Raw genomic sequence first — 51,765 nt, 5'->3', positions numbered from 1 at the left:
TAACTATGTGCTATCCTATACTAGGTGTGTACGAGCATCTTCATGACTTTAATTCTTAAGCTTGCTTTTGTCTTTGTTTCATTGTTGAGCTTCTTCTTGTTCTTGCTTTACGTCCTTCTTTTGTCTTTATTCCATCTAATATTGGATTGCTTCTAGCTTCTTTATTCTTGGTTCTTCAATATTGAAATACAACAAAGATGCTAAGACTTGAAGATAGTTGTTAAGCAATCTCAATTTGTTTGTTATCATCAAAACATACTTGAAATTTATTTACGAGAGTGGGATTCCTTTCCCAATAAAGGATTCCCACAGATGCAGAGGTTATCCAAAGCAGGGTTCCATTTGTTTCTTGTTGTCATCTTTGTTTCTATCAAGTTGAATCTGTGGAACATATATTTTTGAACTGTGCTTTCCCTACTAATGTTTGGCAGCTCTACTTAGATCCATTCAAAATCGCTTTGCCAAATTTCTCAGATTTAATGACTTTTGTCATTGGTGGTGGAGATAGTCAGATTCAGTTGACCTTAAGGAGATATGGAATGCCTTGTTTGTGCTAATCCCATACCACATGTGGTTGGAGAGAAACTTGAGGCGCTATAAAGATGAATCAAGATCCCCACAGATGATTATGAAAATGGTACATAAAGATCGACAGGAAGCAAGTGGTATGATGAAATGAAATGTAATTATCAAACTGCTTTAAGGAAGGTAATTTAGCAAAAGATATCCTTGCAAAAAAGGGTGCGACTACAAGAGTTTCAAATTATTGAAATAATCATCCATCATACTTATCACATGATTTAGACTGGGATAGTAACGATCCTCGTAGATATTGTTTTGTCCATTGAATTTTTTGGGATCTGACCTAAGGTTCTTTGTTGATAGTACATCTCGTCTTCTCTGATGGCATTGTCAAAGGAGATTCCAAGGACCTTTTGTATTCTATTAGTTTGAGAATGCCTTAGATGTTTGTGGAATCCTTCCCCATATAATAGCAATACTACAAACTTATCAGAATTTTCCAATGCATTTTAGGAAAACAAGGTAACTTCCAAATATGATACTAGATGAAAAACCCTGACATAAATATATGCATATGGGTTTTCTTCCCTGTTACAATGCGTAGTGAAGCATAATGTTTCACTATTTTCCATACGGCAACATATGGATCAGTCCACGTGATAGAGAACCACACAAACATCTCATTGGCAATTTCAGCTTAAAATGAGTAGAGAAAGTAGTTTTTTTTTTTTTTCCCCCTAAAGATCAGATTTTATTAATATAAGATAAAAAAAAAAAATGTACAAAAGCGTCTCAACTTGGCCAACCCTAGATGAGGAACAGAAAAAATCAAAAAAGATCTAGCTCCCCCACCTTTGGCAATACCATCAACAAAGTAGCTGAATCTCAACAAACCTCAACAAAAACGTAATCTAGATTTCCCAGTTGCATCCCAAGAAAGTGCATCTTGCACCGACACTGGCAGTTGAAAATCCTTACTGGATGAACCCTGCTTTGTTGCCTCTTTTGCCAAAAAATTCCGCAATTGGATTATCTTCGCGGAAGCAATGAGTTATCTTCCAAGAGATGGAAGACAAAAATGGTAGAATGTAGATCCAATCCTATCTAACAAACCATGGACACTCTTGCTTCTGCACTGAAACGACCACTGTAGCCGAGTCACATTCAATCCAAAGCTTATGGATCTCCGCCTCCATCGCCCGCACAACACCATTTGTAGAGGCCCTGAACTCCGCTTCAAAGTTTGTCGCTATGCCCAGAAAAATAGAGAAATAAGAGACCACCATCCCAGTGTGATCCCGAAACACACTGCCTGCACCAGCCCGCCTTGGGTTTCCGATGGAACAACCATCAATGTTTTGGTTTATCCACTCAGCCTCAGGTTTACACCAAAACACCTCCAGAATCCTAGGAGACTTCGGAGGAAGAACACTAATTCCAATTCTGCTTGCAGCCACCAAATCTGATGTAGACTTTATTGTATCCTTGAAACAACCTCCCAATTCCTGGATCGATTCCCAGACACAGCTACAGACCAATCCCAAAGGGCGCTCCACACCATCGCACCTTCTAGAATTCAGTTCCCACCATACATAATAAGGGATTAACACCAACCCCGCCATCCAAGCCCCTTTCACACCCATCAGCCGACCTTTCTGATGCAGGCCCAGACGGTCCAGACTAGGCCACATCAGCAGCCAAGCAAACCGCTCCAGTTCAAAGATTAATAGGTAGCTTGTTCAAGCCCAACCGAATGGAACAAGTGCCCTCATTATAAAACAAATTCCATGTCCCCTTAACTCTTCCACCTCACTATTCCTCTTTCATGTGGAAACCTACTAACTTACTTATCCTATTGAAGCCTTCAGTTACCCTCCATATTCTCAGCACAACAGCATTTATTTATGCCTATAAACCCCTGAAATGCTTTCTAACGCATACCTCCCATGTACCAAATGTGCCAGCTATCTTTGCTCTCTGATTTAATTAATCAATAATCAAATGGTTAAATATAGAAGTATATGGCCTTTTTTGGCATCTTTTGAAACATCCAATAGATTATAAGCTTCGATAATGAAATGTGTTGTGTTATTGTATTCTCCCGTGACTTTTGGTTTTCTCAAGAGATCTCTACTGTATTTTTCTTTCATTACATAGTGAATCATCTTTAGCTTCGCCCATGCTATTATATCAACTTTATTCTGTTTTGTTTCTCTGTGATTCATGGTGTCTACGTTAACAAAATGGCCTAGCTAGTTCCATTGGGATTCATTGTGCTATCCATGTTGTTCACTTGCAGGGCCTAAGATATTGTCGAGAAACACCATTGATTTTGGAATCTGTAGTGTAGCAATGTAATATACCATTTATTATGGTGTGTGCAGTGCTCCATGGGTATTTTAAAGGTGCTCTCATGTAAAGTGGTATTTAAGTAGCTTGCAGGTACATTGGGTGGGAGGAATGTGTTAGAATTAATTCATGCTATGAGAGCTCTGTTTGCACCAATACTTATGGGAGTTAAATTGCTCTTGTCCATGAGGCTACCATTTGCGATGGTTGAGTAAATGGGAGTCGTTGTACCCGAAATCTGAAATCTCTTCCATTGATAAACAATATTCTAGCTAATTATCTTCTTTAAACCTTTAAAGCTCTCTGGAGCAATGTATCGCGACAGAGATTTCCTTGAACTCTAACTCCTCCATTAAGTGCATGAATTATCAGATCATCTTTATCCAATGGTGCATTAACAAGACCTAACTCAATAATAAGCCTTCTCATAGTTCATCTAATGGCTAATACCAGATTCATTCCCACAAAGAACTGAAAATGAGATACAAATTGAACACAGAGATCAGAGGGACTTTAAGAGAGATGATTCACAAAAGCAGAGCAATGAACAATCGAGATTCGAGCTATGAAGACTAACTGGGCTGGTTGTTGGAATTATGTGGTAACCTGGACACAAAGAATTCAAACAAAGATCAAATGACAGTAGAAGATATCATAAGAGAATTGCAAATTGTTCTATTTTGCTTGCCTGGTCCTCTATCACATGGACTAATCCATGTACGGCAATGTGGCAAACAGTGAAGCATTTTCTTATTCCAGCTCTCACCCTCTATTTTTTTTTTTATAATGAACTATACTATCACATATATATAATTCAAACAGGACAAAAGGATACAGAAATTGATCTAACTATCCAAATGGTGGATTGATTGGATCTTGATAAATATCTTTTTTATTTTTATTTTTCTTTTTCAATTGGAGGAGGGGGTCTTGATTAAACATCAATATTCAATATGCAAAGAGATCCTAATCATTTTAAAAGAATCCACAATTGAGTCTAAAAATTACTCTTTGTAAGCTAATGCGATCAACCCCTATCACCTTGATCAACAAATCCCTTACAAACCTTCTTCCCTTATAATCCTAAAAGTCGTAGTAATTTTTTACTGTGTCCAAAGAAGGAAAGAAAAAAAAATCATCTGAGTGGTTCCAATACTTTACATGATAATTGGCAAATCTGCAATTTGTAATTAAAAAAAACAAATGCTCAGAGGCATGTGATGAGCCCCTTTTAAAACTGTTTAATTCAAATTAGGTATACAACTAAAACTGAATTTTTGGTGGGTAAATTTTGTAACAGTCAGCTATTGAATCCACTATCCTCATTGCAACATTACAATAAAACTCATGAAAATTGCACCAAGAAAAAGGCTATGAAAATGAAAACCTTGTGATCAAAGTAGGAAAATAAGGCTACAATGATTCTATATAAGAGAATTTATTCACAAAACTCTATCTCATGCCACAATCACTACTCATGAAATACCTGATCAACTGTTATTGGGCCAAAGGCTTTCGTGTTGAAACAGATAAACAGCTGCCAGTGAAACAATTAAGGCAAGAATTGCCCCCAAAAGATGCTTTGACTTTATCAGCTCCCTTGCCTCTATTGTTCTCACGGTTTCAGACTTGGAGTCCTCGCCGACAGCATCATTTGCAGAAATGGCAGTTTCGACATCAGTTGCACGAACAGGTTCTTCTTTTAATGGCTCTTCCACCTGATATAAAGATACAAATCAGAGCATATCTTTACAGCATCATTTCTTTCCAGAAATCTTTCTATGTAGAGGGGAACGGAAAAGTTTCTTGAATAAATTATGATTGACATATTTAATCCTATATAAGGACTAATCTAAATAACCAAGGTTTGGCCAGATATTTATATTGATCAACAAACAGTAAACATTCTATGAAAAAAAAAAACAAAAAAATTCACCAATAGAACGACTCTAACCACTCCTACTTCATCCATACAAACCCGCGCGTGTGCATAAACATTGACAGAAAAGCTCAAGGCCTTGCCAAGAAATCCTATAGTAGAAAAGAATTTCTTTTTGCATTTTTTTAGTGAGAGTCACCAGGGCGCTCTTCATTAGTGCCAGTGGCAAGATTAATTATGTTTGAATCACTTTCAACCATGACACCAAAAACAAAGAGATGCATAGAAAGCCAAAGTTGTAAAACAAAAATTTCAAGGATCACTTGGTGCCAGGGGAGCCCTGATAATATGCATGATGGGTTTCTAGAGGTGTTTAATTGAAACTAGATTTCTTGATGCAACCTAGGGTTCCAAAACCCAGTTCGGATTGCTTATGGGCCCACCCGAATAATAGAAGACTCAAATAAGAGGATTGATGGCAAAACTGTAATTACTTTGAAGTTTAAAGAGAAATGGCAGAATTATAGATACCTAGAATATGAGAAGTTTAATAAGGTAGATGATAAAGAGAGGAAAAGATGGGAATTATAATTTAGGAAAAATTTCACGGACACCCCCTGCAATTTGGCCTAATGACATAGACACCCCAAAAACTTTCAATATTTTACGGACCAACCCTGATGTTATGAATTTTTTTTTTTTTTTGGTGAATGTGATGTTATGAATTTATTACTACTAAGTCTACTCCGTTAGGTGTTTACAGTTAAGTGATGATGTCATTGGGTTAACTCTTTCTAAATGATGAAACTACCCTTACAACAGGGTGAACTTACCATAACACCCTTATTTCTCTTGTCTCTTCGCCCAACCCACCATGGAACCATGGAAGGATTTCAAAGTTCGCCAATGTGCATAATCCTACCCACTGTACTCACAAAAGGTAAAGTAACACAATTTCCAGAGCTATCACTGCAGAGTGCAGACTGAACTAATTGATCCCTCCAAAATTTTCACATGAGAAGCCCCAAAGAACATAAACCCAATTCAAACCAAGAGTAGAAAATTCCCCCGAAACATCCAAATAACAAATAGAGCATTGATTTCAGGATCATAACCCAGCATTCAAAATCCTCCAGCAGAGGACTGTTTGAACAAATCCCAAATTCAACGCAAGAGCTTGTTGATAAAAAAAATAAGGGCATACCCAGTGCACAAGGCTCCTGCCACTGCAGGGTCTGGGGAGGGTCATATTGTACGCAGCCTTACCCCTGCTTTTGCAAAGAAGCTGTTTCCAGACTTGAACCTATGACCACTTCGTCAAAATGGAGCAACTTTACCGTTGCACCAAGGCCCGCTGGAGGATGAACTGTATATATATATATATATATATATATACACACACAGAATCCTCACAATATCAAATCAGATCGCATTCAGCAAATAATAGAAAGACCAATGGGAGAATAACCAGTTTGCAGCAGCAGGATTAACAGAATCAGCAAGGAGAAAAAAAAGGTTACAAGAGAACAGAATAGGAAAGTACAAAAATAGAACCATCGATGGGAGATTTGTTGGGATATCAGCAAAAATGACCAATAACCATAACAGAGAATAAAAAGTCAAGGCAGATCAGAAACCAAAAATCAGTACTTGCTGAAGTCGTGGGGATAATATGATTCAACGATAACCACAACATCAGCCAGAAGAACAAATCGCAGAACCGAGAACTGATTGCGGCAGAACAACCCTGACAATAGTATTCAATGATAACCACAACATCAGCCAGAAAAGAAGGGGGGGGGGGGGGGGGGGAATCGCAGAACCCAGAACTGAGTGCAACAGAACGACTCTGATCTCCCTTTCAAGAATCAATTGGATTTCAAGTGGACATCTCATCGATCAGATCCCAAATCTCTCCCAAATACAATTAGGTCTCAGAACCATATCAATCCCTGTTTTTGATTTCACATATCAAGGGAATATATCATGAAACCAAGCAAGAGCTCGTCGATGAAGCCCTCTACTACGGCATCCAGTCCTGCCTCAGGTACGCCATGACTCTCCCTCCCTTCCTCGGCATTGACGCCTCCCTCGTCTTCACCATAACTCCGGCGACTTGAAGAAAGGTTAGGGTTTCTGTTGGTGAAGTGAACAAAGGTATGAACCAGATTTTGGGGGTTAAAATGGACATTTCAATTTTTAAGCTAATGGTGCTTAAAGCCAGGGGGAAGGTTGATACATTGAAAGTTTTTGGGGTGTCTGTCATGAGGCCAAAATGCAAAGGGTGTCCGTGAAATTTTCCCTATAATATAAAGAACAAGGGTTAAGTTGGAACAAACTAAAATAAGTGGACAAAGCTGAATAATATAAAGAAGGGGGTTTAAAAGAGGAAATCAACCATTAAGAGATAATAATGTAGGGTGGGGGGAAAGCATAGTTGTCAAGGCGTCGCCTAGGTGTCCAGGTGCTTTGGTCGACTAGCCACCTAGGCGTCCAGGCGTTTTGGTCTCCTAGCCATTCAGGCACCTTGGTCTCTTAGGCATTCAGACTCCTTGGTCGCTTAGACGGCTGCCTTGGTCACCTAGTTGTTGTCGCCTTGATTTTGGACCCTCTCCAACACCTTGGGTCGCCTAGGCACTGTGACAACTATGGGGGGAAGTCATCTTCTACCTTGAGACTAACCCAGGAGGTGGAATCAGCTGCAGTTCAGAAGAGAGTACTCCTTTGTGGGTTCTTTGTTGGCTCCAAAATTTCAACAGTAAGTGGATATTGAAGATCTCTGTTGAATGCCCATCATTATCAGTCCAAGTACAAAACCAGAGAGAGGTATTTGATGTCTGAAACTGCAACTGGTGGAGGGCAAATCTGAACTGAAACTGGTTTTACAATTCACTACTACAGCACGGTTTGGGGCTAAGACTTCAAGTATTAACACCCTAGGGTAGGTAGACAAGTCCCCAAATTTCAATCCAAACTGATAAAACCCCAATGAGTTCGATTCCAAAGTTCGGAAATGCCAGTATTCATTACACAGAACAAGAGAAATAAGTAAAGAAGAAAGAAGAAAGAAGAAGGCAGGGTCTCGCTGGAAAGAAAGAGAAAGTCAGAGAGAAGGATCGCACAAGCCACACCACACAGGCACTCAAAAATTCAACTATTCAATTCATTATCCATTCTATCTGTATCATCGGTTATAAGCCAATATATAAAGAAAATTCCAAACAAGAAATAGAAATTAACTCAACTAAGGAAACTATCATCTCCCTACCTACATAGTTATCTCCTACCATATAAAAACCAAATCAAATAATTAGAAGATTACATATCACTCTGATAAAGAAATATCTAATTTATACTACCAGACCCAAATCCCGATTTGGGCCCGGTTCTTGGTTAGAGCTCTCAAACAAGTTCAGCCCAATCCAAAGAACTCCTCCTGCATCATTTCTACCCATCGTTTAGGGCAGAATCTGGTCCATATAGACAAAAATTAGAGAGAAAGTTGAGGTCAAGCCAGAAAAAAAATCTGCATCTAGTGTTTGTCACCTGCTACAGCTGCACCTTTTCCTTGTTTATCTTTAGTTTTCAATCTGCCATCAAGATCTATAAAGTTTCTGGATTGTATCAGCTTTTAATCTCTCCAGCTTGGCACATTCTTGGACTTGAATTTGATTAATCAACTCATTCTGATTTCCTATGATCACTTCTTTGTCGTTGAAGACAGATTCTAGAAACCACCTCTATCAAACTTTTAGTAGCACCTTACAGAATCTGAAACGATTTAGCTTGTTCTTGCTGTAACTATAGAACTGCAGAGAGGTCAGAACTTGAAGATCCATTACTGTTCATTGGAAGCCATACCCAAGGGAAGAATGAAATGGATAAAACACCCAACTGTTCGGGAAATTGTTATATTTTTCTCGAAAAACAATGAAAAGAACGAGAGAAGTGGACTGATTTGACGATTCTACAGACTCCAACCTAACCTACATAAAGACTCAACTACTCTCTTTACCAGAATTAACCTTAACATTACTAAACAGGGTTATAATGGTCCAAAAACATAAGAAAAGTTGAAGACATTACAATGTGGATCCAAAGATGGGTAACAATATGTTTTGTATGAGGGACTGGAACTAGACTTCTAACCATTGATTTGGGCAGAATCTGGTCCCTTTAGACAAAAGGAACCAGAAAGAAAATACTGAGTTGAAGAGAGAGAAAATAGAGGGAGATATAGGTCTTCATCTGCTACTAAGTGCTGCTCCTGTTGCCATCTGCTTCTGTTGCTTCTTCTCTTCTCTGAGTCCCCCTTTAGGTCTCAACCTTCCATCAAGATCTAGAAATTTCCAGTTGATTTCAGCTCAGTGTTCTGCCCAGATTTGAACCATCTGAAACCCCTTTCCTTGATTTCCTTATTTCAGTCCTACGTCAAAACTTTTCACAGTTGGGATAAGGTCAAGTTGAGTTGAATTATCAAAACTTTTCTACCTTATTTAACCTTTTAATCTGGACTGCAACAGCTCCAATTGAATACACACGGTCTTTTCATTCATCCAGAACTTCTCCAAGGATTGTGGTAGAATTCTTGAAATTCTGCCCCACGTTACAAAAATTCCTTAAAGTTGACCTCAATATCAAATCTGGTTGTACTCCATCACTTCAAGGATACGAAGTGAAGAAGGAGATTCGACCACCATGACTACTCCATAAGATGTCCACATCCTAACAATTTTAAACACATTGGCTATGGTTTCTTATAACTAGGGACAACTTCTTTCCTCCAAAGGGATGTTCCTAATCATGGTTGTCAAGGAGACTAGGCGACCCAAGGCGTTGGAGGAGTGCCTAGGTGACAAGGCGCCCTTGTAGACATTGCCTAGGCACCCTAGGCATGCAGTATATGACTATATGTAAAATAAGTATATAAAAATGATAATTTTACATATTTATGCTTATATGCAACATAGAAGCCACATTGATGCAATATGATATAATTATGCTTGTAATGACCTAAAATGTGAAGACAAACATATAATAAATAAAGTATAGGATATAATATAAAGCATATTCATCGAAAAACAAAGCAATAAACATAAATCAACATAAAACTCGTGAAGGGTCAACAAGGCATGTTGTCGCCTTGGGCCCAAGAAAGAGCCTGGACACCTAATCGATGCCTTGACAACTATGTTCCTAATAGGCTCAAAGCAGTTTAAAGAAAGTGAAGGTCAGGAATGTCACAGTACTGAATACAAATACACTGAGAGGCTTATATGCAACATAGAAGCCACATTGATGCAATATGATAAAATTATGCTTGTAATGACCTAAAATATGAAAATTAACATATAATAAACAAAGTATAGGGTATAATATAAAGCATATTCATCGAAAAACAAAGCAATACAACAAGGCATGTTGTCGCCTTGGGACCAAGAAAGAGCCTGGACACCTAATCGGCACCTTGACAACTATGCTCCTAATAGGCTCAAAGCAGTTTAAAGAAAGTGAAGGTCAGTGTTATAAAATCAGAGATGAGTTAATAAGACCAGAGATTAGAAGAAGAAGAAGAAAGAAGAAAAAGAGGAAGAGAAGGAGTCCACGCAAACCCCAATGGAGGAAGCGACCTGCGGTAGAACAGAATGTTCTATTGCAGGTCAGCCAAGGATATATTAATAACCAAATAAGAAAAATACTATAAGGACAGAACTCCCCCTACATAAACTAGTACAATGAAAGACTAAAATAAATAAAAGAAAAGACATATCTGCCCCTATAAGCACGAATTTCAACATTCCCCCTCAAGCTGGAGTATATATATCACCCATGCTCAGCTTGTTACAACAAGAACGAAAACCAGGAGCAAACAAGGACTTGGTGAACACATCAGCAATCGGATCAGATGAAGTGACGAACGGTGTCTCAACCAATTTCTTCAAAACGGCGTTGCGAACAAAGTGACAATCCACCTCATACGCTTGGTCCTCTCATGAAAGACCGGATTACTAACAATATAGATGGCTGCCTGATTGCCACACAACATCTTCATAGGGGTTGGAACTAGAAACCCCATCTCAAGGACAGATCTAATCCACATCAACTCCGCAGTGATATGGGCCATAGCTCTATACTCTGCTTCAGTACTGGATCTGGAAACAGTGGTCTGTTTCTTGCTTCGCCACGTAACCAGATTTCCTCCGAAAAACGTACAATAACCTGTAGTAGATCGACGGTCATTAGTTGAACCTGCCCAATCTGTATCTAAGTAGGCGACAAGCTCCATATGTTTAATTGGGCAATAAATCAGCCCCCTCCCAGGGCTCCCTTCAAGTATCGAAGAACCCGAATGGCTCCATCCCAATGAGACTTACAAGGGGATTGCATGAACTGGCTAAGAATCCCAACAACATAAGAAATGTCTGGTCTAGTGACAGTCAAATATAACAACTTTCCAACTAAGCTTTTGTAGGAGTGAACGTCCTTAAGACCCTCACCATCATCAGAACCAAACTTGTGATTAGGATCCATAGGAATATCAACTGGTTTTACAGCAAACATACCAGTTTCAGTCAAGAGATCTAACACATACTTTCTTTGGGACAGGCCGATTCCCTTTTTACTTCTGATAACCTCAATCCCAAGGAGATAGTGAAGCTGACCCAAATCTTTAGTCTAAAAATGCTACTGCAAATAATTCATCACCTCCTTGATCCCACTCTCATCATTTCCTGACACAATGATGTCATCAACATAAACAACCAGAACAACTAATTTCTCTCCTTGGCGGCAAACAAATACAGAATGGTCTGTGAAGCACTGAGAAAAACCAAAACCAGTAACAATGGAACTAAACTTCTCGAACCATGCTCGGGGAGACTGTTTCAGCCCATAAATGGCCTTGTGCAGTCTACACACACGTCCACTATTCTCCCCCTGAGCAACATACCCGGGAGGTTGCTCCATATAGACCTCTTCGAGTAAGTCACCATAAAGAAAAGCATTTTTAATGTCCAAGTGTCCAACTGGTACAAAGGCCAATCAAAATTTACAGCCAAAGAAATAATGAGGCAAACAGAATTCAGCCTAGCCACAGGTGAGAAAGTCTCAAAATAATCAACACCATAGGCCTGGGTGTATCCCTTAACAACAAGGCAGGCTTTTAGCAGCTCAATAGACCCCATCAGAATGATACTTAATAGTATACACCCACTGACACTTTACCAGGTCTTTACCAGGAGGTAAATCCACCAACTCCCACGTATGGCGAGTCAAAAAGGCATCCATTTCCACATCCATGGCTTGCTTCCAAGCAGGGATAGCGAGAGCCTCAGTGTGGATGCGAGGAAGGGTATAAGTGGACAAAGAAGTAGCAAGACTAAGATGGCAGGGTGGGAGATGAGATACAGAAATAAAATGCTCAATGGGATAGGCAACTAAAAATTTCTGAGTACATGAGCGTTTACCTTTCCGAGTGGCAATAGGGAAGTCATCAGGATCCGGATTAGCCGGTAAGTCAGGAAGAGCCGGTAAGCTGGGATCACCACCAAAGGTTGAGGACGGTACAGGAAGCGATGTAGAGGGACCGGTATTATCTGTATGGACCTGCCCAATGCGCCTCTTGCGCCGATACACCTGTACTGGAGAAGAGGATATGGGGACAACAACAGGAATAGAAGGAGGGTCAGACACCGCGAATGGATCACTAGGCACAGTAGGTTGATCAGAAAAATAAGATGTACCTTCAAAGAAGGTTACATCCGCACTAACAAATGTCTTACGAGTTAGAGGGTCATAACACCTATACCCCTTTTGAGTCCGGGAATAACCCAAAAATATGCACTTGGTTGATCGAGGGTCCAATTTATCACCAGGGAGATGAAGATTATGAACAAAGCAGACACACCCAAAAACTCGAGGAGGCAGGCTGAAAATCGAAACACCAGGGAATAAAATCGAAAGAGGAGATTTATAGGCCAAAATAGACGAAGGTATACAGTTAATCAAAAAACATGTAGTAAGAACTGCATCAGGCCAAAAATGTTTGGGCACTTGCATATGCAGCATGAGTGCCCGGGCAACCTCAAGTAAATACCTATTTTTCAGTTCCACTACTCCATTTTGTTGAGGAGTATAGGAACAACTAGTTTGATGAATCATTCCATTAGCAACATAAAACGAAGATATCTCAGTTTGTACAAATTCCAACGCATTATCAGACCGAAAAATCTTAATAAAAGTATTAAACTGAATCTCTATTTCATTTCAAAAACTTTGAAATACATGTAAAAATTCAGACCAGTCCTTCAAAAGATACAACCATGTCGTTCGGGAATGGTCATCAACAAAAGTGACAAAATAACGAAAACCATGTCTATTACTTGCACGACAAGGAACCCACACATCGCTATGTACTAAAGAAAATAAGGACGGACTACGGGGCATAGAACGAGATGGATAAGTAGCACGATGATGCTTACCCAACTCGCAGCCCTCACACTCTAACCTATCTAAAGAATTAAACTGTGGAAATAAAACCTTTAATCTAGACAAAGACAAATGTCTAAGCCTGCAGTGCCATCGAAAAGGGGACCCTCCACCAACAGTAGTAGCGGTAGTTGAAGCAGGCGGAGCAGCACCATTCAGATAATATAGTCCATTTTTCTCACACCCTCCACCAATCGTCTTCCTCGTGTGAAGCTCCTGAAAAATACAGTAAGAAGGGAAGACAGTTACAGATCAGTTCAAATTTTTAGTAAGTTGACTAACGGAAAGAAGACTTAACGGAAATTGAGGAACAAGTAACACAGAGGAAAGGAAGAGGTTAGAATTAAGACAAACAGTGCCATGCCCAGTAACAGGGGTGGACGAACCATTGGCCACAATAATGGGAGGAGTGTGAGAGTTAGATGAAATACTACTAAAAATGGAAGACTTACCAGTCATGTGAGCCGAAGCCCTCGAATCTATGATCCAAGGTGTGGAGGTAGTGGAAAGGAAGGCACCGATGTACCTGCATGGGCCAATGTGGCAGCAGAGGTGGCTGAACCAGAAGTGGAAGTGGATGTCTCAAGACTCTTGATACGGCGCATTAGCTGCTGCACCTCATCACAAAGGTTAGTGGATGAATCTCCCACGGCTGAAACTGATTTAGTGTCGTTAGGTGTAACAAAATCAGAACCATCTTCAAGAGTCGCATGATTGGCCAAGTTTTGAGCCCATTCAGGCTTCCCATGCTTGGACCAGCAGGTATCAACAGTATGATTAGTCTTCCCACAATAAGTACACAGCCGGGCAGCCTTGTCAATATGCTGTCCACCAGAACCACGACCATCAAATCCTCGTCCTCCCCCTAAACCACGGCCTCCAGTAGTAGTAAAAGTAGAATTTTCTTTGGGATTGGTGTCGGGTTTGGAACTAGGGGAACCAATGCGCTGCAACCTAGAGTAGGTGTCATCCAAAGTAGGGACAGATTCACCAGCAAGTAGATGCCCTTTGATATTCTTCAAACTCGGATTCAAACCAGCCAAGAACTTGGATACAAAAAACTCATTCCTTTGGGTCTTTAACTTCTCAAAATCAGTAGTAAGCGGTTGGAACATATTTAGTTCTTCCATCATGCCCTTAAAAGTACTGTAATACTCCTGAAGAGATTTGTCGGATTGCTGAAATTGGAATAATTTCTCATAAAGGTAAAAGATACGAGTCATACTCTTCTCTTGAGAGTATGTCTCCATTAGGTCATCCCAAACTCCCTTGGCAGTGGTATGGAACATGACATTGGCAGCGATATCCAGCTCCATGCTGTTCCATAACCGAATCAAGATAATAGCATTCTCCTTCTTCCAGGTACTGTAATCCTTAGAATCTGTTGGAGGAGGATCAGAAGTGATGTAGCTAAGTTTGTCCTTAGCTATAATGTAGACACGGACAGCTTGTGCCCAAAGCAAATAGTTGGAATTTCCCTTCAATTTAATAGAGGTTATCTGAACATTGACATTATCCATGGTTGTCTTTGTGTCAGCCATAATGAGTGGAAAAAAAAAATGTCTTAAAAACAGAACACAGTAAGGGCAGTAGCACTAATTCAGGAAATTCTTCAAACACTTGGTAGGCAGCAGCAATTGGTTCTGGAAGAAACAACCAAGGAGCAGAAATTCCTTGAAGAAATAATGAGTAGCTAACTTAGCTAACTCCAGTAGGTAGAGGGGCAGAATACACTAACAATAGGGTGCAACAGTATGTAAAACAGCAGCAGGTCCAGAAAAGCCGAGAAAACCAACCAACCAGAAGATCGAGATCAGGATGTTGGGAAGGAGACCATAAACTCAATTATGCAGCAGAAATAGTACACTGCAGTAGCAATCGACCACTATAAATAGTTCACAAAACACACAACTTCACAGCTGAACACAGAGCTTCAACAACCAGCCTCCCATATGAGATCGATAGGTGTTAGGGTTTTCTCTGGAGATCGATTCTTGCAATATTGGTTGTGGTTGATGTAGACATCCAATCAGCAACTAGTAGCAGGTAGATAGTAATAAAATCACTCCATTAATTATTGATAGGAGTGGAATTAAATCATAGTAGAAGCAGCTATGGGTGGCTGCACACCACAAGAGGAAATCGAGAAGAAGAGGTCAGCAGAAAATCAAGGGGAAACTCCAATCTGATTAAGAGTGCTCTGATACCAAGTTATAAAATCAGAGAATAGTTAATCAGACCAGAGATTAGAAGAAGAAAAAGAGGAAGAGAAGGAGTCCACACAAACCCCAATGGAGGAAGGGACCTGCGGTAGAATAGAATGTTCTATCGCAGGTCAGCCAAACAGAACTGCCCCTACATAAACTGATACATGAAAGACTAAAATAAATAACGGAAAAGACATATCTGCCCCTATAAACACGAATTTCAACAGTCAGGAATGTCACAGTACTGAATACAAATACACTGAGAGGCCAACCATGTGGGTGTCGTTACAGATTAAACAACCCATTCTATAATAAATGAAGTATTGGTCGATGTGCAAACTTAAAAGAATAAAAAAGAATTGGTCAATGGTTTTCTAGTCATATGTTGCGCATATATAGAATTTAACTGGATAAAAGCATTTCAATATGATTAATCACCTAACTATGCATCCTTTCCATATTATGCAGTAGCAAGTCTTCAAAAGGAGAAAAGTCACAACAACATATCGGATAGGGGTTTCAGCAGCCATGCCCGCCAGAACGTGAACCAGGAAAAAGAAACGGTGCATGAGGCTCAGTTTTAACATCTTCCTTGGATTTACCACCAGATTATGTAGCTTTACTTTTGAATTTTCTGGTCAAAACTCCTCCAGCCCTATTAGCAGAAGTTGCAGCAGCCATTGAAGATGACCCAAGAAAAATCAAAACTCTCAAAAACCCCAATTGCAGAAACAAAAGAGCACAGTGAGACATACAAGGTGAATTCATCAGAAGCAGACCAAGAATGATAGCCGGTGTGCTGAAACAACCAGAAGAAGAGCAAAACAGCAAGATCCAACCGAAAAAGCAGAAACCCCTCTTTTTTTTTTTAAACTAAGGTTTCATAGCTTTTTTTCTTTCTTTCTTTCTTCTTCTTCTTCTTATTGTTTTTCTAACTAGAGTTTCGAAGCATATAAAGAGAGAACATATAAGGCCAACCAAGGATCAGCTTTAAGCCTTATATTGTTTGCGCGTAGCATGGATGATTTAAACAGAGACATTCGCTATGAGGTTCCTTGGTGTATGCATTTTGCTGATGATATTGTTTGATGGATGAGACAAAAGCAAGAATTAATGCCAGGTTAGAGTTAAAGAGACCAACCTTGGAATCAAAAGGTTTTAAGATGAGTAGAAAGAAGACGGAATATATGGTATGTAACTTTAGTTACAGCAGGACGGATAATCAGGTGGTGAAAATTGATGAGGGAGATTTCGCAAAGTGATTATTTTAGGTATCTAGGATGATATAGAGGATGATGTTTCACAGAGAATCAAAATAGGATAGATGAAGTGGAGAGGTGCATCCGGAGTGTTGTGTGATTGATGTATTCCTTTAAAACTTAAAAGGAAGATTTTATAGGACAATCATACGACCGGCTATGAAATATGACTCGGAATGTTGGCAGTTAAGAAGCATCATATAGATAAACTCAGTGTACCAGAGATGAAGATGTTGGGATGGATGGGTGGCAAAACTAGGAAGGATAAAGTAAGGAATAATCATATTAGAGTTGATTTGGGAGTAGCTCCGATACAAGTAAGCTATAAAATGTTGTTTGAGGTGGCATGGCCAAGTTCAATGGAGGCCTTTGGATTCTCCAGTACGGATGAGCGATTTTATTCAGATTGAAGGAACTAAAAGACCTAAAATGACCCTAAGATAAGTGGTGAGAAAAGGCATGCATAGCTTAGGCCTTGTATCAAGTATGACCTCGAATAGAGTTGATTGGAGGGCAAGGATCCATGTAGCCGACCCCATTTAATGGGGATAAGGCTGCGTTGTTGTTGTATACAAGGCCAACGAAAGAGTGTCCCCAAGAAAAGGTCTAGAAGGCTAGAAAACAAAGCTAACAGAAGGAGATAGTCAAAGTCCATAAAAAGGTCTCATGACCAAACCTGAAAGATACTAATGTGAAGTAGATTCCCACAACAGATCCTGGGTTTTATTACCTTTCCTGCCAAGATCATTCTCAGCGTCAATGGCTAACCTCAGCTTCCACTGAAAAGATGTCCAATGGACCACCCTGGTGGTGATCCTAAATGACTTCTCAAAACTGAATCCATCCCGAAATAACCAGGAGTTCCACTCCTGCCAAATGCACCAAAGCAATGTAATCGATAAGGACATTGATGCAGACAGCTAGCCTACATTCCATATTAGGAAGATCAGACTGGTTGCTCCACAGGTCCAATCTGAACTATTTTCCTGATAAAACAGGGCTGAAAGGGCTAGCTGATTTGTTGATTTCAACAGCCTGTGATAGAGAAACAAAGAGAGAATAAAGAAAAGAAGAAAGAGAAGAGACGGGCTGTTCTGGGACTGAACAGCACCCATGAATAGTAACATAAACAGTAACTTTAGAAGAAAAGAGGATAGAGGAGAAGAGAGGGATAGTAGAGAAGAGTCCTCACAACTCTCCATTTTCACTAAAAGGGTATCTTCTTCATTAACTATCGATTGGGGGTGTTACATGAACAAAGAGAGAATAAAGAAAAGAAGAAAGAGAAGAGATGGGGGCTGTTCTGGGACTGAACAGTACCCATGAATAGTAACATGAACAGTAAGTTAGAAGAAAAGAGGATAGAGAAGAGAGGGGTAGCAGAGAAGAGTTTCCACAACTCTCAATTTTCACTAAAAAAAGCAACTTCTTCATTAACTATCGATCGGGGGGACGGGGTGTTACATGTATTTAAAGATCCAAAACAAATAATAAAAAAATCCTCATAATATCTAGTTTCCTAAAATAAGTACACTTAGAAACTAATTTTGAGACTCGCATCTTGCTAAACTTCTAAAACCCCCAAAACAGAAACTCAATCTAATTAGGGCTCTACTTAAGAGAAAACTCTAACAGCTAAGAAATGGGCCCCACAAGATCCCTATAGCAATTTCTATTAGATAACTACTAAATTGATCCTAGAGTCCTAGAGCCCCACTACTAATACTAACTACTTAATTAAAATACTAATTTCCATACACCCCTTTAGGCCCTCATTTTTGGGCTTTATATTTCAGCCATTACAATGAAAAGCCAAGGAATTAAGAGCCCATACCCCCATAGATATTAAAATAAAGACCAATTTTTTTACCGGTCCTATATTATTCCCCCTCGGTTCAAAAAAACTTCATCGAGTTTCGAAGTAGAGGAGGATTCAACACACAATCAACAACCATCCTCCTTGACCCAAAGTTGACAATCAGACCACAATCCAACAATAGAATATCAATGAGAAGAAATTCATTGTTGAAGTCACTACTTGGAAACACGAACTCAATTAGTTCAATCAAAAGATCAACCAGTTTATGCTCTTCTACGGTTTCTTTTCAACAATTGTTGTCATTTCTTCCCCTATCATCGGCGGAAAAGATCAACCATCTTATGCTCTTCCACAGTTGCTCTTCAACAATTGTTATCACTTCTTCCCCTATCATCAGTGGCTCATCTAGTTGCTCTTCCACCCAATGTTCAGTGAGCGATACAAACGCCTTGTATGGAGCCATAGTATCAACAGCCAGATTTAGGTAGCTAAGGTAGGTAGGCTATGATACTTAAATTGATGCAGCCAACCAAGCTAGATTCTAAATTAGGAATCAAAGATCAGATCGGCTGGCTCCATAACCCAGATCTAAATTATTTTCCTGATAAACAGAGATGAAAAGACTAGCTAGTTTGCGGATTTCAGCAGCCTGCAATGGGAAAGAAAGAGAAGATATAGAGGTTGTTCTAGGACTGCAAACAGTACCCATGAACACTCACCTAAACAGTAACTTTAGAAGAAAAGATGAGGAGAAAGAGTGATAGGAAAGAAGAGTTCTTACAACTCTCAATTTTCACTAAAAAAAATATCTTCTTCATTAACTACCAATTGGGGGAGGGGGTTACTTGTATTTAAATATCCAAAAAAATTATAAAAAAAACAGAATCCTCCTAATATATAGTTTCCTAGCATAAGTAAACTACATTAGAATTATTGAACCAAATCTCGGTCAAAACTGCAGATTTTGACCGAGATATCTTGGTTTTGCAGCTGATCAAGACGAGTTGAAGGGGGAGTTTAAAAAATGCAATGTTTCAACGAGTTTCGACCAGTTTCGACCCTGTTTTTCGACCATATTTCTGTAATTTTGCAAGTTTCAACCTGAACACCTATATAAATTCAATTATCCCATCAAAACTTAAGGAAACCTAGCTCGAAACCAGGACAGACACTTATTTATGCCTGTTAAGTGGATCTGAATTAGAACTCTATGCTTGGATGATTAATGCATCCTAAGCACTTCTATATTTATAATTATAATGAATAATTAACACTTAGTACATTAGCAATGTGGGACTAAACCACATATACCGAAATAACAAAATAACAAAATAACAAAATAAAGAGGGTATAAGGGTCAGAATACCCCCACGGTATTCTGACCATATATCGAACACTCCCCCTCAAGTTGGAGCATATATATCATGCATGCCCAACTTGACTAGATAGGATGAAACAGCTTGCTACTCAGTCCCTTAGTGAACACATCAGCTAGTTGATCAGTAGATTTTACAAAGGGAACACAAATGAGGCCGGCTTCAAGCTTCTCCTTGATGAAATGTCGGTCAACCTCCACGTGTTTAGTACGATCATGCTGGACAGGGTTATGAGCAATGCTAATGGCGACAATAAAGCATCATAGGAAGATGGACAGCAACACCGATATCCTGCAATAATCCTCTAAGCCACAGAAGTTCACAAATGCCTTGTGCCATTGCACGGAACTCGGCTTCAGCACTAGACATTGCCACAATATTCTGCTTTTTGCTACGCCATGTGACAAGGTTCCCACCCACAAAGGAACAGTAGCCAGAGATAGATTTCCTGTCAGGAGAACCAGCCCAATCGGCATCAGTATAGGCTTCAATCTTCAAGTGACCATTGGGAGATAGAAGGATTCCCTTTCCTGGAGCAGACTTTAAATACCTCAAAATACGACGGACTGCATCCATATGAGAGGAATAGGGATCATGCATGAACTGACTCACCAAACTTACAGCAACTGCAATGTCAGGGCGTGTGTGAGAAAGATAGATTAGTTTGCCCACTAATCGCTGATAAGCACCCTTGTCAACAAGCTCACCCTCTTTCTCCCTAAGTTTTGTAGTAGCTTCCATAGGAGTATCGGAAGGATGACAGCCTAGCAGCCCTGTCTCAGTCAATAGATCAAGGACATATTTTCTTTGAGAAAGAATGATGCCCTTTGAAGATCGAGCAACTTCTATCCCTAGAAAATATTTAAGAGGACCAAGATCTTTGACCTCAAACTCACGGCCGAGAAGAATTTTCAAATCCCTGATTGCAGCATCATCATTACCAGTAACCACAATATCATCCACATAGACTATGAGAAGAGTAACCTTGTTACCAAGCCGTTTGATGAACAAAGTGTGATCAGCATTGCTCTTCTTGTAACCTGCTGAAATCATAGCCTTATGAAATCTGCCAAACCAGGCCCTAGGTGAAATCTGCCAAACCAGGCCCTAGGTGACTGCTTCAAACCATAAAGGGCACACTTCAATTTACAAACCCTGCCCTTAGTCCTGTCATCAGAAAAACCTGGTGGAATATCCATATATACCTCTTCCTCAAGCTCCCCATGGAGGAAGGCATTTTTGACATCTAACTGCTGAAGATCCCACCCAAGATTTGCAGCACAAGATAATAACACCCTGACGGTGTTGAGCTTTGCCACTGGTGCAAAGGTCTCCTGATAATAAACTCCATAAGTCTGAGTGAACCCCTTTGCAACCAGACGGGCCTTATACCTATCCACCGAACCATCAGCCTTCTGTTTAACCACGAAGACCCATCTACATCCCACTGGTTTTTTCCCTGGAGGAAGAGCCACAAGATCCCACGTATTATTTTTGTGAAGTGCTCTCATTTCTTCCAACATTGCTGCCTTCCACTTTCCATCTGTAGATGCTTCCTGCCAATTTCTAGGAATCAAGATAGAGGAAAGAGAAGATACAAAGGCACGAAAAGAGGGAGAAAGAGAGTTATAAGAAACAAAATGAGATATAGGATGTAAAGTGCAAGTCCTAGTACCTTTGCGAAGTGCAATAGGTAGGTCGGAGTAGATGGATTACCAGGAGATGTAGGATCCGTGTCCGGAGCCGACAATTGGATGGGTACGGTGCTACAATGGGATGCATTGCCCCTCGTGGATCTCCCCTTGTATAGGTGATCATGTTGGAGTTGTCAATTCTCTTCGAAATTCACCAATAGTTCTCGGGTAGAGTCGCTCCCCCGGATAGGAACATTAACACCACTATTTTCTATGGTCTCCCCTGTAAAGGATTCCCATTAGGTGAAGGAGGCACGGCCGAGGTGGTTGGGCGATCGCCAAAGTAGGATGGGAAGCATCCACAAAAGGTCAGGGTAGCAGCCGTGGGTGGTAAAGAAGGCTAGGCAGCCGCCAGAGGAACCTCAGGTAGAGGAATCTCAAAGGACACATCTTCACTAGAACTCTCCCTCTGAAGAGGTGGCGAAGAATAATAAGAAAGGGACTCATGGAAAATAACATCCATACTAACCATGGTACGGCGGGAAGGGGGATGGTAGCATTTATAACCCTTCTGGGTCGGTGAATAACCCAAGAAAATACAACGGAGCCCCCGAGGCTCAAGTTTTCCTGGAGATCTTGTATCCCTAGCATAACACACACAACCAAACACCTTGGGCGGCACAATAAAGGAGGAATTACCCAGTAAAATATCAGAGGGGCTACGGGAGTTAAGAACCCTAGAGGGTAGCCTATTGATGAGATAGGCCGCAGTGAGGACCGCATCCCCCCAATACTGAGACGGGGCATTCCTCTCAAACATCAAAGCCCTAGCCATTTCTAACAAGTGGCGATTTTTTCTTTCCGCTACACCATTCTGGGCAGGGGTATCAACACAACTAGTTTGATGAATGATTCCATGATCAGTCAAATATTTTTGAAATTGGGATTCTGTATACTCTGTTCCATTATCACTTCTCAATACTTTAAGAGTAGCCTGGAACTGAGTTTGGACCATTTTATAAAAGTGATGAAAACATGAAAAAACTTGGTTTTTTGTGTGCAAAGGATACACCCAGGTGTTCCGAGAATGACAATCAATGAAAGAGACAAACCAACGATGAACAGAAATAGATGGTTTACGACTAGGACCCCAAATGTCAGAATGCACTAATTGAAAACAAAAAGAACTCCTTTTATTTGAAATTGGATAAGTTGAACGTGTCTGTTTGGCCAGAACACAAGCCTCACAAAAAAAATCATCCTTAGTACGAAGGGTGACCAAACGAGGAAATAAATGAGCTAAAATTCCTAAAGGGGGGTGACCTAACCGAGAGTGCCACTGGGAGAGTTCAGAAGAGACCAAGGAGTTCTGATGCAGCGGAGAAGGTGGTGGTGGAGAGAAGCGTCCGTCATCAAGCAGGTACAGTCCACCGTGCACTTTACCCAATCCAATCGTCTTCCCAGAGTCCAGATCCTGAAACACACAATGAGAAGGGAAAAAAATGACTTTGCAGTTTAGATCACGAGTAATACTACTAATTGAAAGAAGGTTAGTAATAAAATTAGGAATGTGCAAAACAGAAGACAAAGGAAGAGAGGAAGTGCAGTTGATGATTCCTTTTCCAGATATGGAAGAAAGGGAACCATCAGCCACTTTGACCTTATCTTTCCCAGAAGTGGGAGAATATCTGTGAAACAGACTAGAGGAACCGGTCATATGATCTGTAGCTCCAGAATCTATGATCCAAGGATGGGAAACCACAGAAGCACAATGACCTCCAAATGAAATACCTGACCGGGCAAAGTGTGAACTGAAGGAGTGAAGAATTGGCGATGGCTGATGTAGTAGAAGCGCGCGGAAGACCTTAGCATACGTAGAGTGCACTGTAGATCATCCTGGGATAGACCAATGTCGATGCAGGAGCTGCGATATGATCTCGATCCGATGGGCCTTGGTCTTTGTCTTTATCTTTGTCTTGGCACCCTTTTAGCTTCAAAATCAGCCGGTTTCCCATGAAGTTTCCAGACTTCTCCTTGGTGTGGTAAGGTTTGTGACGATACTCACAAACAACAGACCTGTAGTAGAATCACCAAGAGAAGCAATGCCACTAGGTGCAAGAGTGGCGGGGGCAGCACTGGAGAGCGATCTGTCGAATAGGAGGGTGCAACATGGCAGCCCTACGGTTTTCTTCAGAGGAGACTAGGGCATATGGCGACGTTAAGTGTGGGAAAAGGCTTGTGACCCAACACTTGAACCCAATCTGATCATACTCCACATTTAATCCTGCCAAGAAATCATAAACCCCGATCTTGTCCATGTGTTGCTTATAAGAAGTAATATCTGCACTGTGTACTTGGGTGAAAATCGGAAAAATGGTCCAATTGCTGCCAAAGGCTGCGCAAGGTAGCATAGTATTTGGAGCATCAATTCTCCCGAGTAGTGTGAAGGACCTTCTTCCCGATTTCATATACCAGGCATCATTGCTAAGTGTCCATAAGTCTCCTTGCAAGCGCCCAAATTTCAGGTCAGTATCAAGGAGAAGAAAATTGTATTGTAGATCTGTAACCATAGAACCAATCAAGTAGGACATAAGAACTCCATTGTTGACAAGCCACTTGTCTTGAGCAGCCCCAACCTCGAGGGCATAGCAATGGATCCCCTAATATGACCGTAAGGCTACGCCAAGAATGGCAAAGGAGGCGACCTAGACCAAAGTAGGTAATTGGTGCCATCCAACTTGATTGGATTTGGAGAGAAAGTATGATACTCTGGTTTGCTGTTTCCATCACCAACATAAGTAGCGATCGAATCCACGAGTCACCCATGGAGACAAGTGAATAATCCCAAATCGGAGAAGAGGGTCATGTGAAGAGAAAACCAAGAACACCTCCAAGTTAAGGGGCTGAAACAAGGATGAAAGCCCTCTAATAATGAAGGAATAAGTGTCTCCAAGAATCAGCAACAGCAGCCAGAGAAAACCTTGAGATCGATATTTTCATGGTTTTGAAAAAAACCCTGAAATTGCTGAAATCGATAAGATGATGTGAGGCCTGAAAAGTGACTGTATGAGGCTGAAATTGCAGTCGAAGGACACTTGAACAGATGTGAAGCACTCCTCAAAAAATCAGAATTAACTGATAAGTGGAACCCCAAGATTGACAATTGTCAGGGTTTTGAAAAAACCCTGAAAGTGTGAAGAGATATCGATCTTGAGGGCTAGAACTTGATGTAGCTTGATGTAGGTGCTGGAATACTGATCTGCCGCAGGTCTGAAGCTCCAATATAGTGAACAAAGTCCTTGTAATATAGTGTGAATCTGTCCAATGAAGGCTGAAGTCTTCAATATTCGCAGCAAAGGAGGGCAGCACCTTATCGATCAATTCTTCATATCATGAAGTGAGGTAACAAGGGAGGGCAGCAGCTGGATCAATAGATCACCTCATCAGTGCTGCCCTATGGGACAAAGAAGAACAATGCAAAACAAAGGAAAGAAGAGGAGAGAAGAGAACAGGAGAGAGATCGAGAATTAGAGAAGGGGAGGGAATCGTGGATGGTTCTAATTCATAACCAGTTCTGATACCATGTTAAGTGGATCTGAATTAGAACTCTATGCTTGGATGATTAATGCATCCTAAGCACTTCTATATTTATAATTATAATGAATAATTAACACTTAGTACATTAGCAATGTGGGACTAAACCACATATACCGAAATAACAAAATAACAAAATAAAGAGGGTATAAGGGTCAGAATACCCCCACGGTATTCTGACCATATATCTAACAATGCCAAATATCATTTAAGTAAATGTTTTAACATTTACTTAAGATATTATTCATAAATAAGCAAATACACACCCCTATTTGAATCTGTTATGAAAACAGGGTATCGGGATTAACGCCAACACTAGTCAGCGCTAATCCCGATACGCCTTGGGTGTTAGGTAATTTATTTTTTTTTGTTTTTCCTTTTTTACCCCTAAGTGATTATTATATAATGAATGGAAGTAGGGAGTCCCAATACATCGTTGTGACTCCCTAGAGTTGCAGCAACACTCTTCTTCTTCTTCTTCTCCCTCTTTTATTCTTTACATGGTATCAAAGCAAGATCCTTGGTTACTGCTACACATTCCGGTGTCTGAAATATAAAAAAATCTACCACCATACAACAAGTATTTGTCATATTTTTGTTTAAAAAAATAGTTTTTGGGAATAGTAATTATACCTGAAATAGTTGAATGTAGCCAAATCTTCCACGTAAGCAGCAATCAATCTCTTCATAGTGATGTGGCAACCCCCAATAGTATATCCCAGTAGTATTGAGTGATGATGTGGCAAAGAATCAAGAACCAAGATTTTCCCCTCTTCTCTATCGAGTTTATTTTATTTCGAAGTCTGGGTCGAGTTTGCGTCTTATATAGGGCACTTTGTACCATTTTGGTGGGACGGTACAAAAGTACTTTGAAATTTTGGTCGAGATTTTCCAAATAATGCATGTTTGAGATTTCGCACCATAATTCGTCTCAACAAGCTCAGGTGTTTCGAGATCTCGGCAAGATTTAGAACTCGGGTGGTCGGGCCCCAAGAAACAAAGATATACATACTGAAAGAGCTTTAGGAAGTGTTGAACACTCTGGAACTCTCTCTCTCTCTCCCTGAAACCACTCTTAAATCCAAATTCAATGAACTGTCACCTATTTCGAAGCATGGAGGCCATGGCCCAATGGGATGCCTAGGTATACATTGCTGTGACAATGGCACGGGGATACTCTACTCTTCCATGAAATCCCAACAAAAGAAATATACACGCAATGCACAACAGTTTGTTTACACAAAGGAGTAATGCACAATGGTTTGTTTACATAAAGGAGAAATGCTAGCCCCACAATCTTGTTAGGAGCACAAAGGCTATGGCCCAAAGAATTGCCAGATGATCATAATCAAATACAATGTGCAGCAAGCATCACTCTCTAACTGGTCAACTAACAATTATATAATGTGATTCTACAATTATAAATAATATGACTAAATGAGCAAAGTAAGGTAAGCACAATGAAAATCCCACTCTAATATACCTACACATTAGTACCATGTCTGATGGCATATTATTCATTATGTATTCTTAGATTACTTGAAGTTAAGAATTAGGGAGGAAGTGCCCAAGAATCAATACATCTCACATGCTATTGTTGCCAATAAGGATCTTTGTCCTATAACATTAACCGATCATGCTTCTAATTTCAATCTCTGGAACTGCGAATCATAAAGCATAAAATATAAGAAATGAAAAAATATCTTACCTGGAAACCGGTATCAGAAGATTCCACAACTGCTTCTTTGGATAGTTTGGTAGAAATTGTAGTAACCAAACCATCCTTGGAAACAGGAGGTTCTCTATTATTTTCATTCCCTTTGTTACTCATCACTACAGAAACACCCTTTGTCCTCAACAACTTCACCAAATTCTTGTTCTCACTTATTAATGACGATATCTGCATATACCAGCCAAACCATATCTCAGTTGAAAGACTAGAGAAAAAACACTTTCAAGGAACAGATAGAACAGAGCCTTTAATTTCATTTGTGACATTCTTCATATTTAGAATCTGATTTCCACAACTAATTTTTTGTATATCAAATGTAAATTATACAGTTGCATTTCATTGAAAAAATTCTCAGAAATAAGGGGGAAGAAAAATATCATCCAGTTGTAAAAGGGTATATTTATACATATTTTATATCAAATTCTTGTCTTGCATTCTCTAGGCCAATTGGCAAAACTGATTCTCTCTCAGCAGAGCTGAAGGTGTTGATTCATGAGTCATTTGATTAAGTGGTTGAGGAACATTCAACTGTGGTGATCAGTGGATGAAGTCTAATGCTGCTGTCCTTGTAGATGTTCTCATCTACTGAGGAAAGCTAGGTCCTTTTTGTAGCTAGGAATTTCACATTCTCTTGGAGAGGCAGATCTGTAAAAAGTGTAGCTAATGAGTTAGCTAAGGAAGGAGATAGCAGGTATATCTTTAATGAGCTTTTCCCTCCTATTGAGTAGTTCTTTTTCTGGGTTGATGGCGTGGGCAATCCAGTGTTGCCATGCTATTGCTGTTGGATGTTGTTGTTGTACCCTCTATCAAAAAAAATCTTGGCAAGCAGTCCATGTCATTCTTGCTTCACTGAAGATAAATTTTGATAATAAATCAGCAGCATGAATGTTGGTTTATAACTCTAAATATAGGCAGAAGGCACAAATAGTATTTAGGTACCATTAGAAATATCAGCAGTTTCTATTTAAAGCCTAATAAAGCTACCACTGACAAACCACCTACAGTTTTCACATTTTTCAGGTTCAGTCAATATGAATACAAATCAACAAAACATATTGAATACAAATCAACAAAACATGAGGCAGCAATAATTTGAGTATGAGAAACACCATTTTGTAAACAAGGAATATATATGTTTCCTGTTTACTAAAGGTATTAAACCAATATGATAGTGTAAGTGAAAGAACAAAAATAATAAAGAAAAAAACGTTGGATATAAGAAAGTGAGATGCGCATAAAGAACAGATATATGGTTAGACAAAAAAAAATATTGCTTTTAACTGAACAGACATCATTCAGTTGGTCACAGTTGTCTTAGACACTCTTTAAAGATATCTAGTTGTCCTTTTTCTTTTTTCTTTTTTTTGGGGTGGGAGAGGTAAGAGTAAGAACTTATAGTCTGATCCAACTTCAATTCCCAAAGAACATAAAATTTATGATGCAGAAACTCTGGCATGAACAACAGAGCTACCCTGGCTTGTCAGTGGAAAAGTATTTAGTGCCTTCTTCCTTTCTTCTCCACTTATATTATGCATGAGGTAGGAGATTGTATGTGCATCACATTGTGGAATGAATTGTGATGGAGCGATGTCCCTCGATGCAGTAAATTCCATAGACTATATCGCATTCTAATGCTCAAGGGTAGAATTATTAGAGTGTGTGTATGTGGAGGTTTTTGGGATATCCTGGGATCTTAGATTTAGGAGGGATCTAAAAGATGCCAAACTCCAATCTCTCCAGCTTGATTGATTTACCAACTGATTTTCCCCTAACTCTTAATGAACTTGATAGAAGGATTGATCTCTCAAAAGCAGTAGATTTTTCTCATCAATGTCCCTCTTCTTGGCCACCAGTTATCAATTTCATAACGATGGAGTGTATCCTTTTAACCTTTTTTGGAATATTCAGGCTCTTCCTAAGTATAAAGCTTTGCCTTGGGAGTTGAGTCATGAAAATGTTAACACGTGATCAATTACAGAGGGAGGTGATGAGGAACTTCTTTGAGTGTGCTTGTCATGCTAGTCAAATGGGGTATGAGTTTGACAGCTTTTTATCCAATGTAACTTTCTTAGAGCTATCTGGGATTACTTTGTGACCCTTTTCAGGCTAAAATAGAACCCTCCTCATGGGGTCTGAATCTCATGGGATTTTAGCAGTCTGTAACCCTTCAGGAAGAGGGCAAAGCTTATGTGGCATTCTTCACTCTTGGTTCTGTTTGAACCTATTGGAAGGTAAGGAATCACAGATGTTCAGAGTGCAGCTGCAATCCAAACAGGAGATCATTCACCTCATCATATCAAGGACTGCAAGATCGGCAGTTAAGCTTTGAAGCTTTTTGGGGTCTTCTATCAACTATTTTTTAAGCATCCTTTAGTTTGTTGCCCAGCACCCGTGGGTTTCTCCCATCACTATTGAGTTTTGTTAGAAGTTAATATATGTAAGGGGGAGGGAATCGTGAATTAGAGTCAGCACTCATTCACGATTCCCCAAGTAGGGGTATTTTGGTCCTTGGGTCTTTATTGTAAAACCTATATATTAATCATTTTGGGAGCAGTTTCAACTCACGGCTGCAACTCCCAACTTGTGCAGCAGCTTTTCTCTTCTTCCTCTCTTCTTCTTCTTCTTCATTCCTATTTCTCTTCATTATTATTACATGGTATCAGAACAAGGGCTGTAGGAGTCAATCTAATATCCTCGGACCTTCTCTATTCTCTTCGATTTGATCAAAACAAGGTTGCGGCTTTGAAGACTTAAGGTTTTGAGGATTTTCGTGATCTTACCTTGAAGGGGATGCAGCACCCTATGCTGCAATTTTGTGGAACTGTTTGAGACTAGTTCATATCTATATAAAAGAACTAAGGCACCGTTTGACAACGTTAGTAGCGTTTCTGTTTTGTTTTTGACTAAAAACGTATTTTGGTGTTACTGTTACTAGAATAACGTTACTGGCTTCCTGAAAGGTGTTTGATAAACCTGTTCTAGAAACGTATCCAGAACACTATTAATACTGAAAAGAGTTTGATAAAAGCTGTTTCTGTAACAGTTTTGTATTGATTAATGTAAATTACAAAATTGTCATTTTTACTAAAATACATATAAAATCATGGATGGTAGGACATTAAAAATTATTTTTAATTAAAAAAAACTTTAAAAAAAATATTGAAAAAACATATAAAGAAAAATTATATGTAACCATTAATATTGTAATTCATATAAAGTAAATAACATTAGTGCATTAGTTATTACAAACCCACATAAAGTATATATTGAAATAAAAGGTACACAATCATTTGAACAATCATCATTTTTTGTTTATGCTCATATTCTTAAGGTCTTCAAGGATATCATTGTATATTTTTTACTTTTCCTCTGAAGCTTGAATTGCTCCTATTAAAATCTTTTTTTTTTCTTCCTCTTCTTGCATTGCTTTCTGCAAATATTCCATAACCCGTACAGATGTAGGAGTTGAGGAAGAGCTGACTGAAGTTGAAGTGCCCACACAATCACTTGACATTGGGTTAGGCTGTTTATAACTGTACATGATTTCTTCATCTATCCATTTGAAAAACCTACAACCCGGGTTTTGAATCTGTATAAAAAATAAAAACATTCTTATTAACATTACATAATCTTAAAAGAATATATTCACTGTATACTTATGTGAATATTAGGCATACCCCTGTTGATTTTGGGCAACACCAGAATCTTCGGCCGGGGTTTGCTGTGGTTTTTGATGTTCGTACCTTACATTGTCCTTCTCTACATTGACATAATCTTAAATCTTCCACCCACATGAAAAATTCTTTATGTTGTAGACATTTGAAAAAATGTCTACCTGTATTGGGACCTTTCTTTATTATATCCGTACTACAAATGGAGTTGCATACTTCACATCTAGCATGTGTAGGCGTATACTGACTAGAAGCCATCTGGTCAAATAAAAAGATGGTTTAATAATGGGTATGATATGAAAAATATTTAAACATGCCATAAAGATATAAACGATGTTAAGTACATAACCATTAATTCATCGACACCATCAATATCCATAAGTTTGAAAGTTAATCAAATAAAGTACATAAAAATGAATCGATCACCAATCTCCATAAGTATCAAAATAACATTATAAAGTATACAACCATGTTGTCCAACCATTAGAAAAATCTTCCTAAGTAGGAATCTGAGGCAACCTCATATCGATGGCCAATTCATTTGCAATTTGGAGATGTGCTACTATCATTTGTCTTGCACTTTCCCTCTGAGTTGTAGTTACATTAACTTGTTCAAAAGATTGAGGGTCGGGATTAAGTGCATCTATTATGTGTCTTTCCCGACCATACTCCTCAAACAATTCATCCTTTCTTTGTTCATCTTTGATATAGTTATGCAACCCACAACAAGCCAACACAATTAACGCTTGGTCATTAATGCTATACGCCTTCATTGACCTCAAGATTTGGAACCTATTCATTAGGACTCCAAATGTCCTTTCGATAACATTCCTTAGAGAGGAATGCCTGTGGTTGAACAATTCTTTAGCCGTTCTTGTTCTCCTGCGCGCTCCCTAAAAGTCCAGTAACTGATACCTTTCTCCTCTAAACGGTGTTAAGTACCCAAGTTGGTTTGCATAACCTGAATCCACAACATAATACTTACCTAAAAGCATTATGAATTATATATTACTATTAATTATAATAATCAAAATCTGACAGAATTGAGGGGTTTCAAAATCTATAATTTACCTGGAGGTGGATGAGGAAAACCTAAAGATGGATCTGCTCTTGCAGCTTCAAATACTCTAGCATCATGTGCACTACCTTCCCAACCCGCATACACAAACGTGAAACGCATATCGAATGAACAAGCACACATGACATTCTGTGAGGTTATTCCCTTTCGGTTTCGATATCGAGCTTGCTCTCCTGATGTGACTATTGCACTGATATGGGAGCCATCAATAGCACCGATGCAATCCTAAAAGGAGCAGTTGATACATGTTATATTTTAAAGAAAAAGGATTCCAGTCATAAATTAACATACTAAAAACCCTGTAGTCAAAGTCGAGATTACCTTAAAATAAGGGTTGTATTTTATCTCGTTTGGTACTATCTCATAAGAAGGTGGTTGAATGAGTTCCTCTGCTAAATTGAGCATAGCTTGCAACACAAGCTGAAAGACAGCGCTAATTGTCTGTGTTGACCGTCGAAATTTAGTTGCCACCTTTCTAGTACCTAGAGCATGTCCAACTTTCATCATGAAGATCCCTAGTTGTTCATCAACTCGAATAAAACGAGTGTCTTGCAACCAGTTTCTCTGAACCATGAGGTCACGTAGGTTAAGGAATACGTGTCTTTCAACTCTAAACAACCTATAGCAAAAATCGGAATGGCCCGTCAATATGTCATGCATTAGAAGAGATGAAGTGTACAGCCCATCCATGCATGGTTCTCTAACTCTGATCGAATCAAGAACAGCGTTAACCATAGTTAAAATGTCAATATCATCGTCATCTGGTGAATTATCTTGGTTGTAATTATTGATTGACATATCTGTAAAGAATATGACAACAATTAATGCAATATTATGTTGTCCAACATAATGACATATAGTTGGGCATTCAACCAAATATCATAATCAAATAAAGTATTATAATAGATGTCATAAAAATATCTAGATATATTATCAACCATTAATGAAAAATAATATTGTTTAGGAATACGTGGCTACCATTCAAGTTTACCAAATAGCAGAACAAATAAAATAGTGTTAAAGTCTCACATCAACCAAATACAACCAAATATTAATATAAAAAGTATCAAATTTTAAAAGCCAATATTGTTTAGGAATACGTGTCTAAATATATTATCAACCATTAATCAAAGATAACTATTCAACGATAGACAGGATCCACATCCTTCTATCTGGTCTTGCCTCCATAAATGAGATTCTCCAACCAGGGTCGTTAACCATCTTCTTAGTGGCAGCCGCATACACCTTTTTGCTAATGTCTTCTATGTTGTCCAACATAATCTGACAAACTTTAATGCTATAAGGTCCATCATGGTGTGTCGGATCAGGAGGAGGCACAGTGAGAGGTTGCACAGTAGTGGTAGAAACAACAGGAGGTGCTGCAGAGGATGTGGGAGTGACACTATCAGCCCGCTCCATTTTCCAGTTAATAAAGCGTAAAATCACTCTTAATACCAGCAATAGCTTTTGATGCACTCTTCTTCCTACGATCATTTGGTGTTTTATCAAGATCCCGCTTCTGCTTTGTGGTAGGAGGAGTTGTACAATCCTGCACATCAGTTGGGTCTATCTCATCCAAACCCAATGAGGAATCTTGTGGGCCTATCTCATCCTCTAATTGTTCATCAATGATGATTGGGGGTGGAGCTGTAGGCCTTTGTGGGGTAACTCCTCTTTCCCCATTTGCACTTGTGTCCGAAAACATCTCACACAACTCAGGCCACCATGGAAGGCCATTTCTTCGAAATATTCTCCATGTTGGGTTTGCCTGTATATTTAAAACAAACTCTGTTTTAATGGAATGACACATAGGTAATGGACAGTAATAGATAAGGAATTCAGTTGATGGGAATAAAAGGCATGTTGTACCTTAACAGCAGAATCCCAAACAGAATCTTCTGCAGTAACTGTCCTTGAATTATGGTCCCAACCAAACCCTGTAGTCTCTAACAGCTTTTTGAAGCTATGGTAGTCCTTCTGTAATTAGTACATCTTCTGACGTAGTTGGTCCTTTGAAAAAGGACGTTGAAACATCCGTTCCATTTCAGTTTGGATGTTATTCCAACCTACTTTTGTGGTGTTGGTCTTTTGACCATTCCTCACATTCTCAATCATTACATAAACAAACTTATCGACCTCATTGACATTCCATGTTACATGAGTTGCTTGAGTTGAGCTGGTTGACATAATATCTAACCTAACCACAAATAACATAGTTATATGATAGAAACGATATATTGCACAAGAATTTACCTCTATTAATAGCAATACCTTAAAATAGACAAGTAAAGAGTTTAATCATTGCATTTCAGGTCAAATAACTTGTTCTGAATATTAGCTTCATAATACTCTCCCTATTCCTTTACACCCTTTAGAAAAGTAAATGTAACTATGTATCCTTTCACACTCTTAAATCTATTAAAAAAGAACTAGGTTAAGTACATAGATGGCTTTTGTTAACATGGTCGTGGGTTCAATCTTCCAACCCACAAATAGCCAAAAAGACAAAAGAAGGAAAGGGCAGAGAAAGAAAAGTCTCTCTGACTCTCTCCATATCTAGCTCTAACTTAGGGACTTTTTCCAATTCCAACACCTTTAAACAGCTAGTTGTGTTTGGTGGGTAGATTCATCTTCACTGAAACTACAATGGAACTTTAAAATTAACCCCGTTTCAGCAAAATTACATGAATCCCCTTCATGGACAGCATTACCACATCTTAGGTGGTTTTCTGAGAATGATGAAAAGGCTTTCACATGGCTCAGGCCAACAATTTGAATCCAATTAATGCACCCTCAAGAAGAATAAAACCATGTAAATAATGGAAGAATCTAAAAAAAAAAAAAAAACACTCAAGTAACTCACATGTCATATACATAGGTATTTGAAATTTGAATGAGGATTTGCCAACTCATTCAATCAACTCATGTGAGAGGAAGAGAGTTGCAGTGATTAGTTCATTTTCAGTTTAATTACCACTTGAAGGCACTCCTAGGAGTCTAGGACAGTCAAGTCTCGTCTCAAAAGGTGTGAACAGGTTGGCTGAACATGGGACTCAATGGGTAATACAATTTATTTATGGAAATGTGGACACCCTTAAAAAGGGTGATAAATGAATGGAAAAGGGTAATGGTATAAAATGAGAAAAGTTGATGATGGTGAGGTGGGCCTTTTTTTCTTTTATTTCTGTACCTTATAACCCTTTTTCCAAGTTCAAATTCTTTCATCAGAAGAAAACTCACAGTACCAACTACGGAATTGCTTGTGTGGGTCTTGTTTGAGTTCTAATGCCCATTCTCCCAAACACACATACTTTTCTCCAGAGTTAAAGGTTAGCCCAGAATTCCTGGAATGATCATTTCTTTCTTAAGACTGACTTGGAGTTTGACGCAAATGTGAAAAGTAAATGTGTGTGTGTGTGAGAGAGAGAGAGAGAGAGAGAAGCAACCATTATAAACACCCCTCACCTCACTGGCAGCTTCACAACCCAAAATAGAGGTTTTATTTCAGAAATAAATGAGATGAGAGGTCATCTTCACCTCAGGAACCTTACACTGGGCTCCATCTTAAATCAAAAGAATGATCAATAGTTGCTTCTGTGTGTGGATTCTCTAGTAGTTTTTCATTTTGTAAATCAATAACCAGCCACTACAAAGTTAAAGTAGGGGATCCGCCATATTACTAAAACCACTAGAAAACAACAAGCTAGAGCAAGAAATGAACAAGGACCTAGGACTCAGAATCAAAGAAGAGAGAAATTGAGCATCATCCAACAATCCAGATTATTCAAACAACAGAGAAAAACGACTTCTGATTCCCATCAAAGTAAATAATTGTGCAGCACAAATTTGGGGGAAAAAACACAAAAGCAACCAATGAATCTCAGCCCACCAAATGCCAATAAAACATGTGTAGAGAGGCTAAAATCAATCCAAAGAGAACAAACAATAACAACCAATGCTGACATAACACAAAGAGGAAGATAACAAACATCAAAGCCAGAAGGCAACAAGAGAACATCTACAGAACTAACAAACCATTACACGACTGCAATACGGATTCCAGCAGACAAATGGAGGGATTACCAGTTTTAAGAGAGACCGAGAGATAGCGAGAAAGAGAAAGAATGAGAGATTACCTTGTTTGTAATCACTGGTTGCACTAAGCTGGACTCCCAGATGGTAAAATCCCTACATTTGCAACATGAAAAGCCATAAAATCAGGCAGGTCGGTCTATAAATCTCTGAGACAAAAATTGCAGGAAAAAAAATGAGCCTTATACTTCACAAGCCGAGATTGACATAGGTTTAGCAGAGGTGGGAGGGACAAAATGGAGAGGATGTCCAGCTGAGAAACAGAGGTGCAGGCAGCGTTTGGGGCTGCCGGAGAAGGAGAGGCGATAAACAGAGAGAGAGAGAGAGCGAGATAGTGAGAGAGAGAGTGAGAGATTCTTACGGATAGAGAGGCGATAAACAGAGAGAGATGAACAAATAGAACCCTAAATCAGGAGGACAAACAGTCATTCGCACCTGCTCTGGTCTTCTATCGAAGAAGGTCAGACCATACCATATCAGAGAGCGAGAGAGAGATAGCGAACAGTGACAGAGAGAGAGGATACTATGGATCTCAAAGCATCGATTGCTTGTTCTGCAGGTCTCCCTTCTCCTATGAATTTATTGCTTCAAAAAGGAGGTTGAGATAGAAGAGCTTTTCGGAAAGGTCGAGCGAGAGAGATAGAGATGCAGGTTGGTGCATTCCCTCCAGAGAATGACACAGAGAGTGAGCGAGATAGTGAGAGAGAGAGAGAGAGAGAGAGAGAGAGAGAGAGAGAGATAGCAAAGATAGAGATGGACCGTACCTTGTTGCAGCTCTCCCTTCAAATCGTCTCCCTTCTCCCTTAAATGCGCAAAATAGGGTTTCCCTTTACCCCTTTCCTTTTCTTTTGTTTGAGCGAACAAGTGAACGAGTGTGATTTGTCGAGTAACAGTTTTTGCCATTGGCTTGTAAAATGGTAATAACAACAAATTGTTGTTATGTCAAAAACGTTTTTTAAGGCATAAATTGTTATAAATTTTAATTTTTGTAATAAAAAAAAAGTGAAACAAAACGGTTTTGTCAAACGGTTTTTTTGTTTCATTTGTGTTCTCATAACGTTACTGGCAAAGAAACAGAAAAAATATAACGTTGTCAAACGGTGCCTAAGTCTCGTTTTTTGGGTATGTGTGAAGGTTGAGATCGATTCAGATATTGTTTTGCAATTTGGAGATTGATTTCAGTCCTTTTTGCCTGAATCGATTTATTGGTGGCTTTCGGTTTTGCTGGCTGGTGTATTGATTTCACTAAGAAATCAATTTCAGATTTTTTTCGTGGTTGTTGAAGATCCAGACTCCTTGCTGGTTCATCGGTTTGATTCAGAAATCGATTTCTTTGTGAAGATTTGACTTGATTGATTGAGAATGGGTGAAACAAAGACCACTGTGACTGAACTGCCATCATCTTCTCATCGCATTACTGAAAGGAAACTCGAAGGAATCTCTAACTTTCAGCAGTGGAAGAAGGTGGTTCGATTGGCCTTGACTGGGCGTGATCTACAAGATCACTTGACAAAATCAAAACCTGAAGGTGACACAACATGGGATACTATGGATGCAAGGATATTGAGTCAGATGTTGAATTCTATGGATAACCAGCTAGCAGACCTGGTTACTCATATTGACACAGTAAAGGATTTATGGGAGTATTTGAATGTCCTCTACTCTGGGAAGGACAACTTGTCTCGAATCTATGATCTATCCCAAGCTTTTTATAAAGTGGATCAGAAGACCCTGACTGTTACCCAATATTTTGCTGAATTCAAGCGCCTGTATGAGGTGTTGAATTCCATTCTGCCTATCACTTCTGATGTACAAGAGATGCAGCAGCAACGAGAGCAACTTGCTGTTTTGGTATTTTTGGGAGGACTTCGGAAAGAGTTTGAGCCAGTACGGTCTCAAATCCTCGATGGTGATAGGGTCACCACACTTCCAGAGGCATTTTCTCATGTTTTACGGGTTTCCCGTGAGAGCAGCCAGGATTCCACCATGGTGGTGACAGTTCGGCACTTGCAACCTTTCCCAACCGTGGGACCAATGGTGGGACAGGTAATGGTGGCAGTGGTCGTGGTCGTGGTCGTGGGCCAGGGAATAGTAAAGCCCCCACGTCTAGTACTTCAGAGACTTCAGGACAGGTGCGCACTTGTCATCATTGTGGCAAAGCTGGTCACATTCAACATTTTTGCTGGAAGCTCCATGGTAAACCACTTCAGTTTGCAAATTCAGCCAGTAGTGATCCGGGGGTTCCTCCTCCTTCCCAGCCTGAGGGTAAAACAGTAACCATGTCTGATGAAGATTATGAGCAATTCACTCAGTTTCAGAATTCTCAATCATCTCAGTTCTCCACTACTACACTGGTTCAGCCAGGTAATGCTATTGCATGCCTTTCATCCACCTCTCCTCCCTGGATCCTTGATTCAGGTGCTTTGGACCATATGACCGGAGCTTCAAGTATTTTTTTCTTCATTTCGTGAGTCTTCCTCCAATGTTGTGTTAGCCGATGGATCTCTTGCTAAAGTTCGGGGTACAGGCATTGTGCATGTTACCCCTTCTTTGTCATTGTCCTCTATTTCATGTTTGCCCAAATTTCCTTTTAATTTGTTGTCCGTTTGAAAATTCACCAAAGCTAACAATTGTTCTTCACCTTTTTCCCTGATTATTGTGAGTTTCAGGATCTCAAGTCGAGGAAGACGTAGAGGTCGCATATTTGGAGAGCCGTATCTTCTTGAAGACGCATCACCTGTGGCATGTTCGAGTGTGGCACTTCCTCATCAAATCCATTGTCGTTTGGGTCATCCTTCGTTGCAGAGTTTGAAAATTTTAGATAGTAGGTTTCAGTCACTGTCGAGTTTGCAATATGAGTCTTGTCAGTTTGGGAAACTTCACCGTGTAAGTTATCCCCCTCATGTCAATAAACGGGCTTTTCAACCCTTTTCTTTGGTTCATTCAGATGTGTGGGGTCCTTGTCTTGTTACTTCTATGTTGGGTTTTCGTTGCTTTGTCACTTTTGTAGATGACTTTTTCAGAGTTACCTGGATTTATTTAATGAAAGATCGTTCTGAATTATTTTCCATTTTCTGTGCATTTGTACTTGAAATTCAGAATCAATTTACTACATCATTGAAAATTCTTCGTAGTGACAATGCAAAAGAGTATTTCTCTGCTCCGTTTAATGAGTTTATGATTCAGCATGGGATCATTCATCAGTCCTCCTGTGCGGATACACCTCAACAAAATGGTGTAGCCAAAAAGAAGAACAAACATTTGATGGAAGTCACTCGATCTCTTTTATTTGAGATGAAAGTGGCTAAAATCTTTTGGGCTGATGATGTTTTGACTACGTGTTATCTTATTAATCGCATGCCTTCTTCAATTTTAGGTGGTGGTATTCCGTATTCTTTGTTGTTCCCTTCTCAACCTTTGTTTGTCTTACCACCCACGGGTGTTTGGGAGTGTTTGTTTTATTCGGAATCATCGTCCGAGTCGCTCTAAGTTGGATCCTAGAGCTCTTAAATGTCTTTTTATAGGATATTCTAAAACTCAAAAGGGTTATCGTTGTTATTCATTTGATTTAAGGAAATACTTTGTTACCGCAGATGTATCTTTCTTTGAATCCACTCCATTTGTTGAGTCCTCGCTGTCCGTTTCAGAGTTGGCCGATGATTTGCCTCTTTATATTGTCGACACTTCTTCTGTGCAGGATTCTTTGCCGGTTGTGCCACCTCTAACAAACCCACTTACTATGTTTCATCATCATTCTTTCGATGGGCCAACCCATCGTAGTATACCTTTCAAGAAATACAACAACCGGTTAGCAACCTCTACCACGTCTTCTTCGCCTCCAGATCCTCCCCAAAGTAATTCCTCATCGGGTAGGATCCAGGGCGTGGTCTCTTGTTCTTTAATCATGGCCATAGAAGGATTGATGGCTTTACTGATGCCGATTGGGCAGGATCTCCTGTTGATCGAAGGTCTACTTCAGGCTATTATGTCTTTGTTGGAGGGAACTTAGTTTCATGGAAAAGCAAGAAACAGACTGTAGTAGCTCAATCTAGTGCAGAGTCGGAGTACCGGGCTACGGCCCATGGCACTTGTGAACTAATGTGGATTAAACAATTGATGACTGAACTTGGATTTGGTGATGATTCTCCTATGCTATTGTGGTGTGACAGTCAAGCTGCCATTCATATTTCTGAGAATCCTGTGTTTCATTAGAGAACGAAACACATTGAGGTTGATTGTCATTTTGTTCGTGAGAAGCTGCAGCAAGGGATTATTTCTCCTCATCATGTTCGCACTGGGGAGCAGCTTACTGATTTGTTCACCAAGTCTTTGGGGAGCGTGAGAGTGAATTATATTTGTACCAAGTTAGGCATGATTAACATCTATACTCCAGCTTGAGGGGGAGTGTTAGGAGTTGATTTATGTAAGGGGGAGGAATCGTGAATTAGCTAGCATTAGCTCTAATTCACGATTCTTCTTTGTAGGGGTATTTTTGTCTCTGCAATTTATTTGTCTAAACCTATATAATATATTGTTTTAGGAGTAGTCTCTTTTACGACTGTAGCTCCTAATTGTGCAGCAGCTCTTCTTCCTCCTCCTCTCTTCTTCTTCTTCTTTCTTCTTCTTTTTCACAATTATTACAATCTCCATAACTCCAACTTGGCGTTAATCCCTGCTTTTGTCTTATCCACCAAAACAATATCATCAGCAAAAAGCATACACCAAGGAACCTCATTTTGAGTGTTTCTGGTTAAATCATCCATAATAAAAGCAAACAAATAAGGACTTAAAGCTGATCCTTGATGTAACCTAATCGTAATTGGTAATTCACTACCTTGTCCCCCCCCCACAGTTCTTACACTTGTCACCGCACCATTATAAATATCTTTAATTATGTCTACATATTTACTTAAAACACTTCTCTTCTCTAGTACCTGTCAAATTAACTCTCTAGGGACTTTGTCATAAGCTTTTTCTAGGTCAATAAAGACTATTTGGAGATTCTTCTAACAATCTCTAAATCTTTTCATGATTCTCCTAAGTAAATAACTTTTGTCGTGGATCTTCTTGGCATAAAACCAAATTGGTTCTCTGAAATAGAAGTTTTTTGTCTCAGTTAGGTTTTAATAACCTTTGCTCATAATTTCATACTATGACTCATTAGTTTTATGCCTCTATAATTATTGCAGCTCTGAATATGAATATCACCATTATTTTTGTAAATCGGAACCACGATGCTTCTTCTCCATTCATCTGACATTTTCCTTGTGCTCATAATCTTATTAAATAGCTTGGTCAGCCAAGAAAAACCACAAATTCCTAATCTCTTCCACACTCCTATAGCCCTATTGGGACTTCATCTGGACCTTGTGCCATGCTACTTTCTTCCTCTTTAAAACCTTTTTTTACTTCAGGCACCCTAATTTTTCATATATATCTATGACATGTGATGTCTTGATGTGTAATTTAGTCTTCCGGAACACTATTACTCGAAGTGTCTTCATTTAGTAGTCTACAGAAATAACCTTCCCATCTCTTCTCAATGTCTTCATCCCTTATTAGTACTTTACCATCTTTACTTTTAATACATCTAACATGGTAGAGATCTCTACACTTTCTTTTTCTTCACTTTAGCTATCTTATCGATAGCTTTTTCCCCTTCTTTTGTGCTCAAATTGTTATAAAGATCTTCATATTTCTTCGCCCTTGCTTTTTCCACAATCTTTTTAGCTTCAAAAGGCAGATCTAAAATGACCAACAAAAGAATATCAAAGCACACATATATTCCAATAATTCAGGCAAATATATTATAATTGTAACAAAAGAGTGTCCAACATAGTTGTCACGGCATCTAGGTGTTCCTAGGCGTTGGAGGGGGGAAAATCTAGGTGACACCAACAAGGCATCAAGGTGTTGCCAAGGCGACCAAGGCGCCTTTCTAGCAAAGGGTGCCTGGACGCCTTGACAACTATGGTTTTTAACCACAATTATGATTACTTCAGTCATGCAACCATATTGCAACCACAATAGTTCCTTTGACAACATTGCAGAATGGTAAAAAATAGTAACACTTAAAATGAGGATCATCAAAAAGTTTTGTTCTAGCATCTTTCAAGAAAGCCCCAAAGGTTAGAACATCCATGTTATACTTCCAAGGTTGACCATTCCAAACTGCAAGATGGAAATATAAGATTGCATTATACCACTGGAAATGAATTCAGTTTTCCTCCCCCACCCCACCCCACCCCACCCCACCCGCCCCGCATGAATTACTGAATTTATCGATAAAGAACAGGCAGTAGAAGTACAACCCCCAAGGGGAAAGGCCCTGTGCCTCCCAGCACACTTGATAAACGAATAAACTAATATCTCATAAGGGAAGGTCTCTCCCTAAACACATTTTACGTCTCACAATTCCATTATCGAGCACATCTGCTATGTTATGTTCAACCTTTTTGGTCTCAAAAGAATGGGTTCTATAACATATTCTTTGGTCATAAATGGTTTCCAGTCCAGCTTTCTCCTTAGTCTGAACTACAAATACCAAATGTAAAAGAAAGATTGTGCATCCTGTGTTACTCATCAAAGGGTATAAACCATGATTTTAAGTCAACTTATAAGAGAATACAATCTTATATTTCCATCTTGCAATAGCATCCTTTTTTTTCAAAGGGAAGGGGGGGGATGTAACTACCTGATTATTTTTCCATTTCAATCGGCCCCATCAGTTACATGTTTTGGATTATGTAATTTTCCAAAATATAGTGCAAGAAGAAACTTTACTCATATATACTATATACACATGGAGAATGAATGCCTGGAAGAGACAGTTATCAGCCAATTTTTAACAATGAAAATGGGACAAGTAAAGTGAAGAGTTAAGACCTGCTTCTGGACACGCTCCCTTTCCCTTGCCAATTGCATGACCAGATCCGTAATAACTTTGGTCCTAATGCTAATGTCCTTTGCAGTTGCTACTTTTGCATTATCAGCTTTACGTAAAGATAACTCCAAGGAATCCATTCTACCCCTCAAAAAACTCAATTCCTCATTAATTTCCATGTTAGTTTCAGACAATAGAATACACTTTGCTTCTGCACTTTCAGCCCTACTTTCAGCTTTTGAAACTTTTAACTTCAGATCCGCAATTAAATTTTCCATATCCTCAATTGCAGAATACAACAGATTCTGTTGCTCCTGACTTGCTTCAGCAGATGCCTTTGCATGTTGCAGTTCTATATCAGCTTCCCTTAACTGCTCCTCGAGAAAGTTTTTCTTCTCTGTGTTACTACCAGTGCTCTTAAGAAGACCCAGCTCTTGGTTAAGTTCCAAGTTAGTCTCTGTTAAAAGCAAACACTTGGCCTCAGCACCCTCTGCTTTACTTTCAGCTTCAGAAACATTTTTTTTCAGATCGTCAATTACATTTTCCATGTCACATATTTCAGAATTAAAAACATTATTCTGCTCCAGACTTGCCTCCAAGGAAGCTTTTGCATTCTGCAGCTTAATCTCAGATTCTTTCAGTTGCTCCTCAAGTGAATTCACTTTTTCGCTTAAAGTGAAGACCTTGGAATTTGCAAGAATGTATTTATCCGTAGCTTCCTTCAGGTCGGCTTTTAGGCTGGCTGTCTGATCCGTACTGCTGGATTCAAGCTTCTGAAAAGAAGCTTCTTTAGCACTTACCTGTTCCATGGAAACCTTAAGTTTAGAATTCATCTCATTCTCTCGTTTAACTGCACTATTTAAATTAAACTGAACAATCTGGAGTCGACCCATCATTTCTTTTGAAATTCCCATCAGTATCTCAGCAGTACTCTCTGCTTCAAATAATCTCTCCAAAACAATCTCCTCAGCTTCTTCCACACAGAACACTTCTTGTTCCATAGAGTGTAGCTTTAATTTCAGCTCTTCTTCATTTTGTCTTGATTCTGATAGCTTCTTTTCAAGATCAAGCTCCCTTGCCAAGGATTTCTCCAGCATGCTCAGAATATGTCTTCGTTGTTCAGTAGTCTGCATTTTCAACTTGGAATTAATGTTTGAAAATTGATTGCTTTCAGAAAACTCAGCACCCTTGTCATCATTCCCTGTATACATGTATGCAACAAAGAGGAAAATCAGAAACTTAACCACCCTTTTATGGCAGATCTCCATTTTCTATTTTAGGATTACATAAGGCCGCCCACCCAACCACCCACCCCACCAAAAAGAAAAACGAAACAAAGATATATAACTTACAATTTTCTAGCCCGCTATATGCTATCAAAGTCCTCTGGAACTTGGCAGATTGCGTCCCCAACTCAGAGACTTGGTCTTTCGACTGCTTCAAAGATTCTTCAGAGTCGTGCAACTTCTGTTCCATTTCTGGGAAAGCATCTCGCAAGTGCTCGCACGAAGATATTTTCTGACGGGCATCCACAATTTCTCTTTCAAGATATTCCATGAAATTATCCAGCTCCCTAACCTCTGAATCTAAGACTACAGATAAAAGATTGAATTCCATTGCCTTCTCAACAGAGTCGGCTGAAACATCGTCACTCTCTACGGTTATAGCTTCAAAATCACTTTCCCTTGCCGCCACATGCATCAAAAGCACATCCAAGTTTACCAACTTCTCGGAACAGAAAACCAAATCCAGTTCCACTCTTGTTAGAACTTCTCCAGCGCTTCCAAGTTCCCGCATCCCCTCTCCAGTAGCTGAGCCAGCATCTTGTGAGTAATGAATCTCTGATTCCAACTCTGGATCCCTACCGTCAGGGTCCTGAATTGCAATAGTTGCATGCTCAACGGCACTGGCATCCATTGCTATTACGCTCAAAACCTGGGGGAAAAAAAAAAGTTCTCAAATCCTTAATTCTCCTAAAGGATTTAAAGAACAAGAGAATAACACAAGCAAGATCCGTGATACCCCCAAAGGATTTCCTACTACCCCATCAATGATCAAACCCACTGTATATTTGTTACCAACAGCCATGATCCATTGCGACCTAGCCAATCAAGCAAAAACCAGAGTAATCGACAATCCGAGGAAACCCCATATTAATTTACCACACCCAAAAGGAAGAAAACCCTTCAACCAATTTAAAAGTGACAAGCAAAAAATAAAGAATTGTCCTAAACAAATTTGAAGTCAAATATCAAATCAAATCTCAGGATTTTATGCAAATTCTACCAATGACGATCAAAAATAAATGTTAAATTGAAAGAAACAGAAGCAGTAAGTGCAGAAACATGTACTTCATGAAGAATTTCGCGGGTTCTTGGTGCCAGCCAACCTGAAGAAATGAAGAACAGATCATAGAACTCATTAAATTTCCTGTTTTGTTTTATGGAGTGACTTGGCACACCCCAAATTAACTATACGACACGTATTGAGGTAAAAAGATCCCGGCCGTCCTACGCCGGCATACCACATTACCACTCATTGTTTTCTTTTACCAAGGTGGCCTCATCACTATGGTAGCCCAGAGAGGGGTTGGGGAGCTAGGATCAGTTACCCGTATGGTGAGCAGTGGGGACAGATTTGAACCCTCCGTCCCATGGAAGGTTTCGATCTATCCCCACCGTCCGCAAGAGACACAGCCGCCCAGGGGAGTGGGGGACCACAGATGAGGAATTGGAGAGTCAATCGCATGACCTCCTACACTTACACCAGTCCCATTGATTTGCAGCCACCGTTGTGCTACAAATGCAACCTTCAAGATCAAATTTATTGGGGAAAATATCTCTACTTAGTGGTGTTTCCTATGCCCTCTGATGACGCCTCTACCCCCTAGGTAGATACCAGGCATGTTCTCCCATTAGATTAGCTAAACACTTGTGTAGAGACCATGCGACCAAGTAGAGATCTCTTGCCCTATGTATAGAGACTCTCTGAATGATATCTTAGAACATATAACCTTTCTTTTGATTGTCCATTGCCTTATTTTCAAAAGTCAAAAAAAAGATGGGTGGACAGCTCAACCGATGGGGGGGTTGGGATGGGAGGAGAAGGGGACTTTTTCAAGAGGAGGAAAGGGACAGACACAATTGGCACAATGCTTAACGTGTCAGCCTTTATCCAAAAAAGATTTTCAAAATAATTTGAAAGTTATTTACCTTCATATCATTTTTCAGAGTTATTATTGTCTCACGTGTTTTTTTAGCATACATGTGAAAATGACAAGATTTTACCCTCATTATAAGAAAAAGTATGTGATACTAATAGGGCCAAAAAAAAGTTAAAAAATCCCTTAGATAATGGACTTATTTATTTCAAATGGACTATAAAATTTGACACTAAGGTATGTTATAGGTAAAAAATTATCAGATTGTTTGCATCAATCATTTCATTTTAGAAACTCCTACTCAAAAAGAGAAATTCTTCACATTGACCAAGGTACTATCTCTAACATTTTTTAAATATATTCAATAGCCGACCCCATTTGATTGGGATAAGGATGAGTTGTTGTTCTTGTATATTTTTAAATATATTCAATGGTTTAAAAAATAATAACACATTTTATGCTAAAAATTATATAGGTCCTTCGATCATAAAAAAAAAAAAAAAAATTACACGTATTCTTGAACAACACTATAGTAGTTGAATAAAATAACCAAAAATACAGGTCAATTTATCTTTTTTCCTATTTTTAAAGGATTTTAGGTCCAATAACCATTAGCTCGTTTATTTTATTTTTTTATAACCTTGAATATTTTATGGGAAAAAGATCTCTACTTGGTGGTGTTTCCTATGCCTTCTCACAGGGCACCGTGAAATGATGTCTCTGCTCCCTGGGTAGATACCCAGTCATGCTTCCCATTGGCCCAAACGCTTGTGTAGAGACCATGCGACCAAGTAGAGATCTCTTGCCCATATTTTATTTATAGATACTTAGGGTTCAAGACGTTATATTTGGAGGAATAAACTTCAAAAGAGAAAATATGACAACCAATAACCATTAACCATTTAAGAATACATTGGTGTGAAATCCATCATTGGCAAAACAATGATTTGGTTATGCTAATTTGGGCTTTGCTCTAACCGAAGCTATTGCATCGATTGCTCCTGCTTGCCAAATGGCGTTCTCTTTATAACGAGGAAGGGAAATGGAATTGAGCAAACAATGTATAATAATAAGCTTTGAACGAGGAATGGAGATTGGGAAGTAAGTAAGAAATGAGAGGGGGGAAGCAAACAACAACAGATTAGAGACATCTGTTTTTTTTTTTTTTTTTTTAAACAGCTAACCGTTAAATAGTGAAGTAAACTTACTACTCTGGCTATTACCTCACGCTCCACAGAATCTATTGTGAATTTGTTGCAACATGTTTGGGCTCAACCTAATTAAACCTGGTGGGATTTTGTCGGTCCAATACAATAACCAAACCCCATTCCTAGCCGAGAGATCGCTTATTGTTTTGAATGACTTCCTGCTTGGGAGCATGACTCTTCTACCTAGAGGTGTCAATTCCAAGTCCGGTCTGGTTACTACACATTTAATAACTGATTGTTCCAGGTGTGGGGTCCTAGTCCATCGGGCGTCTAATCGGACTAATCGACTCTAGGCCCGACCTAGCCTGACTGGTTCCAGCCCGACCCTTTAATATTTTGGGTTTTTTTTATTTAATCTCCCGCCTTCCCTCTCACCAAGATATGTTCTATCATGGGTACGATAATCCCACACTGTTGTAAGTGTCTCACCTTACCTGTGGTTACAGACTTCACTAGAGGATACTTCAATCTGTTTGTGACAGCTCTTTGGCTCTTTCTGTCAATATCAAATGAGCTAAAATCTTATGATATGGGCAAATTTTGTTCTTCACTTCCACATTGAGCAGAGAGGTTGTAGGAAATTAACTTTTCTTGTAGTCTTTACCTGCCAAATTAGTGAACTAATTGTGATTTTTTCTTTGGGTGTTGAACATATATGAATTTATTTGATTAATCTAAATATTTGCAATAACCTACTAAATCAAACAGAAATTAGTGGGGCGGAGATGTAGAAGTACAGGGGATATGCTGAATTCCTGTTCAAATTCATTCAAGATCGATTGTCTTGCTATCGTCAGGCTCATTGCATGGTTCATAATTGGGGGTATATTGAATTCATGTTCAAATTCATTCAAGATCGATTTTCTAATTTTCCAATATTTTACTCTCGAGCTAGCCTAGGGCTGCACCGTATAGAGCCTGTTTAAAGACCGTCTAGAGTTAACAGGCCCATAGCCCATTTAAGGCCAAATTAAGACCCGATTATAGCCCAAGCTTGACTGAGTCTGTCCAAGTCCAGCCCAATTAGCTAAACAGGCGGTCATGGTGCAGGGCTTGAGCATGATTAACCCGGTTAGGCCCAGCCGAGACTGACCGGTTGACACCCCTATTCATATCTAGAGTCAGGCTCCTCTATTGCTGAGCTGCCCGTACTGTCATGTGTGCCCCAGACACAGTAAGGCGGCAAAAAGACCGCCTTACCCTTGCCCGAGCACCTTGTCCGAGCGGGAGTAAGGTAGTCTTTTCTACCTTGCTGTGTGTGGAAGTAGGGGCAACTCAGAAGTAGAGGATCCAGATCCATCACATCTATGGGTATAGACTCTTAATGGCGCTTGAGTTAGATGGAAAAGTGTGACTCTCTACAAACTTTGAGTAACAAAAGTACCAAGACAACAAAGTAGGAACATTCCAAGCAAACTTTCTTTGGCGTTAAAAATATTATATTAAGGGTAATTTACACATACCACCCTTGAGGTATGTCGAAAGTATAATCATACTCTCCAGTTTTGGAAAATTCTGTGTACCCCCCTGAGGTTCACAAACGTTAACACATGCACCTATTCCGTCAATTTATGACTAACAGTGTTAAATTCAAGGGATAAAGTAACAAAAATGACCCTTCAAGAAAAAAAAAAACCTGCAACTCATCTTCTCCAAATCGTTTAGGGTTTGAAAAAGGGGAAGATCAATTGCTGGTTTATCCTCTCAAAAGAATCCCTACTGATGCACCATCTCCAATTTCAAACAATACTGTTGCCCCAAATACAAAATCAAAAATTTATGAAGCAAAACTTCAACAAGCATAAAAAAAAAAGGGTGGGTGGTAGCAGGACGTACTCTGCAAACTTATTTCCAGGTACTTTAATATTAATCGTTGATTAACCATGAGATTAATCTCAACCATTCAACAAATGTACATCTTGTCACCTATTACTGGCTGTGACAAGATGAACTCATTTAAGAAGAAGAAGAAAAGGTAGAAATGAAGGTAAGAGAGACTCCAAGACGACAGTTGGTGCGAGGACCAGAACGATGATGAACGGATATGGGAACTTAACACCAAGATTGAACTCATTCAAGGTGGTATATTCCGGAGAGGGGAAGGTGAAGGTGAAGGCGAGCATAGTCGTGAAAGAGTTGGCTAATTCTTTTGCTGCCTTTTTTTTTTTTTCTCATGGCGGTGAAAGTTTTGCAGCTCACTTCGCACAGCCCAATCGAATCCATTACTGAGTCCCATTGTTTGAACTTTGAATGATGTGTGTGTGGGAGTTTGCATTTCTTTTGGACTCCAAAAGACGAGGATTTGAAGGGTTCGTTCCTTAGATATCTAGGCAGGTAGAAGAGGGATGGGTTTTTGAGGCCCTTCAAGAGAATTTTGAGAATTTTTCTCATATAAATGTTTAGATATACAATTTAGATTTATTTTACGGAAATTTTCAGCGCCCCCCCCCCCCCTATGTTGGACCCCAGTATTACTGCCAACCCATTAAGTCCTAAAATTTGAGTTTGAACCCAAAAACTAACGGACATCACTTGGGAACAGTTAAACAATGACGTCAGCTTGTAAATTAAAATTTAATTCCAATGTTGCCCTTCCCATTTCAAGTGAAAAACCCTTATTTTCATCGTCTTCGTCAGTCTAGCTTCTCCTCTCTGCTATTCTCTTCTCTGTCTTTGAAAGCTTGCACCCCACTCTCTTCTCTGTCTTCTCTGTCTTTGAAAGCTTGCACCCCACCTCAGTCGAACAAAGAAGAAGGCGGCTCGCATCAGCTACTGCAACTTCTCAAAATCACCTCTCCAACTTTTTCATCGGCTCAAACTCATCTCTCCAACTTACGGTTCACCTCTGCAACTCTGCTCCACGTCTTGGCACACATTCCGGCAACCAAAGAGAAGGAGATGAAGCTCTGAAGGAACGACTTCACTCCAAATGTAAGTTCTCACAAAACCAGACTCCTTGAAATCGAATTTTTTTCCCCTAACCTACCTGTGTAAATGCAATTTACACAAGTTTAATGGAGTTGGGTGTGCTGAGTTTGTCTAAGAAGCTGGTTTAAGCTTTGGAGGGAGAGTTGTCCTTTTCAATTTCTTATCTAAATTGGATTTAACCAACTGAATCCTAACAATGAACAGCCGAACCATGTAGATAGAGAGAGAGAGAGAGGGAGAGAGAGAGAGACCATAGGAAGAAGAAGGAGGAGGGGACTATGAGTTCAATAATTTCAGATTCTTAGATTAACCCTTTTCGGATAGTTTAGTAATGGGTCCTTTTTTATGTAAGTTTTCTCTGCTCCCTTATTTAGGGAATATACTTCATTGATTAATGAGGACCCTCTAACCAGTCGTGAACAGAAAGACAAGTTCTTACACATGAAGTGGTTTGGATCTTGGATTATCAAGAACTTGAACCATCCCCCCCCCCCTTTCTCTGATTAGATGAAACATTCTTGTATTTTTCTTTTGGTAGGAATATTCATGTAGTTTATGTATTAAGAAAGTGCTTTAATTTTGAATTTTTCCCCTCTTTGCTGGAAAACTAAATATGGGTTAGGCAAGGAATAATTTAGAACTCCATTTAGGACTAAATTAATAAAGCCCGGCCAAACCAAATGATTGAGATCACTTGTGTCGTCGTCAGTTAAATGGTCTGGAATATGATCTTTCTTTCCCTATCACACACCCCTCCTTCTGCCCTCTTGCATATAGTAGACATACATGCCTCTTTTTGCTCTTATTTGTGGAGTGTTTTATAAAAAATATGTGCTTATTTGTGTAATGAGTGCAGGATGGATTTATTCACAATTTATTACTATTATGATGGGAATGTGTCACATAAGATAGTTGATAGAGATAGGTATGGGTATATTGATATGGTACATGACATCTACAGCACAGTCCTAGGTCATATACCAAATGGTAGAGGTGTGACTTTCAAATGCAAAACTATACTATCTGGTGGGAATGAGGATTTGGAGGTGTGGGATGATCAATCTGTGATGCAGCAGTTTGACATCTTTGAGGCTGACAAGGTAATCAGATTGTATGTCTCTAATGTGCAAGAGAGTGAGCCTCAGCATGGAACCAAATCTTATAAGATTAATGGGTTTCAGCGTGAGGTGATTGGTAGGACCACTAATACAAGAAGGCAAAGATATGTTGTCACACCCCCATCCCTGAACCACGGGGAATGCAATTGGAGCGTACCAATAAGCTCTCTAACCACCAGAATCACTGATGCAGTACCCAAGACTAACTCATTCACAAGGACAAATAATAGGTAAAAGGAAAGGATTAATATTAATAACATCAGAGTTAGCAGAAGCTAGGTGATAGCATATAAAATATTGTCTATTCAAATTTACCCCTTCATATCAATGGGTTCTAATCAGGATCTATGTATTATCACTGTATAATAAATACACTTATCAAGAAAGGAATAAAAGAATACACCTTTGAATCAGAAAATAGTTTATCAAAGTGTAACAAAAGATGGCCACCAGCCAAGAATCACTGTTCCCTCGTGGAACACATCTCACAGTAGCACTCCGGTCCATGATCCTCATACTCCGAAGTCCACCACTCTTCATGACCTTCATCAGGAGTCTTGAACTCCGTGCCGTCATGCTCGAATGTACCTGCATCAACTAAAAAATATGTTTCCTCGAGGAGTGAGCTCCAACTGAGCCCAATGAGTGGCTAAGCCACACAAGCATACACAATAATAATAATGAATGGGGTTGACTGCAAACCATACATGATGGACGGATACCAAGGTGTCCCATACCACCAAGGTAGACCGTACATCACATACAATTT

At 39.4% G+C, this 51,765-nt stretch overlaps 1 protein-coding gene across 1 annotated transcript; it reads right to left on the bottom strand.

Moving 5' to 3' along the window:
* Positions 1–4,245: 4,245 nt before the first annotated feature.
* On the bottom strand, positions 4,246–44,960 carry LOC122645818 (WPP domain-interacting tail-anchored protein 1-like). The gene is made up of 5 exons (XM_043839188.1): positions 44,934–44,960; positions 43,935–44,517; positions 42,585–43,783; positions 26,831–27,026; positions 4,246–4,585 (listed from the first exon to the last, which is right to left on the bottom strand). The coding sequence occupies exons 2-5, from the start codon at positions 44,497–44,499 to the stop codon at positions 4,362–4,364; spliced, it is 2,184 nt and encodes a 727-aa protein (XP_043695123.1). The 5' UTR covers positions 44,500–44,517; positions 44,934–44,960; the 3' UTR covers positions 4,246–4,361.
* Positions 44,961–51,765: the final 6,805 nt, after the last annotated feature.

Source organism: Telopea speciosissima, chromosome 11 (genome assembly GCF_018873765.1).
Source record: "Telopea speciosissima isolate NSW1024214 ecotype Mountain lineage chromosome 11, Tspe_v1, whole genome shotgun sequence".
NCBI classification, from domain to species: domain Eukaryota; kingdom Viridiplantae; phylum Streptophyta; class Magnoliopsida; order Proteales; family Proteaceae; genus Telopea; species Telopea speciosissima.
This window is presented reverse-complemented; position numbering and strand designations above follow the sequence as displayed.

Bases quoted from the DNA above. Each gene is read 5' to 3' on its own strand.
- LOC122645818 (XM_043839188.1), bottom strand. From the start codon at position 44,499: ATGGATGCCAGTGCCGTTGAGCATGCAACTATTGCAATTCAGGACCCT. The intron at 43,784-43,934 runs GTAAGTTATATA...ACATGTATACAG, and splicing joins ATATAGCGGGCTAGAAAATT to GGAATGATGACAAGGGTGCT. The intron at 27,027-42,584 runs GTCTTAACTCTT...TGGTATATGCAG, and splicing joins GGGAGCGTGTCCAGAAGCAG to ATATCGTCATTAATAAGTGA.